We start from the raw sequence: 68,314 nt of genomic DNA, 5'->3' as shown, positions 1-68,314 counted from the left end.
CAAATTCAAAACATAAACATGATTTGCGGACCCGTAAAAATGTTTTTTAAATGCGAATATTCTGGCTGTACTATTGTTGTCGGTGAGATCAGTATGTTATATGAACATTATTCCTTAGTCTCTGTGACATATTAGGAGGATTTTACGACTATTTGCTTTAGATTTCTTACATATAGCTCCTTTAAGGTAGTTATGATGGGCCCCAATGCACGCTATTATGACAGGCCTGATAATGTACGCTATGTGCATATATCATCTCGTCACATGATCAGAGACTTGACATAGGATAACATTAACATACATATAACCCAGTAATCATCATTGCATATCTGTATATCACAAAAATACCAAAGAAAATTATAAATTATTAATTTGATTTAACAATTTTAATCGTTTATTATAATTTATTTGGAATAAGCATCTAATTTTGTTATAGATGCTTTCAACTATTTTACAAAAAAAGAACAAAAAAACATGAGGGAGATGGGTTTGCCTTTTTCAAGGGCATATGTATGGCAAAATGGCACTGTTTTTAATTTAATGAGAGTTCTTCTTTAAAAGCAGGCATATTTCCAAGGTGGCAATCACACATAAGCGCCTATTCTCCACCCAACAAATTATTGGACAGCCTACTTTTTCTATGGGCCCCCCACCTTACCGGCCATAGTGCAACCACAATGCCTGCACTGTCTATATTTATGCCCCTGGTTGATACTAACCTGTAATGTCACATGACGTGTCATACATCACGTGACATACACACACTAGCACACTTCTTTCTTGCTCTTTATTCTATGTTTGTTGCCTGCTGTGTCAGAAACAGCCGCTGTCTGCTGCGTATCATCCCGCTGCAAATGATGCTTCTGTGCATTGTTGTCTGAGGTTTACTGACAAAGTGGAAGTAGTGACAGCTTGGGAGTGTGAACGGGCTTTTACAGCGACACTAAAACAAGTACATTAGTCTAAATAGAGTCAGCTAGACCTGACTTTCTGCACTGTGGGCGCATTAGAGAGGCTAGCTGTTTCCCTCTATGTCCAGTCTTTATGCTAAGATGGCTGCAGCTTTATATTAAATGCACCAGATATGGGAGCCGTACCAATCCTCTCATCTAACTCTCTGCCAGAGAGTGCATTTCCCAAAATGTCAAACTATTTCTTTAACTGTCACTGGTGGAAACATCAGCTCCCTGTGTGATGCTGTGTGCACTCATTTGGTCAAATTCGGGATTGCTTGGGCTCAGTTCCCCGCAGAAAATAATTGTTCATTTATAGTCTGGTGAGTTACACAACAAAAGCAGTGGGAAGTGAACGTGGAAATAATGAAATATGCAAAGAGAAGCAGCTCGCACTGGGCTTCCTTATGGATTGATCACCATGTGCATCCCCTGTCATCGCCTCTCTGTCCATATAATTTCCTGTGGCTCTGCGGTTTGTGCGTTTTCTGGAAAAGCAGAAACGATTTTACAAAAGCAGCTCAAAGAAGCTTTAGATTAAAGTGCTGATCCTTATCACAGTTTACTGATATGATGTATTTAGAGAAAGCCCTCCTTCATTTAGTCTTCCTCCGAGCTGCGATGCTCATGATTGATAAAACTTTCAAAGGGAGTAAATTGATTTGCCTCCTCCTGGCAGGATTAATAGGCCGCACTTATATACACCTACAAAGTGTTCAGTCTGCCTCTCGACCCTGGTCTCCCTGGGCCTCTGGTCTACATCACAAGATATCTGGTTCAATGACAAATCTCAGCTCACTGGTTGTTCCACTGAATACTATTCACAGATGACTGACGATTCCTTCATTTGGGACTAAAGAACACAGGATAAAAAAAGGAGGGGACACGAGGCAGAGAGCACAAGAGAAACAAATTTTGCAGTCCAGATAAAGGGGAGGTGGAAGTGCTGTGTGCTGCGCCTTCATGATGATATTTCACCCTGAACAAACAAGCTGAGCCTCACAGAGAGAGGAAAGCATCGATCTAACCGGCTCCAATCATAATACATCCACTTTTCCCCAAGTTTACTTTCTGGCATTCTATCAGGACTTTATAAATTATTTTGGGTGACAAATCGATCTGTTGCTTTGCCCCTCTCTCTGCTGAGTGAAGGGAAACTTGATTGTGAGCTCTGTGTGTGTGTGTGTGTGTCTGTGTGCGCTTATGTAAATGTGTGTGTGCGTGTGTGTGTGTGTGCGGATATGCTCGCATGGGTGTTTGTGTGTCGTCTGCTTTGGAGGCATCATCTGCCATCTGGCCTCAAAGTACAGGGGCCACATGGTGGGAAAGCAAATGTCACTGGTTAGGCCAGCCAATGCCAAGTCCTGACAAATGACGTCAGGAGAAGCCCACACTGTCACTGCCCAAACAAACAACCCTGCCATCGAGTCCGATCCCCTCCTGACCCTTTGCCTCACTGTCGGTTCCTTGTAATGATGGCGATGGTGCTCTAGGAATTAAAGCTTATCCTAGCGTGGCTAGACACTCCTTCTGGAAAAGGGCTGAATGCCTTTGAAATGAGTGTAATATATCTTTAGGGATTAGAGCAGGGGGCTTTTTTTAATGTGTTTCAGGCCAAGGGCCCCTTAGCTTAAAGAGAGACAGAGCATGGACCCCATGCTACATGTATTGAAGGACTGAGTTGAACTTGAGATAATTCTCTGAACATTTATTGGTCTTCTGTTGTTTGCGTTTGTGCTGGCCTGTAGCTACAGCAGTTGTAACATGGCTAAGTGCGTTAGCTTCACCCCCTGCACTTTCGTCTGTGGTTTCTGAGGTGAACAGTGTGTCATGGATGGATTACTGAACCGGCTGACCAGGCACAGGCCAAGGGGCCCAAAGTGTAGGAGGGGCCCCTCTGCCTTCACCTGCAAAATGTCACTCAAATCAGCACATACTGTCCAGGAAGAGAGCTCTGATATACATGAGAAAAGTTTATGGACGCCCCACTTTGGAGACAATCTTGGCACAAACAGTGAGGTATAGACATGGATGGATCACTAAACAGGCCTATTGGGCACAGGCCCAGGGGCCCAAAGTGTTAGGGGCCCCCTTTGCTGCAAAATGTCGCTCAGATTAACACATACCAACCGGGAAGAAACTGAAAATGATGTCAAAGAGACCACAAAGAGATGCAAAACACACACACAAAATGACCAAAAGAAACCACAAGATTACGTCAGAGGGACTCAAAACATAAAAATATGCATTACAACTACTAAGAGATGCAAAACAACGACACAGAAGGGGCTAAACAGCTATAAGGTCTGTGTATTTTGCTCCTGTGCAGGAGAGGTGGGGGCCTTTTACATATCTTATCAGAGTTTCTTGACTGAAACGTTAAAATAATCCATTGTGGCTCACAAGAATGTCCTTACACTTGAAATAATATCACAGCTAATTGGCCAATTTGTTTCACTGGTATGTAAATGTTAGTTAACTAATGCACCTTGCTGTTACAGATAAGTGCTGCACAGTGGTTAAGTATTAGCTTGCTCATATGATTGCACAAGGATTCGTGGGTAGCAGTTAGCCTTTCATTGATGTTGTGTATTGTAAATTAAATGGACTGCACTTGTATACCACCTTTTTTGTCTTCCCACCACTTAAAGTGCCTTTACACTACATTTCATATTCACCCATTCACACACACATTCACATACTGGTGGCCGAGGCTACCATACAAGGTGCCACCTGCTACTCAGGAACAATTCACACGCTCTCACACACTGATGGAACAGCCATCGGGATTAATTTGGGGTTCAGTATCTTGCCCAAGGATACTTCAACACGTGGACCGAAGGAGCCGGGGATTGAGCCGCCAATTACCGCCACTAATTTCTGAATAGTGGACGACACGCTCTACCTCTGAGCCACAGCCATTGCTTTATCTTTGCTAATAACATGTTGGATTCATATCAGTGTGTATTCTCAGACATATTTTTGTTTATGAAAGAAAGTAGATTTGACCTTTGACCTTTTTGGATATTAAATGTCATCACTTTATCCTTTTATTCTTTTAGATATTTGTGTGAGATTTTTGTCATAATATTGGATAAATTCCTGAGTTATAGCCAAAAACATGTTTTGTGGGGTCACAGTGACCTTTACCTCTGGCCACCAAATTCCGATCAGGTCATTTTTGTGTCCAAATGGACGTTTGTGCTAAATTTGAGGAAATTCTCTCAAGGTGTTCCTGAGATATCGCATTCACTAGAATGACACAGATGCAAGGTCACACTGACCTTTGTTTACCAAAATCTAATCAGTTCATTGTTGAGTCCAACTTGATGTTTGTGCCAAATTTGTGGAAATTCCCTCAAGGCCTCCTTGAGATGTTGCGTTCACATAAATACATGAGACGTACATATGTTCATACAAACAAACAACCCAAAAACAAAATTCAATTAAAACATAAATTAAATGATCAAACAATAACTTTCTGGCCCCCTGCAGTTCCTCTGAGGACACTGTAGAGATGACGGGCCCCCTGTTGAAAGCCCAGGGATTAGAAAGAAGTTTATGGCCTGAATTTGTGGGCTTTCATGGACTGTCACCCCGCTCAGACAACAGAGAGCAAATCCAAAACAATAGATTGAATATCTGAGCCAAAAGTATTAAAGCCAGTGACATTTAAGTATCAATCAGCTGAAATGGCAATGAAATTCTGAACATGATCCAGTGAAACGGTACCTCACATCTGCCAAACAAATATGATTTCAATGCTGAGGCAGATTAGATCATATTTTTTTTTCTATCTTGGATGCAATCCTGCATGCTCCAACATAACCGTAATACAAATCTGTGCGCCCGATGATGAGCGATGAACTCTGAATGTGCTGGTTAATGTCTGTTCTGATCCTGAGCGGAACTTTACGTCTAATTTCTGTCTTGTCTTAGTCATCGTCGCTTCAGTGCACAGAAGCAGCTGGAACATAAAGGTTTCAACACTTGCCACAGTTGAGAAAATGGCTTCCTTTCAATTTGGGGCTGCGGTTGCACAGACAGTGTGAACCTGTTAAAAGCCTCGCGTTTAGAAGTTCACATAACATCTGCTCAACACCTCTGCGGTGGGGATTGGGCTCAACAGATGAGGCGGGTAAACAATACAGCGTCCTTGGAAGAGAATTACTGTTTCGATGAGGTTTTGCCGGCCGGGCGCCATGCTGCCTTTGCTTTTTAATTACACACCATGAGATAAACACACATCTGTATTTTGCTGCACTGCTACAAGGCCGGGAGAAATACTACAAGGTTGAACTGACAAGGCAAGGTGAGGAAAAGTATGGCGCAGTTTAGCTTCATGGCCGCACTTTACATTTCTCCTGCCCGTGTGCGGTGGCAGTTAAGGGACTCACGGGCTGATCATGCAGTGATGCACTGCACTCGAGGAGTTCTCAAAGCCCCAGACACTTGCTGCAGTGTATGTGCTTTAGCTATAGGCACAAACACTCACAGTGACAGACACCCCCCTTTCTCTTCTAATCCCTTCTACACCTCTTCACCAGATGACGAGAGCTACTTTCCCTATAGACACAGCGAGAAAGAGCTAGGTGAAAAACAATTAAAAAGGCGCTAGTGGGTGGAACACTTGTCCCCATCTCATTGTTCCCCATCTAGAATGTACTGTATATAAATGATAGACTGATTTAATGAGTAAGACCGTATTTAAACAGCGCTTTTGTGTCTTCGCCAGCCGTAATGGCGCTAGTAACATATGTGGTTGTCTCTGTGTTACAATAATTAATACGCGTTTAATGCTGAAAAAACACAGGTAGCATTACAAATGCTGTGAACCGCACACACCCATATGGCCCATTTGTAGCTTTCTGACAAGCAGCAGTTGTTAAATTACAGATTATCCCAGCAATCCTGACAGGGATAAAACGAGTCATACAGTCCTCAAGCACAAACATCCCACTCCCGGCAACTCCCTTCCCTGCAGCACACACACACACATGAATACACATATAAATAGCTTCACACATGAATGCACACGTGTGTGCACACATGGACACAGAAATGCAGACACACAAACACACCAGCTGCCATACGCAATAAAGAACCAAGAAGGCCTACTCTATTTTACACATCCGCGGGGGGTCAATAACTCATTAGAGCCGAGGAAAGGCAGAGGCAGCTGAGAGAGATGACGTGGCGGGAGATGGTGCTGTTTGGCTGTTCACCTGAGGACAGCAGCATGTCATTGTGCCCAGAGGTCATGAGGACGATTCACGACTTCATTAGCAGCATGCCATAAAACATGCCAGGGTGTTCCCAGGCCTGAAATAGGGTACTATGTGTAATTTGCCTGTTTTATTCATCTCTAACCTTTTTCTGCCTTTCTGGGATTTTTACTGCTCGTCCTATTGGCTTTTTATTTATTACCCTTTTATCGCTTGTCATGAACTTTGCATCTCGTTGAAATGCTCCATAAAAATAAAGTTTATTATGAGGTAAAACTAGACTTCTGTCCCGCTAACCAACACAGAGCAGAGCGTTGGTCTATATGATTGTCTTCAGAGGCGTTGTAGGCATTGAAGCAAATATTTGTACTGTAGCTGATTCATTCTGCTCACTTGTTATTCTTGCTATAAATTTACAAGATCACTTCAATAGTTTCAAATATTTTGAGATTCTTTATTGATGACCCGAATAAAATGGCGGCTGCCCCTTCAGACTTCCTTAACAAGCCCTGGCACGTCTCCAGTGAAGGGGACTCATCTGTTTAATCATCTCAATCACTGAGCTGGACCTGACTAAATATAGAATACAGAAAACAGGCGGCAGTGTGGGCTGCACCGCTGTAGCCTACTACACTGGGCAGACTGTTACTGTCAATGGATCAATGTGTGTGTGTGAGCCTACATGAAAGTCTGCAGGTTTATCTGTGTGTTTGTTTTGGGTGCATGCCTTTGAGTTACAATACTAAGCACACTTAAGGACCTGTTTACAAAATATATCCTGTTACACAACCTAATCCCAGAGGCTTCAGCGTCACTTCAGTGGTACAAGTTCAAAACATCAGCAGGCACAGTCTGGCCAGACAGGAGAAAAAGCCTGATTATGTATTACTATTATCACTGGAAGCCACCGACAACCATGTCTGCGTGTTTGCTGAGATTTACGAATTTATCATCCAGATCAGCGGTTTCCATCTTTGGACTGATGTCCGCGCAAAATACCAGAAAAATGCCGGCTGAGTTGTTCAACCTTGCTGAGGACACATGCTAATTACTTGATCCAAAGAGTAAATCCATAAACACACAGTCGATGTAATTAAATCATCTGCACAGTTCTGTGTCAACACCAATCATCTGAAATGACCTTGGAACTTCTTAGAATGGAGCGTGATTGTGAAATATGTCAGCACCTTGAACGGAGTCAGTCTGACCACAGCCATATAAAATGACTAGGCCTATATAATGTGTCTGTGAGTACACTGTGGGAAGAAATCAGGATAGAAGTTTGGTTTCACTTGTAGAAAGAGAGAATTTACAATTGTACAACAATGTATTTTCTCTTGATCACATATTAATACTCATTTTCTGAGACATATACAGGGGCAGATCATCCGATAGATGACATAGGGTGCCACCGGTGGGGGGGAAGTCAACCATAAATGATGCACAGGTCTAATGTTAACAGTCTAACACATTCTCACTCCGATCTCGTCACATATTGACATTTGGTCATGAACTTTCCACGTCCAGATATGACGTGAAAGGTACCCTGGGTGCGTTGGTTGTTGATGTTCTGGGATGCAGTGTCAAGTTCTGCCTGTTACATGCATTGTCTTCTTTTGAAAATACACTGCTGTTTTCACAGGAAATGTACCGTTTACATACAGTCTCTTTCAAAATAAACGTACTGTCGGTACAACACTGCAAATTGATGTTTTTTTTATTCAACAACGAACGCACATGGTTGGGTTAAGGAAAAAGAAAAGGGTTTGGCTTTGTAATCTTACAGGACACAAACACCGCTCTCCTGGGTGAAAGTCAGTGTCTGTTTGACCCTCTCACCTGTCCTAAGACTTTCACTGCCTTAACTTTCGTTCTTGTCTGACCGCATTTCCCCCTGATGCCACTGAACACTGTTAAACTATAACAGCGACCAGCCGCCTATCATGCTGACCTTAAAGGACAGCTTTTTGTGTCAGTGTTTGACGCCACAAGTCACTGCCCAAGTGCCATATTACGACGACTGTGGAGTGAGACCAGGTTGAACGGTCAGTCTTTAGTCAGGGTACCACCTCTAGTCCTGGCAGTGCAGTTCACCTAACTGTGTTCATCAGTGTGTGACGATCACAGTCAGAACATGCTAGAGCACTGATGGGTACGGTGAAGTGGAGTGCGTGTGGAGAGCATTAGAGTAACAGAAAATGAAAAGGCAAAAGCCATTCAGGGCGCAGAACAAAAGAAAAGCAAAAAAAGATGACTACATTTGCACATGCTGCATTCTGTTATTGTTTTTATTCATACTTTTTGTTAGCTAAGTTGTCTTTTGTGTAGACGTCTAATTAGCTCTTGCTCTTGTTGAAACATAAAAGATAATATTACATTTTTTGGGCAGCTGGGTGGGTGGGGTGGAGATGGGGTCATTAGGGGAAGCTTGCCTGGGGCACTGAGTGTGCTGGGTCCGGCACTGGGCACACATTACCATGTTTTCTTAAAAATACCAGAAATTCACACCGTTTTGAACAAAGTGCTTTGCTTGGCTTAAATTACAGGATATGTTAATGCTAAATAACCACTTTGACTACCTTTTAAATTAAAACACTGTGGCTATCTGTGCTCTGACAAGCTTGCAGCTAGTCTGGCATCCAGCTCAGCTGGGACGCCTGTGTTTGGTGCCATTTGGCAACCGCTGGAATATTTAAATGCCCTGATGAATACATAGCCCCTGGGCCTGACTGCTCAAACTGAACACTGAGTGTGCTCTGACATGCTCAGCATACACTAATGGGACTTCTGACAGTCCTGTGCATTCATCCTACAAAAAAACTCAGCATTGTGCCAGAGGGGACCGGAGGCTGGGTGTGAATGTAGTGCACTGCATCTGGAGTACAAAAGGCCACAGGTCTGACTGGTGCAACATCTAATGTGTCCATCAGCAGCCACTTATACTGTCAAACTGTCCTTGGGCAAGACACTAGGCCACTTCCGCCTCTCATGTTGCAAATTACAGTGTTTTAAATCAGAGCAACAGCTGTGGTGTTTTTCTTTATAAAGAGAATGAATCCACACCTAATTTCAGCTGGGGTCGGGAGTCAGTGGTCAAAGAGCCCGTCCATTTTCTAGACGCTCAGCAGCTGTGTGTACTTAACCATGACTCTGAACCTGTGTGAGCTCAGCTGAAGCTGGAGAAGATCTACAGCTAAGTGACTGCGGTGTAAAACATACCAGGGAACTGTAACCTGTACGCTCGCGGTGGCACGGAAAAAGTGACGTCTGCCAGGATGTTGAAAGCTGCGGTGCTGTCCGTGGTGCTGAAACACAGAAAACGGTTCAAACGGGACCTGAATGCGTTAAAGGGCTCAGTGGGAACGTGCTCTTTATGTCCTCATACGTGGATCTGAAGCCAAATACGCTCCCCGCCGCAACACATGCTTCACAGTGGACGCAGCTGTCTCGACTCTCCTCGGAGATGGCAGTGTTGTGTTATGGAACACAAGAGACATTTCATTGATTATGGTTATTTTGGAAAATGTCAGTAGAGCAGTGTAGCCCAATGATGTTGACCTTTTAAGCTGTGTAACTTTGTTGAGCGGCATCACAGAACGATGCAATCCAAGAAACAATATTGATCACGATTTGTTGCAGATCTGAAATCCGGGTATTTATTTCTCTTAATAAAAAAACTAATAAGCTCAAATATTGAAATCGATACATTTTTCCATGCGCGTGGCGCCCTGTAGGAGTTTTAATAGGTAAAACAAACAACGACAACGCTCCTCAGACTGATTATTTTTATTCTCTGTGTTTGGGATTTTAAGAAAGAAAAAAGGAAATTAACTTCAGAGGACTTTGTGCATCAGAAAATACACCACCTTATTGAAGATATATCATGATGTGTATGATATACAGTGTTGTATATTCGGGGTTATTGGGATTGTGAGGGTTCACGTTGTGCAGCGGGAGCAAACACACAAACACAAGCGTTAACTTGAGGCTCTGGAGATGCCGCCTACTTGGACGACCATTACGCATTGATTAGTCGCCCCACAGTGAAGCAGCAGAGGCATTTCTGGGTGCAGATAGGACCACTCCTCTCTCTGCATATGATTTTCTCTCCTCTCTCCACAGTCGGGGCTCGGTGGTGAGGAGGGGGGAGGGTGGTCTTGCAGTCGACGAGAGGAACAGGAGTTTATTGAGGAGTAGCTGCAACGGGGAGGAAAAACGCATGCAACTGAGCGCCTTGCGGATGGAAAGAAGAGAGAGGGAGGACAAAAAAGGGGGAAAGATCGCGCTCGGACGACTGACCACTCTGTGCCGAGAAACTGCTGCTCCAATTGTTTAACTTGTTGATGCGACGTTTATTCTACTGTTTTTCCTCTATCGTCTGGCTGCAGTGACAGATAGATGGGTGGCGGAATCGCGAGTATTCCCCTCCGAGGATAGGTATTTTACAAAAACTCACCGTGGATGCAGTTTAAAGAGCAGCCTTTCCTAAGGTGGGTGGTTTTCTTTTACTTTCAGTCCCTGCTTATTGATGGGTGACGTTTTCGAAATCCAATTCATATTCTGCCGCAAAGTAGGGCTTCCATAACTGAACAGTTACAATGAGGGGAAAAGGCTGGAGAGTGATACTCAACAGTGCTATGCGCAGTATCAGTATAAGTAGGCTAAATGTGTGTTTTCTTATCACATTGTGTTAAGCCTAGGTGCTCCAGCAGCCTAACCACCGAGTGTCTCTGTGTGTGCTGTTCCTCCTGCAGATGCAATTCATCTCTGAACCGTAGCACTGTGATAACCGGAGCGGGGTTGTATTAAACACTATAGACCAGCATGGCAGCAGGTGTAGCGGCATGGCTCCCGTTCGCCCGAGCGGCGGCCATAGGATGGATGCCCGTGGCGAGCACCCCGATGCCCATGCCTCCGCAGGAGAAGAAGAAAGGCCAGGACGGACTCATCATCCTCAACGTGAGTGGCACCAAGTTTCAGACGTGGCGAACCACTTTGGAGAGGTACCCGGACACTTTGCTGGGGAGCACGGAGCGAGACTTCTTTTTCCATGAGGAGACAAACGAGTACTTTTTCGACCGTGACCCTGACATCTTTAGACATATCCTCAATTTTTACCGCACGGGGAAACTACACTATCCGCGCCAAGAATGCATATCAGCGTACGACGAGGAGTTGGCTTTCTTCGGTATCATCCCCGAGATCATCGGGGACTGCTGTTATGAGGAGTACAAGGACCGGAGGCGCGAGAACGCAGAGAGGCTCCAAGACGACGAGGAGATGGACAGTAGCAATGACGTCACGCCGGTGAACCTGACGTCCCGGGAGTACCTGTGGCGGGCTTTTGAAAACCCTCACACCAGCACCTTAGCTCTGGTCTTCTACTATGTCACGGGCTTCTTCATTGCCATATCAGTGATGGCCAACGTGGTGGAGACGGTTCCGTGCGGGACTCTGCCCAACAGGTCAAAGGAGATGTCGTGTGGAGACCGTTACGCGCTGGCCTTCTTTTGTTTAGACACTGCGTGCGTCATGATCTTCACGGTCGAGTATCTCCTCCGCTTGATAGCAGCTCCCAGCCGGTACAAGTTCATGAAAAGTGTGATGAGCGTCATCGACGTGGTCGCCATCATGCCTTACTACATCGGCCTGGTCATGACCGACAATGACCAGGTGAGCGGCGCTTTCGTCACGCTCAGAGTCTTCCGGGTCTTTCGGATTTTCAAGTTCTCCCGGCACTCCGCGGGGCTGCGCATCCTGGGCTACACCTTGAAGAGCTGCGCCTCCGAGCTGGGCTTCCTACTATTCTCCCTCACCATGGCCATCATTATCTTTGCGACGGTCATGTTTTATGCAGAAAAAGGCTCCACAGCCAGCAAGTTCACCAGTATCCCCGCGGCGTTTTGGTACACCATTGTCACCATGACAACACTGGGGTAGGTGGCTGCATCTATAAGTCCATAAAGCTGTCTCAGATCATCATAAATCACACACTCGGACACCTCACTGCCTCTGTGAAACACCCACATGACACCGCAACACCACACAACACAAGCCATTAATTGCTTAATTGTAATATTAATCAACTATCTTTTATTTCCTAATTCTTGAGGAGCAGTTAAATCAGCTTTAAGAGCCTAATTAGCGCAATTTCCCGGCCATTGTTTGGGCTAATTGACGCGCGGCCACAGGTGTGCATTTAGCGCGCATATTAACGGCCTCGAGCGCGGCTCAGCCAACATGAGCGCAGGAAACAGGCTGCTTTATGGAGGCTTTGTGTGCGCCATTCACTGCCTGTCAATGAGCCTGCACCTCACAGGCAGGCAGCCCTCATCCGGAGGTTAGGCCTCGTCCCTGCCTGTTTTCAAGGGGCTTTATTGGACGCGCTCTTGTGGAAAGGTTACCGCAGTGCACACAAACCATTGTGCTCAATCAACACACAGAGAAGAGGGCTTATTTATTTATTTATTATCCTTTAAATTCCACGTTACAGAGAGCACAAAGAAAGAGCCTCCTAACTGGGCAAGATCCTGCATGCCGCATTCACAAGCCAAAGTGAGGCACAAGTGCAGAGATTGAATTAAAGGTAGTTTGAGAGATGCACACACACACACACACACACACACACACACACTACACACACCTTCCTCCTCCCTCTGCCTCTCACTCACGCTCCCAGCTCCTCCTCTCTTCCTTTAACGAGGTACAGTAAATATTTGAATGCTAATTTCATGCTCGTGAACAACGTCAGCTCCTACTATGTGCTGATGTGGCATAAAATAATTAAAACGATTACATCAAATTACTTTGTATTGATGAGCGCACTCAGGCGCTCACATGCTGGCGTGGGGTTATTATTATTATCATTATTATTATTATTGTTATTTCCATTATTCACTCCGGCTCAGCAGCGTGGGGCGGTGCGCTTTCCAAGGTGCTGAAAAGTTGCTGTCACTGACTGGCTGGCTGATATTTGGGGGTTTGTATCTGTTGAAGTGAATAAAGTAAATGTGGCGTTTGAGTGCCTGCAGCGCGATTATTAAGTTATACAGTGGGAAATAATAATCGGACCCGTTTCTAATTTGTGTGTTAAAAATATCCCGGTGGTTCCTCTCTCTGCTGCTGCTGATGCTGCTGCACGTACGAGGTTGAAGAGCCACTCAGCCAATGTTAGTCCTCACGCGCTGCTCTTCCCCGATGACACAGAAATGAGGTCCTGTTGAAATAATGTTGTCTTTTAATTTCAAAGTCATAACACCACAGATCAAACATTGCAAAACAAATTGCCACTGGCTGTGTGTGCTTGTGTGTGTGTGTTTAAGTGTGTGTGCTTGAGATGCGTCAGGCATAATTATGTGAATGTGGAGTTTAGATGCTGCAGGAATATTCATGCTTCATACAAACAAGCTGGGTTGTGTGCTTGACTTTTCATGTGTTTGATATGGATCCTTCTTGATCCTCATATCTGCACTGATGCAGGCACTCGGCACCTGGATACCCTTCAGCTATGCAGGCGACATATCTTCTTCTTATTGTAATTATTATTATTATTATTGTTATTATTATTTATCGTCTCTACAACAGCCTGTCTCTGTCTGCCCTCGTGCAGCAGGTGACACTGACTTAGTGGATCTCTGGTCTTCTTAATGGCATTCAAAGCTTCCCCTCCTGTGCTCACTCAATACCAGTCGAACCACCACTCACCCTCGAAATGACCAATGAGTGCATAATTAGTGATGTGCACGATCCGGTGATTGAAGCTGCCAGCTCAAACGTAATGCTGCATCGGCCACGCTTTCCATTCAGATTCAAAGCGCCAGATGAGAGATGAGTTGTGTAAGAGGGTTCATTATTTATCTTTGGGGAGCAACAAAGATATTGCTGCATTCAGCTCGGAATCCCCTTTGTGTTGCTTGAGATGGATTTGAAAAAGATGTTCTGCCGTGCGAGAACAAAAACCAAAATGTCCTTGGTAATGGGGACGTTTCTGTCACTCCATTGTGAACCATGACAGCCGGGCTGACAGATTTGCAACCTGAACTAGAGCCTTGCAGTGGTGCAAAATGCTGCATAGTGGACCACCGGTGGAGAGGCTGAATGCCCATCACTGAAAGACAAAGTCGGCTCCTTCTCATGATCAATCATTGTCCTGAGGTGTGCTTTTAAAAACACACACACCTTACAGTAGAGCTGGATTGGGGTTGTCTACTGAATACAGTGAAGTGAGGGGAATATCTGTTGCTGTACTCTCCTCCTGTAACCTTCAAATGCTTATCTGATCAGGGGAAATGAGGTTTTCTGACGGTTTGTTTCAAATCTCAGCGTGCAGAAAAATTGATCCGCATCTAACAAATAGTTATTTAACTCAGATATGAATGGGGTAGATTTTTCTTAGCGGGGGCGCCACTGGCTCTAACCAGCATCTGAGGCATTTGATTTCCATCCTGATAGTCAATGATGCTCTCTCTGCATGGTATCATGATGCCTTTCCACTACATATATTTTCAATTTCCCTGACTCACACCCTGTGGAAGTAAAGACAGTGGCATGCGTTCTCTCCCCCGCTGATGGCCCATTGATTGTGCTTAAGCAGACGTGCAGACATTGGGAGAGCAGGGGCTCCTGTTCAGAGGCACTTGGCAGGCAGCCTGAATGAAAGGGAAGGGTGCCTGGAGACCAGCGGAGAATCAATAGCACTGTGCAGCTGCGTGTCACGCCTCTGTGTGTCTACTGCTCTGTGCCACCAAACACAGGACAAGACCCACTTATCCCTCCTTATTTATTGAGCCTAATCTCTGCTGCTGCGTTCGGATACCTAACAAAAAGGAATCTGCCTCTGTCACAATGCTCCTGCCAAGTTCCTCAAGAATTCAGCGGCTGGCTGTAAAATATGAGATTTTTATCTGCCGTATTGTGTTTTGCAGCATCTTTGAAAACTGCACTCTGGGCTGAGAGTATAATTTCAGTGATTTGATTTAGCGCGTCCATTTAAGGAAGCAACAGATTCCAATATATAGATAACATTCCACTTTATTAGGCTGGAATCAGATGGTGCAGTGTTTTCTTGCTCTTGTTTTGTCTCGATGATCCACACAGTCAGGGTGAATTAGCTGCAGTGGGACTTTTTGGTGCTTCAGATCTTTTAAGTGATTTAAGGTGTAATGGAGTGCACTGCTGAGAGCAGCTGTGAAAACGGTGGAAGTCAAGCGCAACCCACAGGGGAAGAGGAGTGGGGAGGACAGGGTTTAGTGTGGCACAGAGGCATACACGTTCCCCTGGACACAAACAGACATTACCTTTGATGGATATCATGGGCCTTACCATCCGACACAAACATTTTTTTTTCACACAAACAAACACTCTTCTCCCAATCCTGATATCAATGCTCCCCCCTTCAACCACTGCCTCCGAACAATCCCGGGAGGAGTGATCATCCCAATTACTGACTTGTTGTGACATTTATTATGTGCATTGTCCTAAGGTGCAACAAACACGCCTGTACATTGTAGTCACTCAGCAGATGCAGAATTTATCACCATGTCGTTTGTCGGTGCTACAGCTCCACCCACCAAATACGACTGGAAAGGCCTGACAAGTGAGCCCTATAAACCTCTCAGGGTAGGATTTATAAGACAGAGGAGGCAAGGTTAACAGACACGAGGGTCACTGTCGGGCCCATAAACCACCACAAGTATAAGCATTATCATGCTTGCCAGTTTTGACACCTCGACGCCATTGCAATCAAAGCCCACAATGCAAAGAGTTAACTTAATGCTTCGATATGGTGCGGAGAAAAGCTTTTTGAAGTCCAAACCCTTCACTACATGTCAAATGTAATTGAAATGTACAGGAACAATCTGGAGGGCCTTTTACTGTATATCTGCACCCGTGAGATAACAAATGCATTCCTGATGATATAGCACTCGTGTGGTTGGATAAGTTACCATGCCGCTCGCAGCCAATGCAGAGGATTTTCACTCTCTCTTTTCTTTTTTTTTTTATCCGTCTGACAGTCAGTGAGAACATTTGGTGTGTTTGATTATGTACCGCAATGGGTGCAATTTTTGTGTTCAGTAGAATACATTACACCACTTGGCATTGTGTATGTTATGCACATTATGAAAATCAGCAATCCATTATGAGCGATGTGATGTATTACTGTGTAAAGCAGAAGTGGCTGATGTGAGATGTGTAGGCTGCCATTAGCCTGTAGGCTCGCAGCGCCTCTCCAGGTGCTTTATTGGGGAGGAGAGGTGATGCTAATATGAGGCTGGTATAATGGTCCTGAAGTGACAGGTGACTTAATGAGGGGAACCTGGCACTGAAATGCGTTCTGTGCGAGCTCCTTTTCTGCCCATGCAAATGACTGCGAAATGGAGGAGTGAGAGCGAGGGGCGGGGAACAGGCAGCCTTCCTCAGAGGAGATTAAGATCATTGTAAAAGACAGAATCTGTGAAGTAGAAGAAAAAAACATAGCAGTGATGCTCTTTTCTTTCCTGCTAAATTGAAAATACGCAAGCCCCTGCATTTTCTTTATTCTCTTTGTTTTCATCAGACTGAAACAGTTTCACACTGGCAGCTAGAGATTTAAAAGGGTGTTATGGAGGTGTGAGTTGAATGATTGATTAACATTTTATAGGCATTCATATACTACAGATTTATTATATCATATTTATGGGTGGAAAGTTCAAAGACTTCAATTTGCACCTTAAATTACATTTTAATGACGGTGTATATATTTTCTATCGAATAATACAATGTCAGAGAGAAAATGTATTTGTGGTCAGTCAACCCTGAACTGAAAAACAGATTATGACCAGCTGGTAGGTTGATGTGAGGATACTGTGTGTGTGAACTGACTCTAAAAGCAGACATGCGTCACTGCGGATGGTCAGATTGATAAATAATCTATATGGCAAGGACAAAATGGCTGTCCCTCCATTTGATTCGATTTCTTTGACAACCCGTCTTCGAGGCAGCGCCAATAACACTCATTCCACGCGGGGGGTTTTCATTAATTCACTTTGAATGTGCTGCATTAAGCAGGGAAATAGACTAGCATGTTCTGCACTTGGGCCCTGGGTAACGTAGTGTGAGGACATAAAATATGGCATCAGTGTTTTTCCCACTGCTCAGCATTTTCCTCGTCTTCTTTGTATTGCAAGCAACGCCAAAGATTAATGGAATTTTCCAGAACAAGATTAAAGTTACTCTGAATGAATGCAGCATCGTTGCATTAGGAAATAAGGAGATATGTGAGAGAACACATCACCTCGATTTCATTGTTGTTAGAAAGTATTTGCTCTGCCTTGCTCCACTTCCATCCAATCTAACACCCCGGAAACGCTGGAACAGCTTGAGAGAATGAGTGAAATGGAGAAATATTGCCTATTATGTGTCTGTGTCCTATCTCGTGAGTTGATATGTTGTAAAAGATATCGGATGTAAAGTGCGCGTCTTGACATCAGTGGATCAAATGGTGTGCGAATGATAAACCGCAGCCCAACAGCTATCTGCTCCTCTGCTACTGCATGGCTTATTTACATACTCAGCATTTACATACAGATGAAAATGGTTTGTGTGGTCATGGAGATTGGTATGCAGACACACATAATGCCTCCTCATCACTTTGTTGAGATGTACAACAGTATTCTAAGTGGATTACATTGTGCTTAGCATTAGATCTCTGCAATTATCATATCAGGATCGCCATAAACGTATTCTGCAAAAATATATTCACAAAAGATTTTCAGGATTGCGGAGCTCGTTATTCTAAACACGAATCCCTCATATTACTACAATTACTTCGCTTGACAAAGGTACATACTATTTTAACTGCTTACAGAGGCCGTGCTGTGGTGGTTGAGAGACGCACAGGGAGCGAGCAACACTGTGACATTTGGTTTCAGGCCAACACCAAGTAACACTAGGGCCAGAATCACCGATATCGATCTGAGAGGTTTCATTATTAAAGGCGGTAATGTAATATAAAGAAGGGGAGGACCATGTGTCATGATTTATGAGGTGAATATCATCTTATCCTCATTAAAAAGCTACTTCTGAATATATTTCCATCAGTTTTTAATGGTAAATAACAGAACTGTGCACTGCGTGAGCTCTGCGAAACAGAGTTCATGCACTGGACGGGGGGGCTGCAGCCTATCCCAGTGACATTGGGCGAGAGGCAGGGTACGCCCTGGACAGGTCACCAGACTATCACAGGGCTGACACATAGAGACAGACAACCATTCACACTCACATTCACACCTATGGGCAATTTAGAGTCACTGATTAACCTGCATGTCTTTGGATAGCTAATAAAAGTGTTCAATCTATTTTCCTTTTGTATATTGATCTTATCGATGCAAGCATTGATATATAAAAGAAGACTTAGTGTTGGTGGTCTCAGACTCATAGGTATCGATTCACCCAACCATGCAGCGCAGTGCAACTTTAGAAAGCACAAGCAAATAAAGAAAATAGCAAGCAATGTTCATTTTGGATATACTGTGTAGGATTGTCCTAAAAAACAATGCTCATACACACGTACTCCCACTCAGTTATCACTCATGACCCACTAGAAGAGAGACTCGACCTCTACCTTTCTTCTTGTTTTCTGTGCTCGGGCGTGTACGTCCACAACACGTTGAAGATTCTCAGTCATCCCGGTCATGGTAATCTAAAGTGCTATCTCATAGGCAGCTGGACTTGCTTGAGTTTCTTGAAGACGTTTCACCTCTCATCCAAGAGGCTTCTTCAGTTCTCACGCAAGTCCAGTTGCCTACGATATAGCACTTAAGATCACCTCCACAACTTTCCGGTGAGGTCAGGGCTTTACAAAAAGGTGGCCACCGGGTGCCAGCAGACATCAAAGAGACATGCAAGTATAGTAAGAATCTAGGCTTGGCTTTTTATTTTACCTTTGCTGGTGAGCAAATCCTGCACAGTACACCAGAAATTTGCCACATATCTAGAGTTCATCTTTCACTGCTATCAGTTTTTGGCGTCCCCTGGTAACGTCCATTGTGTTGTATATAACTTGCAGCATTTGGCTTTGTTTTTCTCTTTGTGGCACATTTCTTTATGTCACTAATGTGTCACGTTGGTGAATTAGTTTCTTGATTTGATTGTCTTTTGTTTGCAGCATCTTTTTTTCCATTCTTTACGCCGCCTACATGTTGTCAATATGGTGAAAGTCTGTTTCATTTGTTGTTGTTTTGCTTCCTGGAGTCGTGTTGTCACTGCTTATGGCAGAGAAACCCTTTAAGCCCACAACAGGTCATGTTTACACTACGCTGGTGTACAGATTCACAAACAAGATATAAAGGATAGCATGTTGATTAGTGAGATGTAAACGTGCTTGTAGTCAGATTCTGTCACCTTTGGACAGAGCCAGGTGAGCTGTTTCTTTGTTTCCAGTCGTAGTCGTTTTAACCCAAACCACAATTTCTCCTCAAACCAAACCTTACCCAGAACATTGTCAAATCACAGAAGTGATTTCAGTAGTGGTTTGTAACAGCTTCAGAAGCCACAGAACAATTATGATGTCCTGCAGTTGCTTCTACTGTATGTGTTGTTCCAGAGGACATGGATAAGTAACCAGTGTTGTGCACGCTCACACTTCACAAGTGCCAACTCTAGGTTCACTTCACACTGATTAAACAAAGTAGTTCATGTTCATAGTTCACAATTTGAATTTTAAACTTGTTTTTTTCAGACCTGGCAGGTCCAATTTGCACATAAATGTGAGATTTTTTCCTGTTGCATTCTGCACTGATTTGCTCAAAAAAGTCCTTCAAATATTCACATGAACTAGCTTCCAAATTGCCAGTTGCACCATGGCCGTGTTGGTGTTGTGTTGAAGTCTGTTTCCCTCCTGTTAAAACCCCCTATGTGGTTAGGTAAAGGACAAGGTTTGGTTCAGATCTGGGTAGAGGGAAACACACATTGATGCTGAAACAGTCTTCACCACAGCACCAGCATACACACACTAGGTGAGTCTCATTCACTGTCCTTAGAAATAACCTTCACACTCATTAATTGCAAACAGATTCATTCAGCTCGCCAGAAACATGATCACCTTCCATGAATTTGCTCTTTTAAAGCACAACACTGTAAGCAACACATTTTATTGTTTAATTAAAAGGTTTTTTACCTTTTTAAGTTTTTCCTTCCTGCTGTGAGGGTCCAAGGACAGAGGATTAAAGCCCTCTGAGGCAAATTGTGATCTGTGATATTGGGCTTTATGAATAAAATTGAATTGAATTGAATTTAGAGCATTTGTGACATTTTAGCAGCGTATTAGTTAAAGATTCAGCTATTCAACAGTTTGGCTTTATTCTGTTAACACATTGTCTGTAGAGTATATGTGACAATTCATGGACATACTGTCATATTGTCAGAATAATTTAGTTGAACTTGAACTATTCACTCACTCAGTTTAAGTTCAGCTACATTATGCTAACAATATGTAGATGAAGTAAAAAAAGCTGAATTGTTGAATCTCAACTAAAAAGCTGTTAAAATGTTACAAATACTCTATATTCAATTTACTTCTATTTATAAAGCTCAATATCACAAATCACAATTTGCGTCAGAGGGCTTTACAGCATACGACTTCCCTCTGTCTTTGGACCCTCACAGCGGATAAGGGAAAACTCCCCAAAAAAACCCTTTAATGGGGAAAAATGGTAGAGACCTCAGGAAGAGCAACTGAGGAGGGATCCCTCTATCCCAATAGATGTTGTGTGTACAGAATAGATCAACATAATAAATTTACAGTAATCCATATGACAATCCATAGCCATAAATGATATCCAAGTGATAAACTATCCATAGGCGGACTGTCCAAATGAAGTGTTAGCTTTGCTGACTCAACCAAATCAAATAATCTTATCTCCCAATATGTTGAACTATTCCTTTAAAGGTCCAGTGTGTCAGATTTAGGTGGATTTAGTGGCACCCATCAGTGAGGACTGCAGATTGTAACCAGCTAAAACTTCTCCTGGTTAAAATTCCTTCTGTGTTCATTGTTCAGGAGGTTTTAACCGGGAGCTGAATTATCCGCAGAGGTCTCTTCCACTCCAAAACAAACGGACCAGGGGTCTCATTTATAAACATTGCTTACGCACAAAATGAGACCTGAAAGAGGCGTATGCCACTTCCCACGCGCAAGCTGTGATCTATAAAAACAGACTTGATGGAAGAAACTTTGACCCATGCTTACGAACCATTTAGAGAAGTGGAAGCCTGATTGTAGACATTGTCGAGTATTTTTTGGCACACACCATTTTTGGCTTTTGTCCATACATACATTTTTAGTATGGAGCCTACGCATTGTTTCATAAATGAGAACCCTGGTGATTAAAACCGGTAAAAACACTGAATAAAGCAGTTTCATCTTACATTTTGGCACACCATGGACTGGCAGCTCACCCAGCACCTAATAAAGTTCTCACCTATTTTCCCTGATAACGTAATGTGTGCTTACCTTGTTTATAATCCAGACATTCAGGAGGTTTTTTTTTTTTTTTTACCATGAGCCAAATTATCTGCACAGGTCTCACCAAAACCTACAGACCCGATTTAAACTGGTAAAAATACTTAATAAAGCAGTTTCACAGTAAAAAAAGAAATGATTCTTATTTTCTTTTAAGTGATTAAACACTAAAGAAAAATAATTATTACACTCTGGACAGATATCTGATAGTAAGGTTGCAGAAATGAAACTTCTCTCGCGTTTCAAGTATGTAGGAGCCAATGGGAAAACACGAATGATCCTATCTAAAGCCAGTGTTTGGTTTTGTCTGTTCAAGGCTACTTTAGAAAGACATGATGGACTCCATGGAGGAGGATCCACTACATGTGTAGATATAAACAGCTCATTCCAAGGCAATGAAAACACAACAGTTCATAGTTTGTGCTGGTTACATACTGGAAAAAAACATATTTCTGAATATTATATACCATCTCTGACAATAGCTGCCCCTCAATCCTACACACTGGACCTTAAAGCTGAAGTGCATTCAGCTCTCTCCCTCTTATTCTGAAAGGATTGTAACATTATTGTGAAGGTTATTCTGTATTCCATTGTGTCAGTTAATACCCTTTCATTTCAGCTGAACCTTGCTTTCAATACATTTTTACATACTGTACAGCAGATATCCATTTTACAGGTTCAAGTTCAGCCACTGAAGTTTCCACGGACGGACATGCTGCAGTCTCTACCGCACGCTCGTTTAAATTTTTATGGTCAGGGTTTCACTGTAAGGTCAGAAAACTAATTATCAACTCAACATGGTGTCGAAACAACAGAGGAATGACTTGATATGAATAATTCCCACACGCTCACATTAGCATTGTGGGAGAAAAAAAACACTGTAATAAATTGCAGAGTTAAACATATGCAAGTCAGTGGCCTTGCATTTGTTACTTCTGTGCAACACTTGAGCTAATCGGCACACAAAGAACAGACTGCGGTTTGTTTTCACAGAGAGCTGTAACGTTGTTAATGTCCGCTATGCTTGTCTGAACATTACACTACTCCCCGCATTGGCATGTAATGAGCGCTGGTTGAGGGAGAAACAGTTGTTCTTTTATTTTTAGATGCCACTGTCACTATGGTAAACATTGAATGAGCATTTATTATGCTGCAGCTCCCAGACCAGATCCAGCCTTTGCCCCGCTCCTGACCTCGAAATCCATCCCTGCAGCACAGATGTAGGAACAAAAAGTTATGAGGAAGGTGATGATAGTCCCACCCGTCACTGTGAGGAGTGTGGGAGGGGTGAATTGCACTTTGCACCGATTTTTTTTCTCCCCCTCTCAGGCGCATGGGACAGCATAGCAAACACAATATCTTGAAACGGTGCCAGCTTTTATAATGCCAGACTGCGAGTATCCCTCCCCCTGACATTTGTCTCTTTATCAAAAACGCCCCTCAGCCAACAAGCCAACATCTGTGATCAGCAGAGATTCGGAGATTATAGCTAACAGCAATCATCAGTCTGCTGTGTGAACGAAAAAGAATTCAAAGAGTGATGTAACTTGTGCTAGTCCGACACCTCATCTGAGGAGTGATAGGATTTCGCTGCAGATAAGGTTTTAAAAAGAAAGTTATGCTGTTTTTAAAGCCTCTCAGCAAAACATGAAGTCGGGTGAAATGAGAGAAATCCATTACCTTGACAGTTACCTCAGTTTTTAAAGTACCTACACTTAAATGCTCTGTAGCATACATTTATTCCACAGAAACACTTTCTTTGTGTAATAGTGTGCAATGTTAACACCAGTTACTGTCTTGTATCCCGTGAGAGCATTGAAATCAATATAGACTTTCATGTAGCAAAGACAAACAGAAGGCATCGCTTGTCATCAGTTTCAGAGAGCGGTGAAACTTTGATGCGAGCACATTAATTGAAATCTGGTTTACAGCCCATTCATAATACGTGAACGTGAGCAGCTTCACAGCAAAGTCATGAATATTGATTCGGCCTGTTTGTCAGCTTAAAGCTCTGTTTCGCTCTTGATGAACCGTCTCATTTTTTCGTCAGAGCCGAGGCATCTCGTGCCAGTTTTACAGCGCCAGGATGCCACAATAAAAGCTCCTCATGATCAATACTGATCCCACTTGAATGAGATCCAGTGCTCGCTGTAAAGGCAGAATATATACAGTAGATTTCTGTAAAGAGCACAAGTGCCGCCTCGAATGGAGCTGCCCATACTTGCCACTGTTAACCCAGTTTCATTGTCGAGTCTTTGCCACAGGCTCCATAGATTATTAGTTTCTGTATGCAGTATGAATGATAAGAGGCTATGTCCCATTTCAGTTAAGGTATAAAGAGCTTCCTCCTGTCTGCCTGGCAGGGAGGTCCTGCTGAGATGAGGGATGTCAGCCTGTCACCCTGACGCATGGCAGCTGTTTCCTGCCTGCCCCAGCTTCTATAAATAGCTAAATATATCACCTAATGTAGGCCATTTGGTCAAACAGAAACTAAACAGGGCATGTGCTCCGGGGCTATATTTTTCTCCTTCACCTCAAACTAATTTCTCATGTACAGGTGTGCCTTAATATTTTCCTCATCTTTAACTGTCTTCATGCGGTCTCAGATGGATGGATGATACGTTAAGTGGCGATCATATGGCGCCATTATTTTATGTCAAGTTCAGACCTTCAGACACCTTCAGCCGATCACCTCTGCTAATCCAGTGCAAGTTCAATAGATTTGCATGCCTCCGTGCTGGCTAGTCGTGGCTAGAGGCATTATGTTTCAGGGTTGTACGTCCTTCCATGTGTTCGTGTGGTCATACATTATTCATCCGTCCATACATACACGTACATATGTACATTCCATTCTCTCGAGAACGCGATATCTCAAGAACACCTTGACGGTGTTCACTTGGACCCTAGAATGAACTTTTTAGAGCTATTTCTAGCAAGTCCTAGTTTCCTGTTATTTGATTGATTGATTTTTATTTCAATCAGGAGAGACTTGTTTTTCATAGTAAAAAGAATATTTATTAGCATGTGCACATACAAATGAAAAATGTGTAAAGTCTTTAGCGATTAGACCCCATAGAGATGGTGTGATTTAAGGAGGGTGTTGAATCCATAGTCAAATGAGAACCCCCTCGGAGTCTAGATGCTGGTGGTGGTAGAAGTGGTGAAGATGAGATGAGAAGAAGATGGACAAGTGCCGATGATCTGGATGAGTAGACGAATGAGCCTTTGTTGAGCTCGTCCTGGACTCCTGGATACGATGGCTGGAGGTTAACGGGGTGGAGGAGGGTGCGACAGTTCTGCCTAAAATGATCCTGATTGGCTGATAGAGATCGTGGTAAAGTTTGATTGGATAACTAAATGATCATGATTATGGTTTCATGATCAACGAGCCAGAAGAAATCATCGTAGATAGAAGTCATCTCACTGAAAAGTACATTTCTTATGTCTTCATATACAGGACATCATGGCTGGAGGCATTGTGCTTTAGGGCTGTACGTTTCCATTTGTTCGTATAGTCGTACGTTATTCGTCACTCCATACGTACATACATATGTTCCATGCTCGTGAATTCAATCTCTCAAGAACACCTTGAGAGTGTTCACTTGGACTCTAGAATGAACTTGTTAGAGCCATTTCTAGCAAGTCCTAGTTTCCTATAATTTCTTGAGTCACTCTAATGCGCCACCTGACCTGGCATATCGGGAACCTTTAATTGAAGGCAGGTGTGGTAAAGTTAGTGTGGAGTGTGGAAGACACCGCAGGGTTACAGTCTTTAATCTTAGTTTTTTATTGTTTGATGAAGTCGTCTGATACCCCATTGATCTGAACTTTGTTTTTGTGAAGGCCTGTTTATTTGGGGAATGTTTGTTTGGGGATTTTTGTTTTCATTTTTTAAAAATGCAGTAGTCAAGACAATCAGTTTGTAGCGTCGTCTTGCAACTCTCCATACGTCCTGCAAATTAGTCAGCTCTTAAAACAACCGAAGCACCTGGATCATGAAACAGGGAGTAAAACTCAACCAAAACAGTGAGCTCTTCATATCTTCCATTATGGTGTCTATTGGGCGGCTATTTTTAAACTTAGTAGGAAGACACAATAGAGCTGATAAGATTTTAGTGGTCAGAGGTCAAGGTCACTGTGACCTTACTCTTGTCTCATTCTCGTGAACGCGATACCTAAAGAACATGAGGGAGGGAAATCCACCACATTTTCCACAAACGTCCACCTGGACTCAAGATTAAACTAATGACAATTTGGTGATCCCAGGTCAAGGTCACTGTGACCTTACTCTTGTCTCATTCTCGTGAACGCGATATCTCAAGAACATCATGAGGGAAATCCACCACATTTGCCACAAACGTGCACCTGGACTCAAGATTAAACTAATGATAATTTGGTGATCCAAGGTCAAGGTCACTGTGACCTCATACTCACCTCATTCTCGTGAACGTGACATCTTAGAACATCTTGAGGGAAATCCATCACATTTGCCACAAATGTCCACCTGGACTCAAGCAGGAACTGATGAGACTTTGGTTGTCAAAGGTCAAGGTCACTGTGACCTCATAAACCATGTTTTTGGCCATAGCTCAAGAATTCATACGCTTATCATGACAACATTTTACACAATGACATGGATGTAAACAATAGCTGCAATTTGACTGGTTAGTGGGGACATACAACTGCCAGGCAGTAATTGCAGTTTAAAGATACACTATGTACAGACTCATACAAAAGTAATCCATCTCAATCATCACTCATGACCCTCTGGAAATGTGTGGTGGTGTATTTTTCTGCAGAGACTCTGCTCTCTGCCTGTATTCTCTTATGTTCTACATCCAGGACATTGATGTGTGTGTAACCCCACAGTATTCAGGTGAGATCTGGGCTTTATAAAAAGGTAGTGACCAGGTGCCAGACTGTAAGCAGCAGGTATCCAAGAGACTCAGTGCTGAAAAACACAAATACAGTGAGGTGAAACAGCAAACAGGAACCAATCTAAGGTCCGCTTTATTTTCACTGTCACTAGCGAGCAGTTTGCAAACAGTAACCCACAATCCTGCATAGCATACCCTCACAGATAAACATTATGAATATATCTGCTGTAACTACCAGCTGATATTGCTACAGTCACTATCATAGGCTGCTGTTGTTGGTGGACACAATAAAGCCTGTGTAGTATAAAGCACAGGGTGCAGGGCTTCTCAAAGACTTTCCAGGCCCAATTCCCTCAGATTCAAGGACCCATTACAGCATAGTTTGAGACACGGATCAAGGTTAATTACTGTTAGGCTATTAACAGTGAGAGTTTTCATAATGAGAGCGAGCAGCCTTACAGAAGCTCACAGACAACAATTAAAAAGGAAGAGAGGCTGTATTGTGTGAACACTTCACAGTGACGGCAGACGAAATCCAAAGAACTTCAGTCTCTATTCAAGCACTTTCAATGATCCATGCCTATTTATGTCTTGGTTTATTCCCCTTAATTTCAAGCATTTCCAAGACCTGTGGGAACCCTGCTTGTGATATCTATCAGCCTGTGAAAACACATTAATGTATAAGTTTTCGTGTAAATTCGTTTTTTGTTGGTTGTTGTTAATGGATGAAGTCAAACTCTCAATCACACACAACAAGATGATGCAACTGAATAACAGACTCTGGTCTTAAAGAATTACCACTGTGTTAAATCAGCACTTCACTGCCACGGTCTCCACAGGGGTGGAGCATTAAATCTCCACAAAGAGAAATGGTGATGAGGTTTTTATTGTGCCCGCCACCTGTAAATTCAGAGTGGTCACATGGCAGGTTGAAGGCATCACATATCAGTGTCTGTCTTTTGTCTGTATTTCAGAGTAATTTACTAAGGTAGGTGTTGTAGGTCTTACTGCCACTTTTATGTCATATCCATTTGCAGATGTGCCCAGCTTGTCAGTCTTGAAAGATTTTGCACCGAAACTAGTTACTGTGAATCGTATTGTCTCGTTACATGATTAGACTGAGACTTGATATTGGACATTAACATACTTGTTACCCAGCAATCATCATTACATATCTGTATATGATGAAAATAGGAAATTATTTGTTTAACTAAATTGTTTTTTATAGTTTGTGTACAATAAGCATGTAGTTTTTAGGGCTGTTAAAATAATGTGTTAATTTTGATTAATTAATCTGAGAAAAAATAATGCGTTTAAAAAAACTGATGCTTATTAATCTCGTTCCGTGGTGCCCTTTGACCCGGTGCGTCACTGAAGGCCACAGTGGCTCTGTCACATGATGGAGGCAGACGAGGCGATGCTGCTTGGCCCCGTGAATGGAACATGGTCATTTAAAAAACGGAACTGTTGATAGTAGCATTTAGCAGTGAACCCAGAGGTCCAAGCCAGCACAGCCTCTGATGCTAGCGCTAGCAGTCAGCCTCGTCAAGCCACACTCAACCAGGTGTTCAAGTTGAGGAAGTCTACCTGAGACCGACTAACTAACTCCCTTACAAAATGGACTGCAGACTGGGTGGTAGAGGACAGGGGGACAACTGTGTCCAAAATCCAGCAGCTTTACTCCAACACATCTGCCAAAAGTCATTTGAACTGAAATTTTTTAAATACTTTCACAGTAAAAATTGATGTATGTGATTAATCAAGATTATTTAATCACAGAGCATGTAATTAATAAGATTATTTTTTTTAATCTCTTGACAGCTCTAATAATTTTGTTATAGACTGGTGCTATTTTACAAAAACAGAAAACCATGATGGAGATGTGTTTGCCTTCTTGAGGTCATCTATCAAAAATCGCACCATTTTTGATTCAACATGAGTTCTTCTTTGAACACGGGCGTATTTCCAGGAGGCAATTGTGCCCCTCCACCGCACTGCCTGCACTGCCTATATTTACGCCCCTGGCAGAGAGTGATGGCTCTGTGAATACAGCATGTGTTCAGGTCTTTACCGTGCCCTCTGAGATTTTTTTTTTAAGTTTATATATTCAATCATAATCTAAACTTTAAAGATAATTTCTTTTTCTTTTTTTTGTAATTTACTTTTTATTGGCATTTGACATTAAAGCTAAACTGCATGTGTACGTCAGATGTTCATGTCTGTCAGATCCCATAGTGGGCTTTTCAGAGGCTCGTAGGGAAAACTTCCCTACAATATACTCAATGATTTGTGAAAATAAAATTAGGCCTATGTGGTTTTACATAGCTGACCCATTTCTCCTAACGTGCAACAAATTGTTCAGTTTTATCGTTGACAAATGCTGTCATCTGCTCCATTTTGTAAATGTCCATTGTGTGGCCATCCATACCTTCAGTGTTTGGCTCTACTGTGCTAGCCATTTCAGGGTGAGTCTTTCTTCCAGCCTTAAAGATGATTTCATTTCATCAAAGCTGAGATAAAGGCCTACAATTGTTTTGTCACACCCCTTAAAATCAAGAAGGCCTCGAGACCCCCTGTGAAGCTTTGGCGCCCCCTAGCAGGGGTCACGATCCTCAGGTTGGGAACTGGTGCTCTTGCAGCGTGGTTTTAAGAATGGCAGCATTTGTCAGCTGGTTTGCCCCCACTTTAGTCAGTACTGAAATATCTCAACAGCTATTGGATGGATTTCCATTCAGTTTTGTACAGATATTCATGATCCCCAGAGGATGAACCCTACTGACTTTGGTGATCCTTTGACTTTTCCCCCAGCGCTACCACGAGGTTGATATTTGCAGTTTTAAGTTGAGTGTCTCAGCAACAGTTGGACAGAACTGTGGTGCAGACTTTCATGTTCCTGTCAGGATGAGCTGTAATATCTTTGGCGATCCATTAACATTCCATTATCAGGTCAAAATTTCAATTTGTCCAATCCTTCAGTGAGTTAACACCGTCAGTGTGACCACGTTAGCAGCTGACGTTAACACTTAGCACAGCCTCGCAGAGCTGCTAGTTTTAACTACTGTCAGTAGTAACTACAGTCTGTCAAGGTAACTGTGCGACAAGTCTAAAATTGGTAAGACTCGCTACTTCTGGCTCCTACCATCACGTCGGATGACTTTCACATCTGATTGTGCTTTCACAGATCATTTTTACATCTCTGCTAAAAGATGTCTTGTCAGAGCTCAGTGCGGGACAGTTTGCTGTCACTGTGTTGTGGCAGCACATTAGGTGTTTTACAGTTTTGTCACACAGCAGGATCTCGTAGTGAGAAGTAAAGTATTGTGCTTAAGAACAATTTGAGGTGCTTTGACTTTATGCTGCTTTATACTTCAACTCCATTACACTTCAGAGGGAAATATTTGACTTTATTTGACAGCTAATTTAGATTTTACATGCAAAACATCTGATTAGCAAATAAAATACGACGCACTAGTCTACATTAAAATCTTCATCCTCCTGGCTGGGGTACCCACAGATCTCAGAGGTGCTTTATTCTTTATTCATTCCAGTTTTTCACGACTTTGTCAATCAGTTTTTTTCCAAATGACTTCATATGATTGTTTTCTGTTTTAATTAGTGCTTTTTAAAAGTACCACTGTATTGAAGTCCCGGGGGACCCCAGTCAAAAGCTGTTATAATAGATGGAACTATTTATTGAGTTCATGTTTGCCGTGGGTCCTATTTTAAAATGTCTCACACTATCAAGGTCGTACGGACACTCTGTCATTTTGAAGGTGACAGACACAGATTTTCTCATGTGCTCTGTCGACGACCCTAAATACTCATCCTTCTAAAGAAAGACGATGTTCAAAGTCAACTGTCTCCTAAAATAATAATACCCTGTGTTTTTTATTTCAGATGACATAAATTCTGTGACCCTAATCACTGCACACGTTATATTTTTGGGTTAGTTAAGTTACTGTGTTATTTATTGTGAGAGGAGATTAATTTTTGTCAGGACATATCCAGTAGATTGTTCATTGTTTTGCAGCTACATAATTTAATGTTCACTACATTCATTTTGCTCCTCACATTACATTTGGGAACTATTTAATATCACACACCTTATGCGCAGGTGATAAGAGTTATGATGACGTTCGGCGAAGTGATATATAAGATGTGAGATGTCTCTCTTGTTGTTGATTTTCAGTCGTCCTGCTTTCTTTTTGGGAGATTAAAGTGGATCAAGTCACTCTGAGCAGCTGTCCCTGTGCTCTTACTTGACCCACAGCCCTTTGATAGATAAGTCAGTCAGTAGTAACAGGTTCTGCATTATTGAGTTGCTGGTAAATTATTATTTCATTGTCATTTATAGTGCTTTGTGTATTGTTTCATTTGTATTTTCATGTGTGGTGTTTAAGTGGAGTCATTGTGTTCCCTTGGTTATGAGCCTTGGTTATGAGCTAATTGGTTCCTACCTGCCCTTGTTTTGTGGGGACAGGTATGAGTGAGACACAAGAGAGAGTGAGTGCCTCATGCTTAACAGTGAAGAGAAGTTGCTGTACACCTAAGTTGGGATGTGTTAGTACTGTCTTGCCATGTTGGTAAAACTTAAACGAAGGGGAAGAAACAAAAGTTGTAGCCTGCTTATTAACATTAACATTTTGCCATGATGGTTGTTTCTTACAGTAGTTTATTCCTGGTCTGTGGTTAAATATAATGGTAGGATGAGAGATAAACTAACCAGCAGTACATAAAATAGTTAGAATTAGGTTTGCATTAAGCAGCTATGTTAAAGTGATGCTTTCACATGATTGCATCAAAAGAGATAATACAAATCTGACAGAATATGAATTATCAGTACTTTTATTAATATTTTAAAGTACCTTTTGCTTAAGCAACATTTTGAATTAAACTTAATCTTGTAATTTTACATTAAAGCATTACTGCTTTTACAAATGAAAATGATCTGAGCACGTTTTCTCACTCCGACCTCGTCACATACTGACGTTTGGTGACAACGTGAATGTTACCCTGGGTGCGTTTGATGTCGATGTTCTGGGATGCCGTGTCAACTTCAACCTACATGCATTGTCTTCTTTCAAAATACACTTCTGTTTGCGGGTCCATGTCATTGGTTCGACAGCCCATTGGTTCGACATCCCATTAGTCCGACTGTCCGCGGTGCTGAACGGCTCGCGGCGGGCGTATGGTGCGCCGCGACCGGCTTGAGGCGGAGCAGGCTCACGGCTTATGTGTTTGTCACTTTCTTTTTCATTTTAACCCACACCATGATCTTTTCCTGACCCTAACCAAGTGGTTTTTGTGCCTAAACCTAACCAGACCTTAACCACAGGGCATCATGATGATTTCGATGAGTTTAATATGGTCGGAACAATGGGCTGTCGAACCAATGGGCAGTTCCCCTGTTTTCACAGGAAATTTACCGTTTACATACAGTCTCTTTCAAAATAAACGCACTGCGTCGGTACAACACCGCAATTTGACATTTTTTTTTCCCTCCAACAACAAAAGCACATGGTTGGGTTTAGGAAAAAAGAATAGAATTTGGCTTTAGGGTGAAAGTCGGTATCTGTTGGACCCACTTGTCGTACTTAGACTTTCATCACCTTAACTTTCATTCTTGTCCCACCGTGTTTCCCCCAGACACCAAAGTGTGGATACCCGACCCAAGCCTGACGGTTCTGACGGGTAGGGCCGGGTTCGAATAACAAATCAGAAATTTTGTTCAGGTTCGGTTTGGCTTTGGCCCACTTGACATGCTGCTGTGTTGTGCTACTGTATGGCCTATTCAAGTGCTGGAATTTGTTTTTTACGTGACAACGCCTGAATGCCATACATGCTCTTCTCCAGTTGAGTGTATGTGCTGAGCTGCTGTGCATGCGGCGTGTTTGACTGTGCGTAACAGCAGCCTTTTGATGGTCATTTACACACTGTCCATGTGTGATCACGGTTAACAGACAAGCTGTAACCATGGTAACTACATCGGTGAACAAACTGTGTAGGGCTTGGGTCGGGTTCGGACTTAAAGATCAGAAAGTCTGTTGGGGTCGGGCCAGGCTCGGTCAGGAAAATGCTACCTGACACCACCGAGCACTGTTAAACCATAACGGCAACTGGCAGTGTATGATGCAGACGTTAAAGGACAGCTTTTTTAGTCAATGTCTGACGCCGCAAGTCACTGATCAAGTGCCGGATTTTGACAGCTTCGGAGTGAGACTGAGATGTTTTCTACCACTGGCCAGATCCTCCCAAGCCGTATTTGTAAAAATGAAAACAGAAAAACCCAAAACAAAAACTTTATTAGTGTAGTAAGTTTAGGTACAGTTTAAGGCACGTATTAAGGCAAGTATTTGAACCCAGGTGTGCGTAGCCAACAATGCTACCTGCAGTGTAAATAGCCAACGCAGCTTTTACATCCGGATATATATTCTCCTGGGCATTCTAGCAACACCAAAATATGACATTCACACTAACGGGTCTATTCAGCTATTCTGCTAAAGTTTATGTACACAGTGTGCATTCAGCAGCTTTATACATCCTAAAAATTGAAAACAATAAGTCAGCTGAGTCTAAAAATATGAAGCCAACATTGACTCATAGCCTGGTCCCCTGAGTGAAAGTCCTGCGCTTGACCCATTAATCCACCACATCTTACTCTCTCCACGGACTGTGTCGCTCTTTATACCCCCGACTCTCTGGCTGTACGTTTGTGAGTTTTGTCTCATGAGTTTACCTCTTTAATCGCAGAGAATATCTGAGAGTGGCAAGTACTCCGTGACCTCTTAGCCCTAATCTGAACCGCGTGTGACCTGTGTGACGAATCCTAGCCAATGACAGCACACAGTGGGATCATTAATAACGTGTTGTAGGGATGGATGTAAATAGCTAAATATCTGCAGTGTCACTGTTCTCACCCAGGTGCAAATAGCACAGATTTGTTTCTTAAGCCCACATGCAGGTAGTGAACACACACTGCAGGGGGGCAGGTTACCAACTAACAAGGTCACAGCAGGTAAACATACTGAAGCAGTAAAATGACAAATCCTAATCTTATCCCGTCAATGCCTTCTGATGCTGTAATGGTTGGATTTTATTTACTTTACAACAATTTAAAGGCTTTATTTAGAACGGGATAGACGATATAGATTGATATGTTCGCTTAGGCATTATTGAAGTGCAGGTTCTGCTCCCACCTAAAGGATTTCCTGCCTGTGTGTCTCTCTGCAGGCGTCCCACACAGGAGTATTTCAGCTGCTTAAGGATTGCATTTCCATGTGGGGATTTTCTCTTCTTTTTCAAGGTATTAGTGGAAAACCGTAAACAGTTGATTATTATTTGTATTTTTCCCCTTAGCCAATTGTCCGTAATCCCTGTGGAGGAGCTTAAGAGTTAGATTTCTGGCATGCATGGCCTTATCTTTACATAACGGCCACAGACAAAACGGAGTGTGTCTCATTTTGACTAAGCCACACATTTGGGCCGAAAGGCAAAGACAAGCAAGCGAGCTGAGCGGAGAAGAAAGCAGCTCAGACAGTTAGCATTAATGCGGCCGGACACTGCAATCAATTTCAGGTCAAGCGTAGTCTCATTTACTTGGGAACACACACTTTGCACATTCCTGATGTAGATGCCGTTAACATACACACGTGGTGGAGTTTGATCCCTGTTGTCCTCTGGAGGTCACAGGGGAATCATGCCTGAGCATCCTCGGACACAGATCCAGCGTCAACCTCTCTAATGTGACATTCAATTACCTCCAAAGGTGAAGTGGTCTCATTCGGATCCAAAAATCAATTTTGCATGGACTTTTCTGCAGTTTACACCTCTGGGCTCTCCTCCACCCTCTTGTGTACACATGTTGGCGAGAGAAAACAAGCTGCGTCGCCGGCGTTCCAACTCCCATCGTCTTTTCTATGAAACGGCATCCATCAAAGTTAATGGGCTGTAATCATCACCACAAATACACTGTCGCACGTCCCACTGCTCGCTCCTGAGTATTCAACTCCCAGTCAATGGGATGTAAAGAGTGACAAGCGTGAGGAACACAATTTCCCATATCATTAACGACCCCAAGTAAAAACTGGAAGAGGATCCAAAAAGTTTTTGAGAATTTAAAATTCTCGTCTCCGGGGACCGCAGAGCAGGAACATTTATCAGAAGTGCATTTGACATTCAGTCGATACTACTGACGCTGTATTTCGGGGATATATCAACATTGTCATCTCGTGGAATAATTCTTGTTAAAGTATGTCACTCAGTACCGACAGATCTGCCGTGTGGTAGATTCATTTTCCAAGCAGCCGAGCCTGCCAACTTCAAATCAGGGTTCAGTGTATACTGTATATCTATTTATCTCCAGGCTGTATGCTGCTGGACGTCTGATTATACATCACACACACATACACAGACTACTCTTTCACTGCCTGGCATGGCAGCGCTCCAAGAAGACTGTCCCTGAAGTATTTGTGTGTGTGATAGGATGTTTTAGCTGTAGCATCCCCAGAAGACAATTTGTAGACCTCAACAGATGGAGAAGTCCAATTAGAAAGCAGGCGAGTGAATGGGAGAGATGGGAGACAAACGTTCCAACTCTTTCTCTCTCCCCCAGGACAGACTGCTAATCTTAGAGTGCAGGTACAAAACCAACATCACTTCTGTTTTGGAGGGGAAACATTAAAAAATAAATAAAAGCTAGAAAGCAGGCGGGGAAAGAGAGAGAGAGAAAAAAAAAACACAGCGCCTGTGATTTGATTTCTTAACACCACACAGTCAAAGAGGAACGCGTTGAATTTGATACAGCTTGCTCTCACTCCACATCTACAGTATGTAAAAATATCTCCTTCTGTTGTCTGATTCTTCAAGGGCAGACGTCCCACAAAGCAATTGCCTTGCCATCAGCCAAGACCGAAAAAAGGAGAAGAAATGAAAAAGTGCTTAAATATAGCAACCCCCTGGGATAGTGGGAGGGAGGGTGTGCTGTAGTGTGATTAAAATGAATAACCTTCATTCAGTCACGATTGTTAACGGTACATTCGAATGTGCTGTCTTTGGTGGAGCCAAAGCTGGGCCTTTTACACCGCCTGTCTTCGGCGTGTTAACATCGTTATTCATCAGGAGGCCTGTCCTCTGCAGTGACGAAGACGCTGGAGTTATAAATAATGGGAGTTGTGTCATTAAGTACACATGCTTTCTCCAGCTGGCCCAGGGTCAGTTTAATTCAGGCTGCAGCCACCCCTGTTGCGGGTGCAGACATAGCTGTAAACCCGCTGATGACTGATAGATTGCGTGGATGCAAGACCAATTTTCATCGGCAAAATGACCTTTCGGTTGTGTTATTGTTGTTCCGCCCATGGCCCTGAGTTATTATTTTTCGTGTCATTTTTTGATTTGACAGGAGAAGTCTCGTGGAGTGAAATGGGAAAAGTAATGATGTCCCCGTGCGCGTGGAGTATAGCGCGGTGCAGGTGGGGAGATGGTGGATATGGCTGCAGCTAGCAGCTCTACTCTGCCCCAGGGGCCAGTCAGCAGCTGTTAGAAGAGATGCAGCTCTTCCCAATACTTCCCCACAGGTTCTCGCTGGTTCCCGGTACTCGCTGTTATCTGGGCCTGCTGCTGTCGCCAGTCTGGCTGCTGTCCACACTCTCTGAGAGAGCGCTCAGTACATTTTTACGCTTCACCACTCTTTCTGTCTCATCCCAACCTCCGCTATTCCCCTCAGCTTCACTCAGATTTTGAAGTGTTCCTTTGAACTTGCAGCTGTTTTTTTTAAACGGCTGGAATTTGTACCTTGATGTTTGTTTCAAAGACACCCTCTGAGGAATTTAAAATGCCTCTTTCACTGGCATGACAAATAATCTGAGGCCAATTCTGTGTTGGGTTCTGCATCTACTTACACTATCCCATATTAACCATCCTGCGTGTAGTCTGGCATGTACAGGAAGCAGACTTGAAGATGAGGGGCTGCAGCTGTTTGGTGTAAAAAGCTGATACAGACAATTTAAAGTTGCAACTCAAACAGAATCTAGAAGTTTTGTGGTGTTGAGCATGAGGAAAATTGATCCTTACCCCCCAACACGTATTACCCTGAGACTTTCTCCTGTACTCCAAATTCTGAAAAACATATTTGGCCTGCTGGGCATTACTTTGTTCACTGCCTTAAAGGGACAGTTTACCCCAAAATCTAAAATTACATATTTTTCATATTACTTGGAGTGCTATACATCAGTCTAGATTGTTTGGGTGCCAGCTGCCGAGTGTTGGAGATATTGGCTGTAAAGATGTCTGCCTTCTCTCGTATATCATAAAACTAGATGACACTCGGCTTGTGGTGCTCAAAGTGCAGAAAAAATACATTTGAAAAACTCGACAGCAATGTCTCTTTCCAGAAATCATGACCCAGTTACTCAAGATAATCCACAGAGCTTGTTGTGAGCATTTTCATGTAGGAACTATTTTCTTTCAACTGAACTACACCCACAAACCGCATCACCGCGCAGAAGGAAACGTCCATCTACTCACGGACAAGATGTTCATCCTCATGACAGCATGAGATGTAACTAAAATGCCGTCCTCAGCTGAGCTGTACCGTTAGCTAGCTCAGCAGTGCTAGTTGAGCTAGCAGTACATGCACACTTCCTTCTGCACAGTGATAAAGTTGGTGGCTGTAGTTTGGTAGAAAGAAAATAGTTCCTACATGAAACAGCTCACAACAAGGTCTGTGGATTGTCTTGAGTAACCAGGTCATGATTTCTGGAAAGAGACATTACTGTTAAGTTTTTCTACACACTACAAGCCGAGTGCCATCTACACTCACAGGTCACTTTATTAGGTACACCTTGCTAGTACTGCATTGGACCCTCTTTTGCCTTCAAAACTGCCGTAATTCTTGGTGTCATAGATTCTGCCAGGTGCTGGAAACATTACTCAGAGATTTTGGTCCATATTGGGAAAAAAAGACATTTGAAAATCTCAACAGCAGTATCTCTTTCCAGAAATCATGACCCAGTTATTCAAGATAATCCACAGACCTTGTTGTGAGCAGTTTCTTGTAGGAAATATTTTATTTCTGAGTTGACAGATTCGTCCAGCATTGTGACATGAAACAGTGGTTTCATAATAAAAATAAAAACAATCAATGAGCGCCACTGTGGAATTCGATTAGCAAATCAGCGCCAAGAGTGGGACTAAAGCTGTTGGTGCACTGGGACTAATGAGGAATAGTAACAACAATAGACAAGATAGATGCTGCTATTGGGGCTGTTCTGAATCTATGTGTCTGTCTCAATATTGCCCAACATCATAATTTGTTTCACTCCACTCTTAAAACCCCAGCAAAACAGGTATGTTGCCATGGCTAAGCATCAGGATGGATTTTATCCATTCAAATGGATACACTGGTCTCTTGTGATTAGTTAGGGTTTGAGTGGATGCATTGTCAGACTGAAGATGGAGAATCTGTGTAAAGTCAGGCAAGTTGTCAGGTGTAGTTCGGTAGAAAGAAAATAGTTTCTACATGAAGCTGCTCACAACAAGGTCTGTCAATATCTTAACCAACCAGGTCATGATTTCTGGAAAGAGACATTGCTGTCGAGGTTTTTAAATGTATTTTTTCAGCGCTTTGAGCACCACAAGCCGAGTGCCATCTAGTTCTATTATATTAAGGAGAAGGCAGGAATCCCTACGGCCGATACCTCCAACACTCGGCAGCTGACACCAAAACAATCTAGTCTGATAAATAGCACTACAGGTAATGTTTTGATTTTAGGATGAAACGTCCCTGAAGTCTTTTTCAAGCTTTAATAGTAACATTGTCCTGTCCAGAGACTGCAGAGTGATAGTCAATCAATCATCAAAGTTCATTCTTAACTTTGTATGAGGTCCATTTATAAGCATTTATTCCAGCCTCTCAGATGAGAGGAAGTGTCACTTTTTTGTCTTCTATGAGTGGCAATTAAAAAACCTTTCGGTTTTGAACTGCTGGTCAAGACATCAAACTCCAGGTCTGGTGATGGGCATTTTCAATTATTTTTTGACATTTACATTTAATAGTTTAAACACTTAACAGATTAAATGGGCACTCCGGCAATTTATTATTGCATTTCCACAAAGTTAAAGCATGTGAGAGACTAATTTAAAAATAATTGTCAATTGAAACAGCAGAGGCGGAGATATCCTGACTATTTTCTCCACATATTGTGGGTAAACTGGATTTAGAAAATGCAACACAAAATCTTTCATTAAACACTCCCTGACTGGTAAATGCTCACTTCTTTTAAACTCCACACTTCTAGCTTCTAACTCGGGCCTCGTGTTATAAATTTGAAGTGCAGCACAGATAACCCTGATGACACCATTATAACAGCATCAGGGGTTATTTTCTTAGACTCCACAAAGCTCCTCCACACAGCTGAAGAAGACATTATGCATCTGTTTCTCAGGCTGCTCTCATTCACTGTTTGTACTTAAAGCAACGAAAAGTAATGCACTATGACTTGTATCTAAACCTGGTAATGGTGAGCCAGGATGCTTTGATCATGTGACCTGTGTGCTGCAGGCTGCCCTCCCTCATGTCACAGGAGCAAAGGTGGAATTCAGGTGTCACAGTATTAAGAGTGACAAAGTCTGCATAGGTCAGGGGTCAGAGTGGCAGACGGGTCAAACAGATGCAGGACCAGGAGACCAGGGTTCATGCCCTGTGTGAGTGTGGAACCAAAAGTCATTGTTGTGTAATGTCACATTGTCATAAGGACGCCCAACCATGATTCTTTTCCTAACTCTAACCTAATCTGTGGTGGAGAGAATTCATAGGATGTGGATGACTTTTCATAAGACATATGACCTCATGAGGATTTGTTGCTGTTTTTACAAGCTCAGTCGTACTACTTGTGATGAGGAAAAGTAATCTTTATGTGTAAAGTTGGTTTAGTGCCCATTAAGTAAAAGAATCACTCAATAAAATACTTGATACTGAAAATAATCAGTAAATATCCAGCACCTCTACATGGCTCAAACTGGCATATTTAGAAACACCACATAAATCTTTCCTTCCAGTCGGTGTATTATCACCAAGAGCACAAATTCACTGAGCCCAAAATCTGGTGACTCTGTTCCCTGCCATTAAAAAAGCAGATTTTTAGATACTGTAGCTCACAAATGCACACGCTGCAAACTCAGAGTTAAGGGGCCATTTGGTGGAGGGAGCTGATATCCAGAGGCTGCTCTGTGTGGAATCGCACATCAAAGTTAATCTTGCACCGTCTGCTCTGGCGCCGCGGAGCACTAATCTGCTGTCAGTGTGATGAGGCTCCTGGACCAGTTCCCCTTTCCAACAGAGAGGCACTAATCCGCGAGACCTTTCACGTTTTTCCTCTTCTCCATCACCTGACCGCAAAACAAAGGTCACAGGGGTCACTTTGAAATCTCGTCGAGTCACTACTAGTTATCCATTTGCATAGGTTCTTATGTACATTATGAGCCAGTGAGAGGCGAGTTTGGTACACTGTGTCCTTGTGAGGAGGAATTTCACACTGCACAACAACAACAATACAACTAATAACATCATCACAGATATTACTAATGCTACTACTGTTATTAACAGGGGTGTAAAGATACATTCATCTGGACTGATTAATAATCCAATATCATACATGCAAAGTGAAAACATTGATGCATATCTTCATCTTTTAGATACGACTTTATTTTGAAATGGCCATGGCACGCCTGTGTCACCTCCCTCCTTAACATTCAAACTGTGCCAGTGGCCCAGTGCCAGGCAAACTGTGGCAAGCAGCCAAGAAAAGACAATAAGGATATTTACTGATATTGTCTCGTATTGATCACAGGCCCCTGAATTGAATTCATTCCAATCAAAAACATATTGATATCAGCAAATTTTATATGGTTGTTTAAAGAATTGATGGTGTGTTGTGATGAAACTTGTGATTTATATCCGTTGTTATTACTACTTTATTTTTTATTTTTTTATTGGTCATCTCTAAATTTAAAAATCAGCATTTTCACTTTTAAAGCACAGACTGTAAAAATAATGGACGTAGCTGCTGTGGTGTCACCCATTGATTTGTGGAATCCTGTTTTAAAGCCTCAAGTTCAGTATTTCCAGCACCGCCACAGGGAGTGCAACGGACTTTGAAGCCAATTTTCATAGTGGCCAAACAGTGTAATTACATCATCACATGATGCCCTGTTTACAAACCAAAAGACACGTCTGTAAATCGATGGATACATTTTTTTTCAGCAACATTACCCCAGCAAAATGATTTGTTTTACTATCAAAATGTATTGTATTTGGTCCAATAACATTTGAAAAATATGAAGTAAAGCTGCACGATTTATTTATAATATCCCCATTCAAGTTAACGGAGCGCTAAACAGGAAGTAGCAGGCTCGGCTGGCTTAAATACTCAGCTGTGCTCCACCGTGGTCAGCTGCCGTAAGTCTCTAGTTCGCTTGCTGTATAGGCTGCACAGTGCTAAAGCAGTGCTGATTATCTGGCTAATTTTATACCCAACAGTTGAACCATTTTGGCTTCATGTACAGCTGAGCAACTTTCATAGAAATGAACAGGCTCTGACTCAAATGCTGCATCCAGGTCTCTTTATACATCCATGGGCATATTTGGGCAAAAGGCTGGAGCCAATTGGTGGGTCTGACTGAGAAGCCTAGAATGCTATTGGCAGACAGCCTGTCACTCAAAGCAGCCATGCCCATAATTATGTGTGACTTGAAGCCTTAATAAAATGGGTGGCGGCAACACGGTACATGGTACTTGCCTCACAGCAAGAGGGTTCTTGGCTCGAAGTTTGAACTTCAGGGTGGGGGAGCTCTTCTGTGTAGAGTTTGCATGCATGTCACATGCAGGTTAATTGGTGACTCTAAACTGATGCAAATGTGAGTGTGAATGGTTGTCTGTCTCTATGTGTCAGCCCTGCGATAGTCTGGTGACCTGTCCAGGGTGTATCCTACCTCTCACCCAGTATCAGCTGGGATAGTCTCCAGTCGCGCTGCGACCCCTAACAGGATAAGCAGTTACGGAAAATGGATGAATGAATGAATGAAAATGTAAATGGGTGAGTTATGTAAAAATTCCTGAATGTTGAAAGTAGCTATAGAGACCAAAACTGTTTGTTTTTTTGTATCAGGTTGTAAACATGTTAATTTCTGCTGTAAAGTTGGGCAATTTCTATGGGGATTGGCTTCTGGAGCCAGCCTCAAGTGGCCATTTCACAGAACGGCTGTTTTGGAACTTCAGCATTGGCTTCATTTTGCAGCCCAGGAAGTTGCTGCTTGCTTTAAAGCTACAGCCGGTAACTTCTATTAAAGAAATACTTTTGCTGAAAATTTGCTGAAACTGTGACTATGTCAGTAGTTCATGAGACAGAGGGCTACTGAACTGATAGTGCTCCTAATGACATTTGTAGGAATCTTGTAGGAACACAACCATTCAGAGCCAGGAGGGGTCTTTGAGGCATGTCAGTCACTTCCTGTGCACATACTGCACTGCCAACAACAGCGAACACGGCAAAGACAAGTAAACAGAAGAATAATGACAATGAACAGCAAGCTGAAAAGAAAGATTTAAACCAAAACCAAGATAAAGCAGAAGTAAACATGGGAGCAGCTTTTCAGATGTAGAGAGAGCTACAGGACCTTAAAGGATTCAAAGACGATGCCAGCTCCGGCTCAATTTAACTCTCCTCTTAGCTTGTTTTTCATCAGTGGCCTTCTTCTGTTTACTTTGCCGTGTACGCTGGTGTTGGCAAAGGAGGGATGGGCAGTTTTTTCATCGCTGGTGGTTGTTTCTCAGGCAATTGTGTTGGCAAAGCTCCCTCTGAAGTTGGGGGGGGACTGTGCGGCATGTGCATGAGCAGAGATGACACTGCGTTAGACTCCTCTTGGCTCTGATTGGTTGTTCGTTCAGGCACTGTAGAGTCCTGCAAATGCCATCAGGAGCAGCAGGAAAGGCCAGAGGAGCATGATTTTCACAGGCTATCTGCCTCGTGTACTGCTGTCAGTGTACAGTTTCAGATATGACATAAAGTTATTTCTCATTAAAGTCACATACAGTAGCTTTAACCCTTACGTCAGACCTTCACACACAAAAGATGAGGCAACTCGTCGCCTGCTCGATCAAAGCTTGCTGCGTTCAAGAAAATGCCACCACCCCCTCGCCCGCACGCCGATTAACCTATGATGAATACAGAATGAGTTCATTAGCATAATCGCTTGAGTGTCTGATGATTTCATTTTATTATCACGTTCTCTTATAATCCATAGCTCTGGCGCCCCTTCATGCTTCCAACCCCTCTTTCATGTTCCTTTGCCCTCCTCATTCAGCCACCAAGCAATGTAATTGCATTATCAAAGTATTATACTGACGATGTGGGGAGATATTTTTAGCCTCTGGCTTTCTAAAGCAATGTAAGGAGGGTGGGCAGATATCTTAACATGGAATGACAAATTAGGCTGTTTGTACTGTTTGAGCCAGTTTACCTTGGTTTCATCATGTCCTCCTGGCTGATCGAAGACTTACATCATCTAGACCTCCCCCACCCAACACACACAAATTACTACTCTCCCATTTGCTGTTTGCAGGGTAGCATGCTATTTTTATGGGTCCATGTGGATACTTAACCCTCATAAAGCTTCTATTAATACAGAACAGCCATTCATCTTGTAATTAAAAGAAATTGCCACGAGGAATTGGTGGTAATCATGACGATGAGGAGCTGTAGTAGAGGTGACTTGGCACATAATCGCAGTGGAATGGGGCTGCTTTTTTGCATAGGACAGCAGTTGTTTCTCAAGTGTCAGCAGGTGTAGACTGAGAGACTGGAGAGGAGCAGAAGAAAAGAAAAATGTCAAGCAGGGGCTGTGCTAGCACTGCATGATAATAGCAAAGGAGGAGAAAAAGAAAGAATGAAGCGTTTCATCTTCATCTCATAGTTAGAGGCAGGCAGGTCCAGGCAGAGGAAGGGTGAGTCAAAGTCAGGAATGGAAGAGCGGTAGAGAGGAAAGCTTTTTATCATCCCTGACTCTTAAGAAGATCTCCCAAATGAGAGAGGGCGTGCATGCTAATGTCAAAGCCGCTGTGATAACTAGCCGCCTGGTTTCGTGGGGTGAGGGTTAAGCTGGGATTTGGAGGGCTGAGGGAATACATGTTTGATATGTGAGGGAGAGAGAGATGAGGTGCCTTTGCCAGAGCTATACGTGGGGGATTATTCTATATGGTTTATCTGTGTCTGCATGGCTAAAAAGAGAGGAATTTCTCTGGCCTTTATTGGTTCTGTGTAGTTCCTGAGACTCCACACTGAACCTTCAGCTGGAGGATCAAAGCCACATTGACACCGCCGCATCACAAAGTCTTCATTTACAAATGTATTAACACCGACTGGCGTGTAGCCATATGTGCCATGGCTGTTTCCTTGAACTTCACATGCTAACCTTCAGCTCTTGCACAAGTCTGCAGAGACTCGTTCTCTGGATGGATCGCTGGATTGTGGAAAGCACAGAAAACTATCCCTCACATCTGCTCCGCACTTCATTTTACCACATTTCAGCATCCAGTCAGAGCAATGGAGTCTGTGCATTTTTGCCCACAGTTGGCGTTGTTCACCTATCTCAAAGTTGTCCTTCCCTGTAGCTATTGTTCGCAGTTACTCATACTTGAGTGCTCTGTTTTTCCTACCGCACGTATTACACCAGCCAGTGCGGTCCTCCGGCTCCCTCCTATCTCTGCGTTCCCATCTCCCCATTATGTTGTGTAGTTCTGCCAGCCTCTCCTTCTTTCCCTTATCACCTGCAGTGAAAATCTAGCAGGCTAATCCCAGCGCCTGTGGGATTCCCCCCTCTATAATGATGTATATCTGAGGGATAGCATCAGAGCAGAGTCCTATCAGCCCACACACTCTTAATCCCATCAGTCTTTGGTGTCCAAACCCAAGAGAGGCAGCATTTTGGATGTTGTGCTCCCAGGCTGCAGCCAGAGATGCAGTGCAGAACATCAGGAATGATACGTGGTGTTTAGGGATCATGTTGGAGATCATGTTCATTTATTGTACCTCTGATTCTTGAAACCTTGTAGTGTATGTCCCGGAGGATTGCATTGCAGTGGTACGCACTGTAGCAGTGCCACTGCATTGAGAAACTCCTGCAGGGTGATAGCCACCAGTGATGCTGCCAGTCTCTCTGGCGTTGCAAGGATTTTTATTTTACAGTCTGCTCAGTCATGCTGGAGACAGATAAACAGAGAATGTGCTTAATATTTTAACACGCTGACCAAAACACAATACAGATTTACATTTGCTTCATCAATAATATAGATTTATGGTACACCAGAGTTTCCTTTGTTCAACTAGCTTCACTTACCCTTGTTTATCTGTGAATGCTGCAATCTGCTGTTTGCTGCATTCCTCTTCTCTGTGGTCAGATTCACAATGCCTGTTGGCACAGAAGAGAGCGATCATATAGCCTTTCCTTTCTTGTTTTTACGCACTACATTTTTTATGAGAGCTCTTAATATGACATAACCACCCTCAAGACCTCTCCTGCAGTACTCCATAAATCTTGCGGTCTTCACAAATACACCCCAGAAAATTTATATCGTCTTGTCGCTCATGTTAGTATGCCTCCGTGACATGCAGGCAGCGCAATCCATTTTCTTGAGATTCTGAATTCATAGTTGTATGAGCATGATGGAGTTCAGGAGGAAAATTACATTTTTTTGGTACATCTATTATTTAACTGTCAGCAAGGATGAATATTGTGCTCCTTCAGCCTTGTGGTTCAGGAACAGAGAACCATATTGTCATGGAGCATTGCTCCATTTGCTCCTTGTCATGACTCGTAAAAAATGGAGCCTCTCTCGGTTGGTCAGTGTAAGGCTTCATCACTTCCATGTCAAGTCCTCAGATAACATTTTAATGTTGTGTCCACTGTGACACTCTTTGATCCTCTGCCGTGGCTTTACATTTCACATCACGCCTGCAGGACATGTCACCACTTTAAGGATATCCGATACTTCCCGACCTTGCCACTCTCCCAGTGTCCCCACACGGTTTCAATGCCTCTCTCTGTCATTATCAACTTTTGATTGGTACAGTCAGTGACAGTATCGGAGTTTCAGGATAATTGACAGGTTTTGGTCTCACAGGTTTGGAGGGCTTGTCTGTGCTGTAGAAGCCATTGAACTGTGAAACTGAGCGAGCGAATTACCTCAGGAAGCACTGATAGGGAGGTTGGTGTGCGATGGGACGGTTGGTGAAGGTCAAACAGGAAATCATGCATTCACCGAATTATCAAAGGCATGATGACACAATGCAGAGAGCATGTTTGGAATTTACCAACCTCATCTTTTTGAAATGATAAAAAATGCTAATTCTGTGTCAGACTAAAAGTGGTTGACCTTGACATTTTTTTTTCTCCGCCATAAAGTGCTTTTTCAAATTAATGTCTTGTTTTAGCATCTCAAAGAGCATTTCATAGTGAGTTCACCGAGACTCAACTCACACAACAGATGCCAGCGAGTCCAATGAATGTGCCTCAGGGCGCTTTTCCTTGCTTGCAGATAATAAGAAACAAACGCAGAGCGAGATGTGAATTTAAACCAATCTCATGGAGGAAGGTGAGATTGAAATTAATTTGAGATTCAGATTATCAGATTGCAGGGCCCTCAGCAATTATTGGCATGAAACAACGGATATAGATGAGGCATGAGATAGGGCAGTGTGCTTAATTTATCTTGATTCTAATCAGCTGATGAATCAAAATGCTTAATGTATTAATCAAATTAGTTTCATTCCTGTGCTTCTCACTGAAATATCAAAGTGGAGAAGATCAAAGTGCAGTTTGATGAGATTCAATGTCTTTACCATGACGGATTTAATAGAATGGCGGCACACACTTCAGCAGCTCCAGTATCTTTATCACAGGGTTTTCCTTCGTCTGAACACTTTGACCTTCATTGCTCACGTCAGTGGAATCAAAAGCTGAGAGGCCATTCTTTCCCTTTTTCTTTTATTATCACACTTTACTACAGTCTCTTCTGCAGCAGGCGAGTTAGTTTCACGGTAAAACCCAGGAAGTGGAAGCTAAAAGTGCCATGACAGAGGTGCCAGTGGATGATTGGATTTTAACGCTGGTGACAAAGCGCTCTCAGCTGAAAGATCTGCCACAATCCTCCTTGGATCCTAATTGTCAGCACTGCTAAGCCGTTGGCGGTGATCTCAACTGGCGTGTGAGTTGGTGGGACAGCAGGACTTACTTTAGACCTCTATGATTACATCAGAAACTTAAGCCTGTGATCACTTAAAAGGGGGGTTTATGTAAGTGTTGCCTTTCTCCTGCCAGCCCCCCCAAACTCTTTGATAGGTTGGTTTATTTCTGTGCGGCAGACGCAGTGGTGCAAATGATCAGAACGAGTCAGATTTTCACAATTTCGGCTCATTTTATCTGAAAAGATTGCATTTCGTTCTGTTTGATTTCAGGAAAAAAAAAGTCCCGCCCTGCCTCTGAGAAGAGAAATAAACAAATGACGTGTTTGTTAAGTCATCCAGATATCTCTCTTTTTTTTTTCTCCTTTCGCTTCCCACTAACCAGATGGCAGTCAGATTTCAGACACAGGGTTCTGGAAGACAATCAAGGAACAAGATTGCTTTTTTAGGAAGGGGGATTGGTTTAACTAGATGTCAAATTAAAGGCCTTTTCACACACGCATACACACATGCACACACACAAACAAACAAGTGCATGTTCTCGTGACTGCTTGTGTGAGTATTTGTTCCTGTGCGTCCATGTTTTTGGGTGTCCGGCTCTCGCTGTGAGGCGGTGAGGTCATGTACAGAAATCTGTCTCAGAGCACCCCCTGATGGAATACCGCGCCGCTTTTAAGGTCAACCGCACAAACTCTGCCACGCAGGTTGATACAGGGACTCATGAATGTTTGATTGGTCTATTATCCGAGCCGGGGCGGGGACATTCATCCCCCGCTTCTGGAATTCAAATATTCCTTTTAGTCTGACATTTCTCCCACACCGTCTCAGGCGAACCCCCAGTTTCACTCCCTCTCGCCGCACCGGGCTTCATCTGCAATGCTGTCATCTCACTGTAGGACAATTCTACAGAATGCGCTGTTTTTAAGACCGGCGCGAGTGCGAGCGCAGTATGGTTTCAGGTGGGTGGAACTGGGGAATTGATACTCAGTCATTCCGACACTCCTCTTCCTCCTCTGCAGGGTGGATAAGGATCTGGCCATCCATCTTCGTGTCTCACCCATGTCAGCTCGGGGTAGCAAACGTGGGTACCTGGTAGTCAGAGACAACAAGAACAAAGCAGGAACATTACTTTAATCTCTCGTTGCTTCTAATTCCTACCTCTGCCGTCATCCAGGAGGCAGAGCTTTGTGTATCTCAGCTTCCCCCTTATGAACAATCCATCACTGTTAGTGTTTCTCTCCAGAGTGCGCTTGCTCCTTTCTTTTTTCTCTTTTTTTCACCTGCTCACCACTATGCTTTGCTTTCAACTGAAAGGACCGCAATATATTCCACAGATGACTGTTCAGACTTATTTTCCCATCCAGCAGCATCTCGCCACTCCTCCCATTTGAATAAAACACATGTGAGCAGCCACGTTTATGTGAGAGAAAGCTTTCCTGCATTTTTTATGTGGATCTCTTAATAGGCTTTCAACAGTACATCCGGAATCTATAATTGACACCTGCTGTCAGGCTTCGTCGGTGATTACATAGGAAAATGACTTGACCTGTAATGAACTGTAAAACTAATGACATCTGTGTGAGATTACTCAACTTGAAAGCAAACTGTTGTACATGAAGTCCCATCAAGCGTGATATTAAAATGTCCACTTTTACATCTTTCCTCCCAAGCTCTGTAAAAGCCCAGGCTGTTGGGCCCAACGTGATGGAAACCTGAGGCTAATGACTCAAGCAGACGGCCGTGGGCATTAGACAACTTCATTTATGAAATAGTCAACCTCCCGTGTAGCGATACATTCACATTACCCTGCCTCACTTGAGAGACGCGCGGCTGTCACAGCCACTGAGCAATGCTGATGTCCTTTCCTACCTGCATTCATCTTACTCTCAGGAGGTAATGGTCTTCTCAGGTCATTTGCGCATTAGGGTCTCGATCATTCATCTCACCCACCTGCAATCCCGTGGATAGCTGGTCCTCCGCAGCACATAGAGGGATGTTTGGAAGACAAGGAAAACATACATGCTGTGAATCATTTATCCGCACTCGCTTCTTTTCCTTGTGCTGCCTGTGGCCCAAAGTGTCTGCAGAGGGCAATTCATGAGCATGCAGGTTGTGTTCGAATGATTTGTGGCTATAATTTGGAGGTTTTTGCCTTGGAGAAATCAGGGTTTGTTCCCTAATTATTCCATGAGTGATAATCACCTCTCTGTGTGACAACAGAAAATCTAAATGCAGCTAAGTATTTAGTTTGTTAGTCTTGTAAGTGGTGGAGGTGTTTGGTACGTGTACGAGCAAAACTTAAACACAGAATCTTTAGACTGGACTGACTTAACTGAATCACAATTGTCACAAACAAATCAGTAGCCTTCAGCTGTGGAGCTCCTTTCACTGGTTACTGAATGTTGTTTCCTTTTTAAAAGACCACAAAGCCTCAGAAACATCCGTAACACAATAACTTTGTCTCACATGGTTGGCTACTGAGCTATTAACCCTAACAGTGTCTGTACTGTCTAGCTTTGCTGAGCTGAACGAACCAGTTTGAACCAGCAACGAACTGAAAAATTACTACTGAACTGAGGACAGTCAGAATCAGTGCTGATCGTCAGTATGAACAGGGATTTGTTCATCTACTGTTGTATGGACTGAAGTGCATTTGAATGGTACTGCAGATAGATAGGCGAAGTCCCCGTGGCACCTTATTTTGTCAAAAGTATGTATGGTAGTCAACGGAGAGAGATTTATCCTGTTTGAATTGTGCCATAATTTAGAAATATGATGTTTGTCAAAGTGAAAGAGATAATTCTGCAAGTCAAGAAGGTCACAGTTTGTTGCAGGTTTGTTGTAGTGCCATTAAGTTGAGTGTGAAAGCGCTAAGTGAACTCTCGCCAACGCCAACACAGCCATGACCTTGGAACATTTCACTCACTCAGTTCATCCAGAACTAGAGAAAAAGTATTCAAAGAGTTGAAAATCTCTACAAGTCTGGCCATGTTGAGAGCTTCAGCTAAGTAGAAGAAGAGACAGTAGCTGCCATCAAGGTTAGGAGCTTGCATGCAGGACTACTGAAGGTATACTCTGCAGGAATTGTCATTTGCAAACGGTATCACCAGGAAAAGTAAGAAGTGAAAGCCAGCTCCAGACACACTCTTGCTGTTTTAGAATGAGCGTTGTCCACTTGGTATTTCGCTTCACTGTAGTTCAATCAGCAGAGACAGATGAATGAAGTAAAGATAATTTTTAATACAGAATATGATTAAGCTTTAACAGAAGTCTTTGGCACTTGGAGATATTTCGTGATCAACAGACATCTGAACTGCAGCAGGATAAATCTCCCCATTGAGTTCAGATGCTGGTGGTGGCTGCTGACTCTGAGGCTGATGAGGCAGATGAGGCTGATGAATCCGTAAAGACTACATGGTGATGGGGAGGAGGAATGCATGCAGGACGACAGCAAGAAAGAACCATATTTAAATTAAGGAGCAGTAAGATGATAGGTTGGAGAAGGTGTGTTGCTGTGCTATTGGTTGATTGTGAATCAGCTGATGACTCAACTGACCTACCCAAACAATGACACCTAGAGACAGTGAGTGAGCATACGTGCAAGGAGTGATTGGCAGGGTGAGAGGGAAACTACAGCCTGAGCATAAAAAGTATTGTTTTGCTAGAGCTTCATTTGTCTTTTTTTTTGGCGCCATGTCTGCAAATTTCTTAGATTCCTCTTGGATGTGTGCTGCTTACAGTCTGCAACCTGGCGGCTACCTTTTTATAAGGTCTTGACCTCACCTGCACGCTGTGTCCAGGAACACTCAGAACATAACAAAAAAGGTGGAGAAAAAACAGGCAGAGGGCAGAGTCTCTGCAGATAAGTAGTGCTACATTAGAGACACTAGCACACATCACAAATACCCCCACACTGTCAGCATTCAAAAGGCCCTCAAAACCCACCCCCTCAGCTACCCCTTCAACCCCCACATGTTTTTACTCCTCAGTTGACTGAATTCAATTCTAATCTTTCAATTTATTTTATGACTTTATTAAAGAATGTAATGTTTGTTTTTTATTCCTCTTTATACTACTCTATGTAAAGCATCTTTGAGGACTCTGGAAATCTCTACATATAGTAGAAGTAGCAGTAGTAGTACTGGTACTAGCAGTACTAGTGGTAGTGGGTCAGAAGTGATGATGGAGAGGGAGCGCTCTTCAATGGAGATGGACCTTTTAGCTGCTTTCTTTTGGGTTGCTGAGATTCCTATGAGTCTATATATTGTTTTTTTAGGAAAATCCTTCATAGTGAATCTTCAAGTTGTAATATAACTTGTGCAACTTTTGGATGTGCAGTCGTTCTAGTTATTTATTTTATTTTCACAGTCTTATAGTTCAACAGTTCTACGACAAGTTGCAACTGGTACAAACTGGATCAGAAGATTATTTGCCTCTCGTTGTTAACTATTGTACATATATATTTTCTTTAGATACGTTCCCATGGTGGTCCACCAGGAGGAGAGGGACTTCGCCTCTCTATGTTTAGCTTACAGTAGAAAAAAAGTGAGCAAATTATATAGTTAGTCACTATTTTTTTATACTAATTTAAGGAAACGGTTCAAATCAGCAGAGGGATTTGTAACTTCCACCTTTAAGTGGCACTGGAGGCAAATGTAAAGAAAGTGAGATCCTGAAAGCAGTTTGATTTTAGCTTTACCTTGAGCGCAGACAGGTCCAACTGCCTGATAGAAGACAGGCACATTAATCTCTCTAATGGGGATGATTCAGTCCCACCTTACATATGTACAACCATTAATCTGTTCATGCTGAATGTAGCCTGTTCAACGTTTGTTTTAGAATGTTGAAAAATTGCATGCTTGTGCTCCGATCAGATCAGTGTCGCGCTTGATTTCCAAAGAGCTGCTTTTTCGTTTTATCTGGAACATGAATAGTTTTAATGTGGTTTCAGTGCATGTCTGCATTCACTATTCAAGGTCCGTTTTGATGTGGGAAGAGGAACAAAACGCACGAGTAGCTGTTAGCGAGGCCCACACACTGAAACCATTTCTCCAGGGTTCGGCATCACACTGTTCCCTTCCCCTTTTGCTTTTACTTGATGTGATACTACTCCCTGTATCTTTCACAAGCTGTTTGGCTAACAGAGGTCACAGGGGATGTGTAGCGCATTTGGTCATGATGTGAAAGCATTAGCCGGTGCCAGCAGGTGTGTAATTATATATGAAACAGGGTTTTAAAAGAGGAAAATCACGACGGCACGTAAGTAGGCCAGGAGAAAGAGACTTCACAAAAGTCCTATTTATTCCTCACCCACTTCAAAAGTGTGACTTCTTATTTGAAGTTGTGAAATCATCCAAGGTCACTGTAACTATTTCAAGACTATTAAAAATAACATTAAACACACAACAACTTAACGTGATGAAACAAGCCTCCAGGGCGGATTCTGTCAAAGGAATATTTTTTTTTCTCCTTGTTGTTTTTCTACCCAGTGTGCTCACTGTTGTCTGTTCTCTGTGTTTCAGGTATGGTGACATGGTGCCAAAAACAATCGTGGGGAAGGTGTTTGGGTCCATATGCTCTCTGAGTGGGGTGCTGGTCATCGCCTTGCCTGTCCCTGTCATAGTGTCAAACTTCAGCCGTATCTACCACCAAAGCCAGCGGGCAGAGAAACGACGAGCCCAGAGGGTACTGACTCACCCTTCCCTCCGCCTCTTCCTTTCCCTCCCTTTCTCTCTATCTCCCTTTATTTCGCTTCTATCTGCCTCTTTTCTCTGTCCCTGTCTTATCCGCCCGTAACAGAATGACAGGGCAAACACTATCTTCCAGAATATTAATCTTTTATTGTGTTTCTGTGTATGTGTGTATTGGGTGGGCTCAACTTCCTTGAGTATATTTCAGTGAGAGAAAGAAATAAGGGAGGCAATGACAATGACTGAACAAATGATCTTCAGAGTATAGTGTCAGCAGCTTTTCAAGAGCAATATGTGCATTTCTTCCTAAAAGTGTTTGCTGAGGCAGAATTTCCTAATCGTAGAGTTAAGCATGGCCTCTCCCTACTAAATACTGTGGCTGCCAGAGGGAGACAGAGTCAATTAGTGTGACAGACAAACCGTCAGGGGCTAAAACAGAGGTCTGTTTGTTCAAACAGAAAACTCGGCTTGCTAGAATCCGCGCTACGAAGATTCGAGGCACTAATGCTTATATGCGCTACAAACAAAATGGGCTCCTGATCGACTCACTGGAGGAGGTAACGGGACCAAGCAGCGGCCGGGGCCTCGCTGACGCATGCATGCCGCTCTGCTCGGGGGCCATGCCACCACACACGGGGGAGGTGGGGAGGTGTGGGGGGCTCTTCATGCTCTAACACAGGGGCTGCTGTCATTCCAGTGCTTTAGTGTGATCGTCGTCTCTCTTACATCCCACCTCTCAGCTGCGGCATTGACATGCTTCCTCAACTCTCTATCCATACAGCAGGAGAGCCAGGCAGGCACGCTTGCCTTCTGGTGGAGCACAGCCATTACAGTCACACTGACTCATGACCAAGCTCTGCATGTCTGTCCAACAGGGTTTGGAGGGGAAGGAGGGACCCAAAGGCTTACCGGACAGTAGGTCGCCTATGGAGGCTGTCCGCTCGGCCTGCGTCTCCTCTAAACTCTGTTTTTGATCTGCTGTGTGTTCTGTGTGTTATTTCTAGAGCATCCGGGTCGTAGTGCAAACTAACACAACATAACTTCCATCCCAGAGCCGTGCAGAGCTCCATCAACGTGTGTAGTGTTGTTGTGGTGCAGAATCTGTGATGTGTTTGGTGCAATCTGTTCGATCTGTGTCTAGGTGTGCCACTGCTGTTGCACTGAAATGAGCTCTAATTTGACTTTTCTGGTCCTTCTCACCAAATCAGCGAGAAAGAAAGGCAAAACCCAATTCTATCAGTGAAACATGTTGTAATCAGCCACTGTCTCTGCGCACCTCGAAAACATCCCCATCACTAGGTTCTCAGTAGATTGGCTGCCGTGTTACAGATCAGCATTTCAACCTTCAATGCTTTGCGTACTCTCCACTACATTACCGAGCTAACTGTTGCCTGAGACTCTTGTTTCCGTGCAGAATCTGAACCTGCTCATCTACACTGTGTTTTCTTTACTCTGTGTGTTCCAAGGCCTCCAAGGAGGCAGGACAAGCCCTGGTGGCGAAGGCCCCCAGCCCTCCTTTTGAGAGCCAACATAATCACCTGCTGCACTGCCTGGAGAAGACCACGGTAAGATACCTCTTTCTCTAAAAGCTTTATCCACTGGAAAACATGTGCTTAGGCATCTTTCATTCTTTCTGTCTTGGTAAAGGATTTTAGATGGTTTAAAATAGCTCACTGTAATAAAAAGTTTCTTTTCTGTGAAATTGCATCACTTCTGTCTGTGCTGTGTCCAGGGGCGGATTATCAGACAATGGGCCCACCCTACCCTACTTCCCCTACATAGGAGCAAGACACGCACTATAGGGACGGTGTCTACCAATGTGTTTTTCCTGAAGCCAGCGTATTTTTTTAGATACTGTGCAACTGCATATTTTCGCTTTGCTTCAAGCGCCAGCAGCGTGATGAGACGCTGAATCTCTATTCTGCACCAAGCGCTGCCTGTTTGCTTTTGTTTTGAGTTTTAAAATGTGACACATTGGGTAGAACAACACACTCGTCACTTCAGCTGTTTTAATCACAGAGGTGGAGGGAAATATCACAAAGATATGAACAAGTGCTGAACAACCACACCAATAGAGGAGGAGTATGGTAATATACCATTTATAAATCAATATATCCTTAACTCAGAGCAAGTAGTCGACTCTATCTCGCGCCAACTTTTTTACTTGCATGGATATCCCGTATCATAGCAACCAGATGCAACCAAAGCGTCTTAGCTGAAAAAACGCTGCGCCTTCAAAGTGCTCTCAAGTGCTCCCAGCTGAGCGTTTCCTGAGGAGTGCCTGGCGTTTTCAGCTGGGAAAAAAACCCACTTTGGTGGACAAAGGGCCTTTTAGCTGTTTAGCCTGTCTTTGTGTCATTGTTTTTCATCTCTTTGTAGTCGTAATGCATCTTTTTGTGGTCTCTTTGCAGTCGTTTTTTTGTGTCCTTATAGTGGTTTTGTGTCTCTGTGGGGTAATTTTTTGTCTCTTTGAGATTATTTTGTGTCTTTTCGGTCACTTTGTGTCTCTTTGTGGTTGCTTTGCCTCAATTTTGTGGTTATTTTTTTATCTCTTTGTAGTTCCTTTGCATCTCTTTGTGGTCATCTTGAATCACTTCCTGGTCACTACGTGTTAATTTGAGTGACATTTTGCAGATGAGGGCCCCCCCTGTACACTGTGGGCCCTTGGGTCTGTGCCTGGTATGCCGGTTCAGTAATCCTTTCATGGCTGTATTATCAGTAGCGCCAGCCTGTTACAGTGTGTTGCAAATAGAAACAAAGTGAGCTTTTTCATCCATGCACAAACTGTACAAGCTACTGTATTTTATATAAGGCTCGAGTTAAAAATAGCTGTAAATGGGGCTGGGAGTTGTTGAGTCCCCTCGCCAGCAACATGCTAAAGATAACATGACTCAGCCAGCCAGTAATATTATTCCCTCCCAACAAACCAGCATACTTCATTTTACACTATCTATAATTTAGAGATGTAAGAGCCTCTTTAATACTCAGCTGTGACATGAGTTTTACACTTGCAGCTCTAAGCCCTGTACAGAGACATGGACAGGCAGTAAATCAGTGTCCCTCCTCGTAGATGATCCTCCCCGGTTGTCTGGGAAAAGCTCCATAAATGCTTCATACCATTCAGATGGGAACGCACATGTTTACATTAGGCCTCTCATGGTGTGCATTATAGATGGCAGGAGTGACAGAAGGGAGGTATAAGAAAAGAGGCATGATTCAGAACATGGCATCAGATCCTACGCGGTGTCACTCTGCCACCTGCTGGCAGAGCCCGACACACACTTAGATCCTGACCTTCAAGTCACGCTCATTTGTCACAGGGATAACAGTTGTGAATGTTTTCACAGATGGCACTTAATATGGACATCTGGGCCAATATATTTCTATTCCCTTGATGATTCATTTTCCAATTATTAAACAATTTTGCTGTGGATTCTGTTCAGTCTGTTTAGTCTTTACTGTGAAACATCTTTACTCATGATTTAGCACAGCCAATCATTGATGTAATAGAGTGATTCATGAGCAACATTGAATCCCTAATTTTCCGCCGTCTCCCACCGACAGAATCATGAGTTCGTGGACGAGCAGACGTTTCAGGCCAACTGCATGGAGATCTCCATGATGCACAAGTCGGGGTCCCGCACGTCCTCGCTGTCCTCGTCTCCGCATGGCCTCAGCTCGTGCTGCTCTCGACGCCACAGGAAGAAGAGCAGTTTCAGCCTGCCCAGCACAAACAACCAGGAGCTCAGCACCATACAGATAAGAGAGAGGCCAGTGGCCAACAGGTAGTCTCTCAGTCTGTCTCTACATCTCTGTCTCCCCCAACTCACTCACACCATGTACACTCCCATGGAAACAACTGATCCTGTCTTATCAGATAGAATAAACTGTATTAATTTCACATAGAGGAATTAAAGGAGCTGTTTGTAAGATTTAGGGGGATCTAGTGGCATCTAGCAGTGAGGACTGCAGATTTCAACCAGCTGAAACTTCTCATGTTATGGATTCATTCAGTGTTGATTGTTCAGGAGGGTTTTACTGGGAGCTGAATTATCCACAGAGGTCTCTCCAAAACAAACAGGCCAGGAGATTAAAACTGGAAAATACACTAAATAAAGCTGTTTCATGTTACACATTAGTGTCTCTCCCATGCTGTTCGGCACATCTTGGACAGCCTGCTAGCCCAGAAACTGCTAATATATGCTCAACTTTTTACTCTGATAACTTAAGATCCAGACATTCAGGAGGTGTTTAATGGGGGCTGAATTATCGCAGAGGTCTCTGCCTCTCTAAAACAAACACATGCAGTGATTTGAACCAGTGAAACACTGAATAAAGAGGTTTCATGTTAAATAAACAGTGTTTTACTGACGCTGCTTGTCGTGAAGAGGCTGTGAACTTTGGTAGCTGACGCAAAAACATAAATGGTCATATCTAGAGCCACTGTTTGGTTTGTCCACTCCAGGCTACTGTTGAAACATAACGGTGAAATATAGTGTTCTCCGTGGACAAGGACCTGCTCCCTATGTATATATAAACGGCTCATTATAAGGCAACAAACACACAATCTAATTTTCATGTGATTGTACACTAAAGAAAACGTGCTGATTATATTCCATTTCTGCCAGTATATCCCTCGATATCCTACACGCTGGACCGTTAAATGATGGATTCATTTATACAGATGTATAGACAATTATCAAGTACAAAAAAACAACAACATATGATTGCTGTGCAGTGAAAAATCGTGTGTCTCCATATTTAGTTTTAAGGTTTTCAGACAAAGTGCTCCTTTGTGGATTCAGACAGTGTGTCCTGTGTCTTGGTTAAATTATCTAAAAATACATTAGCTTCACACAAGGCTGTTTCCTTTGTTTGATAAAAAGTTTTGGAGATACATGGTTTTCATTGGACAGCAACAACATGTGAGCGCAAAGCATGGGTGATTTTAAACACATAGGGTTTCACAAGTGTACAGTCATGCCTTATTCATACCTCTACCGCTGGGCGCCTCTGTGTTCTTTGCGGGCTGGTGCAGGCAGTTGTCGTGCTCACCATGTATCAAACTGCGGCTGATTGCGTATAGCATGTAATTTCACACATGTGTTTTGGGACCAGAACTGTCTTGAGATCCCACCTCTCGGCTCTGATGCCCAATCAAACTTAATGGCATCTGCAGTGCCTGGTGTGTAGACACATTTTTCAGGAGGTGCGCGGTGCATCTTTGCAGCTCAAGCCCTGCAAACCATCTCTACAGCTCCACAAAGCATTACTTTCAAATTGTATGTGATAGTCTTAAAGGGCAAGTTCACGCAAGTTATGACTCTTCTGGTGTCTGTCTGCAGAGAGTTTTGGTCATATTTGCCCTGGTTTTGACGACATCTATCTCTGAGATTTCTGCTTCCAACTCACTACAACAAAAATGGAGGGAATTTGTGGTGCTCAAAGAAAAATAAAAAAAACATAGCAACATGTTCCTCCAAAAACATTTCTCTGAATAATCCACAGATGGTTTTTGGTGGAACTACTTTCTACAGAAGAAATAGTCCCTCCTCTCCGTGAAAGCAGTCAAACAGCTTGTTCTGTGGATTATCCACTGCAGCGAGGAAACTGTATCTACTGTTGCTGTTGAAATTATTTTTTTGACGTTGTACGCAGCAACATTCACCTCTATTATATCGGGGCGCAGCAGAATTCTCAGAGATGGATATCTCAACACACAGGCGAGTGCTGTAAAACCTAAACTATGTGTATTTCCTGATACCACAAGGGGTGGGAGAGAAAACATGTCACTTCATAAACTGGGTGAACTGGTAGTCAGTAATCTTGTTGTGAAAGATTTCCTACACAGATGAGAGTTATATTTAATGAGTGAGCCTGCCATCACGTGTTTTAGTGTTCATTTCTTATGTGAAAGTTGACCATGACAGTACACACTGTACACTGTCAATAGTAGGGGTGTAAATCACCAGTTTCATCATGATATGATATCATATAGTTTTTTTGGACGATATGATATTTGCCGATATTACAAAGTCTGTCACAATAGGATTTTGATTTGATGCGATTTAGGGGCCTGCGATCAATATGAAACAATATTATATGCACATTTAACTCAGTCGGTTACAGAGGAAGCTGCCACCCCTTATTTTTTTGCTTTCGACCATAAAAGATAAAAACAACACAAAAATAAGGTAAATAATTGTAACTGCCTAAGTGCAGTGAAGTTTACTTTTAACCGACACCACTAACACATAAAATAGCACATGGGATAAGGCTTTTTTCCTCTACTCATAGCTTAACAAATTACATGTAACATTACTGTTTATGTTATTCACCGTTGTTTAAGTCACAGTGTCTCCCAACAGAACAGCTCGGGTGAATTTCAGCCTGCATGCACATTTATTGTTAAAACAGAGCAGGTAATGTTAGTGTAGTGAGAGGTTAGTAGAATGAGATGCCCATCCAGACAGGTAACGTTACGTCGTACATTATCTTGTAACGACATTGTTTACATACACTCTGAAATCCAAAATATTTCCACTCTGCCAATTTATTCCATCGTCTTTCTCTTGGCTGCTTGCGTATCCTGAAGATGACAATATGGATCAAAGATGTTGGATTGTTCAGCATTTAAACGATATATCGATCCAGATTGATGAATCGTTACACCCCTAGTCAATAAGAAATTAAATCTGTTCACATGCATCCAAAAACACATTTAGAAGGACAGTTCACAGTGCTGTTTATCAGTCTGGATTGTTTTGGTGTGAGTTGCAGAGTGTTGGAGATATTGGCTCTAGACACGTCTGCCTTCTCTCAAATATAATGAAACTACATGTCACTCAGCTTGTGGTGCTCAAAAGGAAAAAAAAATACATTTGAAAAACTCAACAGCAATGTCTCTTTCCAGAAATCATGACCTGGTTACTCAAGATAATCCACAGACCTTGTTGTGAACATTTTTATGTAGGAACTATTTTCTTTCTACTGAACTAAACCTGCCAGCCGTATCACTGTGCAGAATGAGGCGTGCATCTACTGCTACAAGCCTCTTGTCCATGAGTAGATGCACACTTCCCTCTGAGTGGTGATACGGCTGGCAGGTGTAGTTTGGTAGAAAGAAAATAGTTCCTACATGAAACTGCTCACAACAAGGTCTGTGGATTATCTTGAGTAACTGGGTCATGATTTCTGGAAAGAGATATTGCTGTCGAGGTTTTTAAATGTATTTTTTTGGCACTTTGAGCACCACAAGCTAAGAATCATCTAGTTCCATTATATTCAAGAGAAGGCAGACATCTCCAACACTCAGCAACTCACACCAAAACAATCTAGACTGACTGGCAAAAGGTGAGGTCCACACTGAGAACTGAGATATGTATGTAACTAAATGAGCAAAAGGTCCTTCACATATTCTCCTTGTACTGTACAAAGAACGTGGATGTTTCTGAATCGCAGCTTTCACACTGTACAATATAAGAAAAAAGAACTTTGTGTAATACAGGCTTTGTGTTGTACATTCACAAGGTCAAGCCTCTCACCCTCTTTCATCCGGTGTTTCTTTTACAGCCGCTCCAGCCTGAATGCCAAACTCGATGAGACCGTGCCCTTGAAATGTGACGAACCTTACATCACTCCTTCCATGGTCAGCCTATCTGCGCCGGTGGTGACCTCATCGGACGGGCACGGCTCCTCCACCACCACCGCATACTCTCAGAGCAACATTGTCCGAGTATCTGCCTTGTAGATGTCATGCTTATCTGATCAGCCAACTGGTCTTGAGAAGCACCACATGCCGAGGAGAGGGACCACCGAGCATCAACCTGCCATAATCTAGAGGGATTATACAATTAGCAGAAATCGGGGTTTTTTGAAGTAGTGATCTCATCTGATGTCAAACTCTGCATGGTATTAGAGTGATGTGGACCGCTGCCTTGGGAATGAAAGCGAACCAGCAAATTTTGCTCCATTAAGCACAGCAGAGCAATGAAGTGTTGGGATTGCGTGGTTATCGCTGTTGCCTAAAAATACTGAGAAAAAAACTTTATTTTTGAATATGTAATGTAGTTGTATTTGTGTCTTCTGATTCAAAGGAGGTGAGGCAGACATTAAAAGGTCGTTCTTGATGGCCTCTGATGACAAAGCACACATATTCATTGACTGAGGGCCATCTTTGTGAATAATAAATCAGCCCACGTACACATGAGGAACATTCACTTCACTGAGTTGGATAGGTTGTTTTAAAACCCCACGATTAACTGGTTTCTGATAGTCCCCTCACTGTTGTAAATTCAGAAAACATACATCCACTGGAATGGATAACTGTTGTGAATATTCATTAACGGACTCATTAACTGGTTGATGTCATCGCTTGATGAGTAAAAATATACTACGCATCCTGACATGTTTGTGAAATGTGCAAGTGAAAGTCAAAATGACTAAATCTGTGTTAGCTTACATATTTGACATTCTGATATGGATCTGTGTGAAAGCCACTGTCGTTAATTAACAATTGATATTGAGAACTATACAGGGTACATATTAGTTAGGTCACAAGGTAGAAATACATGTGAATGTTCTCCGTAACACTTAACTAATACTAACCCTAACGTGGACACATAGCATTGACCTGGAAAAAAAACATATGAAAGAATGTTGAACATCGATTCCATTGAGTTGCTCTTAAATTATAATATTCATCATAAGAAGCGAGACTTGGTAGATTTCACTGTGTTAAAGGGCCATTTTGTACATTTTTCATATTGTAAATATCTCAGAACTTTATCAACTGCATTTGAAGTTGGCTCCTCTTATTTCTAGATTTAGTTGACAGTTGTTGGCATACTATTTCTGTCTGTTAACTGGTTGAATTAAGGATTTGCATGCTGTCATTGCAGAATTCTGTTTTATTAAAAGTATGTCTCTGCTTCTCGTTGGAGGTTTGTTGGTTAAAAATGAGATCGGTGGAAGGAAACACAATGAGACTGGTATGTTATGATGTAAATTCCGCAACACTTTGCTTTTAATGAAATGCAAATCTTGTTATGGAGTACATATATGAGGGGGGAGAGGACAAGGGACAAATGATCACACATTGTGCATTTGGTGCAGTGGATAGAATAAATACTGTAGCTCTACTGAAACATCCATTAAACGACCCATGTCTTTTCTTTTCTTTGCTTTTTTATTTCCTAGAGGACAATTAGGTGGGCTTCATAATATTTTGGCTGATTACTCAAAGAGCATTACTAATAAGAGGATGGGACCATAATTAGGTGCTGCAGGAGGACATGTGAGGACCTGACTGGCCCAGTGGTGGGTCCTGCCTGCAGGGTCTCTGGAGACAGACGAGCAGGCCTCTGTGATTGTTTGACAGGGAACTCAGCAGCGTCCCCCTGCTGAGCTGATTGCGTCAGTCCAAGCTGCTTCTCGCTGCATGCAGCGCCTCTGCTCTGCGGTGTTTAGTAACTGCTGTGAAGTCAGCCTGCATAAAATCTGAGATAACGCAGCGGCGTATAAAATAATATACCTCCAAAACCCAAATGAAAATTCACACTTTGATGTCTGGGAGGTTTAATATTTGAGCAGTGACCAGACAAATGTTTTCACCATTTAAATATTCAGTTATATGGTGAATATCGAATATGGTAATTTGGTCTAGTGCCACTCAAAGGTAGACAGAAGAAGAGAAATGATCATTTCTTACTGAAAATGGACACAAATTTGGTTTTCAGACGATAAAACTCTGTCCGAAATTGAGGGTTCACTGCAGCGTATATTATTGGGTCACTCAGTGATGTGATGCAGGCGACAGACACGGACAGAATCTCCAAGTCCTGAATGACTGTGATCTGAAAAAGTCATAGAGAATTAAAAAGTGTTAGAGAACATTATTTAAGACTTTGTATAACTGCTATCAATCTATGAAACAGAGGTTTGGGGTTCAAAAAAATCATTTGATGTATGTAAAATCTAATTAATTTGATGCTGTAAGCAGCTTATATCAGAGGTGGGACCAAGTTGGTGTTATGTACGTCTCAAGTTGCACTCAAGGCCCAAGTCCTAATCATGATGCACTTATCAACAAACGTAATGCCATTTTAACAACAGTATATTACATTCACAAAAATCATGAATGCTTATTAAAATTTGTATTTATTTGTGAAAACAAGTAGTTGCATCTCTGTTGGATTTTTGTTGACCATCAGAAAGTTTTAATACGCAAACAAAATATGTTTGGTGTCATTATTCCAACTGGCGCTCAGAAACGTAATGTTAGTTCTTCGTGGTTCTGTCCTGCAACTTGATTGGATGCTGTCAAACTGGTTCACACACCTGAGGAATTAAGTTGCAGCTTGCTGGGAAAGAATAGAGTTAATGTTAGCTGATTCAGAAAATGAAAGGAAGTGATATGATTCGTGACAGTTTTTAAAAACATACTTTTTAGTCTTTGGGCTTCAAGTATTTTCAAGTCAAAAGGCTCAAGTCCAAGTGTAGTCATGAGTCACTGGTGTTAAAGTAGAAGTTGAGTTGCAAGTCGTTTTTCATTTTGTCAAGTTGAATCAAAAGTCATCAAATGTATGACTCGAGTCTGACTCAAGTCCAAGTCATGTGACCCAAGTCCACACCTCTGATGTATGCTCTATTTTGATCCCTCCATGCTCTTGAAAATACAACTCACACTCAAATTTACATCTTTGCATCCTCACAGTGTTATAATTTCTGGCATTATGACATTTTTGGGGCCTTAAAGTGAGGTCATGGGGCAGAAACAGATGAGAGACACACATCTACTACAAACCAAAGGTGACACATTTGACATACAAAATTAGATTAACAGTTTCACCCTTACCTCACAGATACTTACCCCTGTATTCTTGTTTCCATAAACAACAAAGTTCACCAGGATAGTTGTGATCAGCGGCAGCCAGAATAAGACGAAGGTTATAATTATGTAGCCAGCACGCTTCGCCATTTTACTTTCTTTTTTCTTGTGCGCTCTCTCTTTACTCGCTTTTGAAGGCATCATGCAAACAGCCCCTTCCACTGCCGTGTTTTGTTTTTCAGCTTCTGTTTCAGGGACATTACTTGATACGGGAGGTAATGAAGACACTTGATCTACTGTAGCGACAGTCAGTGTTTCTCCTCTGCTGCTGCTCTTGGCTTGTTTTAGTTCAATCAGTAAAACAGAAGTGGATTCAGGATTTTCTAACTGTGTAGACGGGGGAACATGGGGGCTGGTTTCTTTCATTTCAGAGGGCGCTTTGTCAATTTTCACTCTCTCTTTGGACTGCTTTTCTGTGTCGAAATTGCTTGACACCTTCTGTGGCTTTGTGGTTGAGCTCTTAACACTAGCAGCAGCATCTCCATTTGATGGTTTTGCTTCAGCTTTCGTGCCACAGGGATTAGACTGCTCCGTTTTAAAAGGTTTCTCCTCAGTCTGCACTGCAACCTGCATTGCAGGAGGGTGAGATTGTTTCGTTTCCAAGTCAGTTATCTCCAGTGTATTTTTTAATTCTTTGTTATTCTCTGAACCGACGGAGGAGCATTGTGCAGCTTTTTTTGAGGCCAGTAGAGCAGCCGTAGAATCTGTCTTGGATAAATTTGGTTCAGCTTGTGTCGCCGGTTCCACCTGAGCAACACTTCTGCTCAGGGCCTGGTTTTGCTCTGATTTTCCAAGTCCATTTTCCACAGCTGTGGTTTCTTCTTTCACCTGCTTAACTTTTTCTTTGTCTTTTTTCGAAGGGAGAAAAGTACCTTTGTCAAATATTTTGCGATTGTGTGATCTCACAAGGGCAAATATGCGAGCATAGAATCCAATAATGGCGCTAAAACAAGCTGCCCAAAGTGGGAACAACATGTTAATTCCAAAAGTGTCATAAGAGGAGGATGTCTCTCTTGATAATCCTTTGCATCTCTGATACACGGGTGAGTCCTTCACAAATATTAGACAAAAAATAGCCACCAGAATAGCCAAGGCCCATGTGAGAGGAATCAGCAACATGATCCGTCTTCGCCTTTGACTCGTTTTGAAGGGCTGTGCGATGGCCTGGTACCTCTCTGAGCTTATACAGGCCAGTGTCAACAGTTGGATGCAGCAGCTGAAGGAGAAAGAGGCCAATTGTGCATCACAGAGCAACTCGTCCACACGTCCTCTTCGGTACACAGTCAGGGTGATGATGAGGAGAATGGGGCAGTCAATTACACATCTCAGAGTGTCTGTGACTGCCAGATTCACCACCAGTGCATTATTCGAAGTTTGCAGTGATTTTTGGTGATAAACTGCCAGTATGACAAAAAGATTTGCGGCAATCCCCACGGCAGAAGTGATCAACAGAATCAAGCTGTTTGCCACCACAAAGGCGACGTCAGTGTATTCCTCCCAAATGGTGCTGTTCCCAGAGTCCCATGCAGGTGTAGGCTCGCCTCTCATCTCCAGGTTCAAACAGTCAACATGTTTAGTTCTGCATCTTCATTCTCTCTATGCCGCCCAAATATACAGTAAGGCTGCTCTGCTGGGCGGCAAGTGCTTCTCCGCTGAGTGAATAATATTAATGGGTGAACCTGTAGCTTGGACAAGTATCCGCCCTTTTCATTATCACTCCACTGCAGCAGCAGGTCACCTGGGAGTCCTCACTGTTCACATTCATTAAAGACTGTGCTGTGTATTCATAGCATGGACAACTGGAGAAAAAAAGGGTGGCTGTTAATTGAAAAGAAGTTACGTCACTACTGTCTCAATCCTGATATACAACTTTAAAAAAGCCAACCAGGGGCTCAAAGCTGAAATGCAATAATGATAATTGTATGGTGGTGTGATGCATAAGATATCCATATGTGTGTTTGCAGTGAACAGCTGTCCATTTCATTTTACAAAGTAGCTCACAAAGGTTAAAAATCTTTGCATTGAACATGCCAGATGGATGACTTGGGAGTTCTTGAATTGGCTCAGGACATAAAGGGAGCCATGCTGCTGGATTATAGCATGACATTGTGTAATCCTGTTTGAAGATAAAGTGTGAAATGCTCTTTGCTTCAAATGTGCAAGCTTATGGACTACGCCAAATCTGGGATTAGATCAACACAATACATTTTCCTCCTGACCAGCCTACGCATTAGACTGATCAACTGTCTGTGGAAATCACGTTGATAAAAACTGGAAGAGAAACTGAGGTGAAACATGAAGCCATTCATCAAAAGTCTTGGCGCCGAACAAGTAACTGTAAATATTTTAGGATGCCATAAACTAAGACAACATCATGAGCAACTTGCCAAAATATAAATGACAAGACAAGAGAGTAGCTTCTAATGAAAAAAAGCTTCATTTAGAATCAGACTCCCATTTTTAGTATTTACATCAAGTGTGCCAAACAAGTGGGAGGGAACAGGACAAAGAAAATCAGCCAAACAGAACACCAACAAACTGTCAAAAAAAGGTATAACATACACTCACAGGCCACTTTATTAGGTACATCTGTTCAACTGCTCATCAATGCAAATAGCTAATCAGCTAATGACATGGCAGCAACTCAATGCATTTAGGCATGTAGACATGGTCAAGACGACCTGCTGGAGTTCAAACTGAGCATCAGAATGGGGAAGAAAGGGGATTTAGGTGACTTTAAATGTGGCATGGTTGTTGGTGCCAGACGGGCTGGTCTGAGTATTTCAGAAACTGCTGATCTACTGGGATTTTCACACACAACCATCTCTTGGGTTTACAGAGGATGGTCCCAAAAAGAGGAAATATCCAGTGAGCAGCAGTTCTCTGGGTGAAAATGTCTTGTTGATGCCAGAGGTCAGAGGAGAATGGCCAGACTAATTCAAGATGACAGAAAGGCAACAGTAACTCAAATAACCACTGGTTACAACCAAGGTCTGCAGAAGACCATCTCTGAACCAACAACACGTCCAACCTTGAAGCAGATGGGCTACAGCAGCAGAAGACCACACCAGGTGCCACTCCTGTCAGCTAACAACAGGAAACTGAGGCTACAGTTCACACAGGCTCACCAAAACTGGACAATAGAAGATTGGAAAAACGTTGCCTGGTCTGATGAGTCTGGATTTCTGCTGCCACATTCAGATGGTAGGGTCAGAATTTGGTGTAAACAACATGAAAGCATGGATCCATCCTGCCTTGTATCAACGGTTCAGGCTGCTGGTGGTGGTGTAATGGTGTGGGGGATATTTTCTTGGCACACTTTGGGCCCCTTAGTACCAACTGAGCATGGTTTAAACACCACAGCCTACCTGAGTATTGTTGCTGACCGTGTCCATCCCTTTATGACCACAGTGTACCCATCTTCTGATGGCTACTTCCAGCAGGATAACACACCATGTCACAAAGCTCAAATCATCTCAAACTGGTTTCTAGAACATGACAATGAGTTCACTGTACTCCAATGGCCTCCACAGTCACCAGATCTCAATCCAATAGAGCACCTTTGAGATGTGGTGGAACGAGAGATTCACATCATGGATGTGCAGCCGACAAATCTGCAGCAACTGTGTGATGCTATCATGTCAATATGGATCAAAATCTCTGTGGAATGTTTCCAGCACCTTGTTGAATCTATGACACCAAGAATTGGCAGGCAGTTCTGAAGGCAAAAGGGGTCCAACCTGGTACTAGCAAGGTGTACCTAATAAAGTGGCTGGGGAGTGTATTGAAAACATTACAATGAAGAACCCAGCACTAAACTGGTGCATGTACAGTAACAGAAATCACTTACAGTGCATTCAGGGAGTGCTCAGACCTCTCATATTTTGTCATGTTGCAGCCTTCTGCTAAAATTGTTCCAATGGATGAAATAACTCATTATTCTACACTCAGTACTCCTTTGAGACAAAGCCAAAAAAAAGATTTTTAGACTACGCAGTTTATTAAAAAAGAAAAACCTTAGATATCACACTGACATAAGGATGACTTTTTGATATGACACTTAAAATTCAGCTCAGGTGCCTCCCATTTCTCTTGATCATCTGTGAGATGTCTCTACACCTTTATTGGACGCCACCTGTGGTAAATTCAACAGCTGACATGTGTATCAGAGCAAAAAAACAAGCAATGAGGAGGAAGGAGCTGCCTGCAGAGCTCAGAGACAAGATAGTGTGGTAGAGAGATATTTGGGAGCGGCTACAAATACATTTCTGCTGCTTTGAAGTTCCCATGAGCACATTTAATTCTTTAATGGAGGAAGTTTTGGAACAACCACGATTCCTCCTAGCTCTGACTGCCCAGTCAAAATGAGCAATTGGAGGAGAAGGGCCTTGTTAAGAGAGGTGACCAAGAGCTTGATGGTCACTCTGGCTGAGCTCCAGGGATCCTGTGTGGAGATGAGAGAAACTATCACTGCAACACTCCTCTGATCTGGGCTTTATGGCAGAGTGACCGGAGAGAAGTTTCTCTGCAGTAAAAAGCACATGACAGGCTGCCTGGAGTTTGCACCAAAAAAAAGGGACCGAAAAGACTTCCAGACCGAGAAAACAACATGTTGGCTGTTTGGAATCAATTCTAAGCATCATTTCTGGAGCAAAGCAGACAAATGAGACATGTTTGTGTCTGAATTTGGGAAAAAATAAGTATAGATTGACATTATTTGAAAGATTTATTGTGAAAAGTTACTGAATTGAATCACGACTTAACAAATATAATGAAAACACAGCTCCCAGAAACAATATGAACCAAAAATAAATTAAATAAAGAAAATCAATGAATATCCCCTTAGAACAAAACAATTTTGAAGTGCGTATTAAATCCTCACCCAAAAATGACTAATCCTTTTTTCTATCACAACTCAATAGATAAAAGTTTCTTTAATTGTGTCCTTTTT

The 68,314-nt window shown here is 42.8% G+C and overlaps 2 protein-coding genes across 3 annotated transcripts; one reads left to right on the top strand and one right to left on the bottom strand.

The window, feature by feature from the left end:
- The first annotated feature begins 10,265 nt into the window (after positions 1–10,265).
- Positions 10,266–61,660, top strand: LOC126408174 (potassium voltage-gated channel subfamily D member 2-like). Of its 2 annotated transcripts, XM_050073579.1 has the most exons (7): positions 10,266–10,668; positions 10,933–12,114; positions 52,308–52,470; positions 52,934–53,032; positions 53,942–54,040; positions 56,040–56,260; positions 60,048–61,660. In XM_050073579.1, exons 2-7 carry the CDS (start codon positions 11,003–11,005, stop codon positions 60,223–60,225), a joined length of 1,872 nt encoding a protein of 623 aa, XP_049929536.1. In that variant the 5' UTR covers positions 10,266–10,668; positions 10,933–11,002; the 3' UTR covers positions 60,226–61,660. The 2 variants fall into 2 exon arrangements, with proteins under 2 accessions (XP_049929536.1, XP_049929537.1); XM_050073580.1 differs by lacking the exon at positions 52,934–53,032 and having other exon boundaries at positions 60,048–61,650.
- A 208-nt stretch (positions 61,661–61,868) lies between these two features.
- On the bottom strand, positions 61,869–65,023 carry LOC126408176 (octopamine receptor 2-like). Its single transcript, XM_050073583.1, has 2 exons — positions 63,346–65,023; positions 61,869–62,329 (listed from the first exon to the last, which is right to left on the bottom strand). Exons 1-2 carry the CDS (start codon positions 64,909–64,911, stop codon positions 62,174–62,176), a joined length of 1,722 nt encoding a protein of 573 aa, XP_049929540.1. The 5' UTR covers positions 64,912–65,023; the 3' UTR covers positions 61,869–62,173.
- Positions 65,024–68,314: the final 3,291 nt, after the last annotated feature.

Source organism: Epinephelus moara, chromosome 20 (assembly GCF_006386435.1).
Source record: "Epinephelus moara isolate mb chromosome 20, YSFRI_EMoa_1.0, whole genome shotgun sequence".
Classification (NCBI taxonomy): Eukaryota; Metazoa; Chordata; class Actinopteri; order Perciformes; family Serranidae; genus Epinephelus; species Epinephelus moara.
The sequence above is the reverse complement of the archived record's forward strand: the minus strand, read 5'-3'. Positions and strand labels throughout refer to the sequence as shown.

Bases quoted from the DNA above. Each gene is read 5' to 3' on its own strand.
- LOC126408174 (XM_050073579.1), top strand. From the start codon at position 11,003: ATGGCAGCAGGTGTAGCGGCATGGCTCCCGTTCGCCCGAGCGGCGGCC. The intron at 53,033-53,941 runs GTAACGGGACCA...GTGTGTTCCAAG, and splicing joins TGATCGACTCACTGGAGGAG to GCCTCCAAGGAGGCAGGACA. The intron at 54,041-56,039 runs GTAAGATACCTC...TCCCACCGACAG, and splicing joins ACTGCCTGGAGAAGACCACG to AATCATGAGTTCGTGGACGA.
- LOC126408176 (XM_050073583.1), bottom strand. From the start codon at position 64,911: ATGAGAGGCGAGCCTACACCTGCATGGGACTCTGGGAACAGCACCATT. The intron at 62,330-63,345 runs GTAAGTATCTGT...TGACTTTTTCAG, and splicing joins ATGGAAACAAGAATACAGGG to ATCACAGTCATTCAGGACTT.